A 72,089-nucleotide genomic window follows, 5' to 3' on the forward strand; every position below is an offset into this window, starting at 1 on the left:
TTCTTCCCCTATATGCCAGTTTTAGCCAAGTGACTATTTTTGCAAATGCGGCCCCTTTGTCCAATCTTTTACGAAAATAGCCTTTCGACAACTAAAAAATACTCTGAGGCTATCTCGGCAAGAACGGTTTGAGACATTGCCGAAGCTGGATCGGCTTATTTTGATCAAGAATCCAGACTGCATTCACTCGACCACCGACTTTCTTTTTCTTGTTTTTCTTTCTTTCTTTTTTTCAAAAATAAGGTTGAACCTTATGTAGGTTGCCTACGTATCCCACATCCAATGAGAATCAGACCTGCGTAGTTCGGTCAGTTTTGACACATTTGGAAGAATATAGTGTTTGACTCTTTTGAAATAACTTTCTTTTTTGAAAAATTTTGGCAGAGCTTCGGGACGTTTTTCAAATACCGGGGTTTTCTTTAGAATCAGGCTTTATTTCCTTCCCTACATCACTATTGGTTTTTCTTTTTGCTTTATTTTCCCTAGCCGGTCAGCATGCAAGCCAAAACAAATAAATGTACACATAGCACATAAAATGCATCAGGATGGTCTGTTGTTTCGGGCACACCTATCCTAGACGGACCCAACCCCTGTGTTGAGTCCCCTAAGTCAAATGAGCATGATGCAAACAAACGCTCCTATTAGGGATCCGGCATGAAGCTGTGTTTTTCTAGGTTTAACTCATGGGGTTTTAGTCTAGACTTGGGTACCCGAGCGGACAACTGGGGCCGAAGAGGGAGCGACGTACCGGGAGCACTGAAGTCTACCCGGCCTTGTCGCTTGCCCAGCCTCGTTCTATTTGGTATAATTTCTACAGAAAAAGCAAGCCATGTGAACGTGTGCACCATTTTCAGAAGACTTAGAGAGGTGGCGTAAGAAAACATTTATATACAATTCAAACAATAATAAAGCAGTAAACAAATAACATTTAGCACAAAAGATTCATAGAATACAGTAATGTTAACAATAAATGAAGCCAAGTAAAAATCATTAACAAGCTTGAATTTTTGAACCCTGAACCAGAGATTCTGGGTTCGCTCCCCAGCAAAGTCGCCAGAGCTGTCACACCTCCTTTTTACTTACACCCCTAGAAGGGGTATAAGGGATTTTTTTCAATTAAAGGACAGTCGAAACGGGATTAATTATTTAAAATTCAGAGTCGCCATTTGGGATAATTTATGGTGTCCCAAGTCACCGGTTTAAAATCCCGAATCGAGGAAAGTTGACTCTATTTACGGTCTGCGAACATAGAAATCCGGGTAAGGAATTCTGTTAACCCGAGAGAAGGTGTTAGGCATTCCCGAGTTCCGTAGTTCTAGCACGGTCGCTTTGATCATACTTGGCTTATTAAAATTATTTAATTACTCGTTTTAGAACCTATGTGCTTTTACCTCTTTTTTTTTAGAGAAATTACCTTGAAACGAGTCACGCGTACGTGTACTCATTTCGTTTGGTGTGTCAAAAATCATGTCACGCGAACGTGTCCACAATTAATAACGCTTCGTTATTATTAAGATTATTGGCCGAAGTTGCGCAAACGCATACTCCTGTTTTCGTTTTTAGAAACCGTAATCATGTCACGCGAACGTGTCCATAATTAGGATAGTATATTAAAGGTACATAAGCAAACTCCGCACATTTGTCAATTTTTATATCTAAATTAATACGAAGGACATGCAATTGTGATTTTTGTTTGGCACGGGGCACCTCAATCCTAAAAAAAAAAGTTCAAGCTAAATGTTTGAGGGCCATAAATTATTTATGTTATTGGATATGGCTCGCCTCAACTAGTTAAATGTCTAATTAATTAACACTAAATGTAGCTAAAGATTCCATTTAAACTAACTAAGATGGTTTATACGAGGGAACTTAATCCATTACATAAAAGGGCTTGAGCTAATACAAGGGTACTGATAGTCCCACAACAGCAATGGCTCAAATCTCGTTCAAGTGAATTTTTAGAATTGGGCCTCATAATTGAGCCCAAGTTCTAAGCCCTACAACTGTTGAGCCCTAAGCTCTACATCGACGCCTTTCAATGCGTGAGCAAGCTTGAAGTCGTAAAGGATTCAACCGGATAACAATGAGACCAATACATATGCAAGTAGCTTTAGGATCTGTCTTTAACTTGTCAATAGCCCATCACGTGACATCCAATAATGATTCACCCTTGAAATCGATTATGAGTTCCAATTCTAATAACTAATAGCAAGTAGCAGAATTTACAATTTCAACATCATACAAACACGGCTAATCACATTACTTTTGCACAGAAAGGACATTAGCAGATAAATCACTAATCCAGACTCCTAAAAGGAAACTTCAAACAAACAACTAAAATTTAGAATAGTAATACTGAATACTGCATATGCAAATGCCTACTAGGAATGTCCTGGAAAGTCCCTTTATACATATACCCCAACTCAAACCCACAAAATCCAAGTGATTAAGCCATAACTCGTTCCATGTTTCAAACCAAAACTAATTCTAGAACAAAGAGCTTAGCAAGTATTCTCAACACTAAGATAATTAAAAACATAGTTATACTCCATTCAACCAAAAAACATACTCGACCAAGCTATCCCTAGAATAAATAATACGCATCATGCATGAAATTAAAAGAGACAGAAATGAGAGTTCAATAGCAATCATCATCCAATTTGTCCATATTTCAGGTTCAAGCTTCAGACTACATTCAAATGGTGTCCATAGTGTTTGTGAATACCTGGAAAGAAAAATGACAAGAAAGGAAGAAGGTCAGCGATAGCAGGACAGTGACAACAACAACACTGGAACAGTAACCTCTCAGTAGTTCAAGATTGGTTTTAAAAAAAAACAAAATCAGACCATCTTCAACCTAGATAAGTTCGTGTGATCTCTCAGGAATTAAAGCTCAACAGGGAAGCTAAGAAAGCTGGGAATCAGGACTCCCAGCACAAATTCAGCTCAGAATCAGCTTTCCAAAACCAAATTAAACCAAACTCATTCCCATATGAATCAAAGATTTCTTCAGATATTCAACCTCAAGAATTATTGAAAGAAATCCAATGGAACAGTAGTTTCTATGAAATCCTCAACCTCAAGAAATGCTTCTATATTTTTGGGTTTCCAGATCTCAAACTCTCTCTTGGGTCTTCCTTGAAAGGAAAGTTTAGGATGCCTTTATAGGCAAGCTATTAGAGCAGACTTAGCTTACACTTTGCCCCCTTTTGAATTTTGTTTTTTGCTTAAGTGTCCCTAGCTTAATTTCCAGAAATTCACTTTAATCCTTACCCTAGCTTCCTGGAAGCTTCCCATTCAGTTACACTCAAGATTCCTTAGGCCAATTCCCTAGACTACCCCTCAAACCCTAATTATTTACCCTCCCAGCCTAGCAGAACCCCTGTTGATATACTAGACAGACCGAATGGTCCATGAGTCAATTTGACCTAACTGTTTAGCCCCAAATGAGCCGGAATAGACCCAAAACCCAACCCTTAAGATCAAAAATCTATTCGGCCCAACTAGCAATTATCTAATTAACAAGTTGAAAACACCAAATAACACAGGACAATTAAAGCTTTAGCCTAAATGATTTACTAACTAAACTTAACCAAACTAACAATTTTTAAAACTAATCTGATTACAGCCTAACTATACTAACTAAAAACAAGACTCCAATTACTCATGCATGAATAAATAAACTCTGGAACAAATGAAGAATGATTCAAGAAGAAGAGAAGAAACAGAAAACTGAAAAACAAACGGAGAACAGATTAAACGAGGAGAAGAAAAGAAGAATACCTGAGAAAAGTTCAAAAAATGAAAGAGGGGGCCTGGGTCTTCAGATCCTCGGATTTTTCGGACAAATATGATGTTAATCGTGCATTCTTACGAAGAACACACGAATAAAATCGGATTCGACACGATATTTCGCCAAAGCTTGACTTGGGATTTCTGAGGTTCATTTCTGATCTAAGATTCGAGGAACTAGGGCAATATTCGAGGGTAATGGAGTATGGATTTGGAAAGATGGGGTGAGGAGGCTATAGGGTGTGATTTTGGTGGCGTTTGGAGGTGGTGGCACCACCGGCAGTGGAGGATTTGGGGGCGGCTAGCTAGGGTTTGCAGCTTCTGAGCAAGATATGAGAGATTCAGGTGTGATTCGAGGGAAAAGGGGTGTGGATTTGGAATGAGGAGAAGGAGAGAGCTAGGGTGTAAATTTGATGGCCATCGGAGACCTACCATTGCCGTAGGGCGATTTCCGGTGGCGGTGCACGGTGGCGTTACGTTGGGATCTTTGAGGGTGTTGGGGATGACGAGAGAGGGGGGTCTGAGGGTTCGAACACTTTTATACGGGGGAAAGGGCCAGTTCTGGTCTGTTGGATCTATGCACGATCAACGGCTCAGATCAAAGCTTAATGAAACGATGTCGTTTGGTTGGGGTGTGGGACGGACCGGGTTGGGGCCAATCTAGGCCGGATCTGAGGGGAAAAATGGTTGGCCCTGGAATTGTTAAAACAAAAGCTGGCCCAATTTTGGGTTCTTACAAAGGAGACTCAATTTTTGATTTTCTTTTCTTTTCTTTTCAAATTAAAAATCTAAATTAATTCTTAATAAAATTATCCTACCAACTTAAATTACTTAACTCTAAATGACAATTACCACAAATAATTAAATGTCCAATTAAAAGAAAAATTACCAAAACTCGAGACTCAAAACCCAAAAAATGAGTTATATTCTTTTTGTAATTTTTTATTTTTGTAAAACGCTAATTTACAAATTAATCTACAAAATGTGTAAAATTAAATCCTAAATGCAGATGCAATGTATATATTTTTTTTGTATTTTTCAATAATTAGACTACACGGACATAATGCAAACAATTAACAACAATGCTACGAAAATCCATAAAATTTCAAATAATGAAAAGAAATTATTTTGTTTTGAAATTATGGGAGCAGTTCATATAGGGCAAAAATCGCGTGCTCACAACAGGCACGGGAGTTGAAAAAGAAGATACGGGTATTTCATCTAAAACAGGCCCTAAACCTTCACGGCCAAATCCGCTGATAAAAAGTTGATTAATAGACTCACGAGTATCATGGGGAGTGACGTCATCGTCAGGAATTATTACCGGGGTTTCAACAGGCTCAGTGAGAGAAATAGAAAGACGGGGGGATGTTTCAGCTTCGTCATCAGAGATGATGCGTCTTATAGCTCGTGGTCTCGTCACCAAAGATCCCCCATCTTCTTCTTCTTCGGAGTCTTATTCTTCAACAGCTTTCCTTTTCGCAGAAGAAGAACTCAAGACTATTTCTCAGGCTCTTTCTAAAGAGATACGGGTTCCCGAGGAGACACGAGAGGCCGCAACTGCTACAGCAGTAACTCCTCGAATAGCAAATCCTGATAAAAAGAAGGATGAGAGTTAGAGAAATAAGGGAATATATATATATATATATATATATATATAAGTGAAAGATAAAATAAAAACTCTTACAATGAGTCTTTACTTTCCAACCGAAATGGCTAAAAAGTGTCTTCCAAGACCTACCATCCATTGGTGTGGTCTTCAGTAATTTGTCTACCCAACCACGGAAATTGGGAACATCCTCAACAACTCCCATGGTTGCTAAAAAAAGAAAAGCAAAATTAAAGAAGTTGATTAACTTGAAGGAAAAAGGCACGAGAAAGATAAAAGACTTACGTGCAAAATTCCATTTCTCAAGGAAAGGAACGTTATCTTCACCCACTAAACCAACAGTGGGGCCAGCAACAAACCGGGCGTACCAACCACGGTCCTTGTCATCTTCAAGGCTCACCAAAACCCTCTTACTCCTGGCTACTAAGGTAAAAACACCATTGCGGAAAAGCCTAGGGGAGTAAAGGTGAATCAGGTGAGGGAAGGTAAAGGGAACATTAGCTGTATTGGTTAAATGCCTCAAACAGGCAACAACTCTCCATACGATTGGGCCAATTTGACCCAAACAAACATTGAAGAAACGACAAAATTCAAGAATAACTGGGTCAATAGTTGGTTTGAACTCTAAGGTGAAAGGGTATGTATAGACAAAAGAGAACCCAGTCAAGTAAGAAGTAATTCTCTAATTTGGATTAGGAATAATGATAGGAAAATCATTACTCCAATGGCAGTCTTTACGAACTACAGGAGTCAAAACTTCTGTAATTTGAGTGGGGTAAGCATCAGCACGATCTAAAGTAGAAACTTGGTTTCTAAGGGATTCCCTGTCATGGTAAAAAGATAGTTCTATAGGGACTATCTCTTCCACTAAAGGCTCACGTAAAGGTTCAGCAAGTTCTTTACCCCTAGAAGAAGATTTTTGAGGAAGGGAACCTCTAGTTCTATAATAAGGACCAGAACTAGGAGAAGGCATAGACGAACCACCACGAGTAGACCCTAAGCTACGAAGCCTACCTCCTCTTCTACTCCTAATAGGGGCATTGGGGAAGGTATAAACAATGGAAACTCTCCTAGGGTTAGGGTTTGGTGAAGACATGGCGAAGAAGAATGATGTGAGGAAGAAGTAAACAGAGATTTGAGGAATTAAGTATTCAATAAGTTTTATGTGGTAAAAGACAAGGAAAGAAGTTATATTTATATTGATAAGCAACCGCCAAAGGTAAAAGTGCAGGGATGGAAGGAACATAATAATGATAACTGGCACTTCGTGAATAGTAGAGCCGTAAAAAAGCCTTGAAAAGGGCTGCAAAACTGCAGAACCAATGTAAAAATGACACGTGTACGGAGCATTAAATGGAAGCATCAATTTTGTCATAGCATTAATGGTGATAAAAATTAGCTTTTAATGAAATCCACTTCCCAAATATTCAACTGATGAATAAATGGAAAGTGGGTGGACTATCTGTGTTGGAAAAAATTGTATTTAAATATAAAGATAACGTGTCGAGATACGTGGACTGGTCAAATGGTCAAAGAATTACAACTAACCGAGAGGCACGAGTTGCAATAGATACGAGCAAAGGCAGAGGAAGAGGCACAGGCAGTTATTCAAATAACTCAACGCCCGTACCTATTTAAGTTATTTATATTCGAGAATCAAAAGGAATGAATCTGACAATAGAAAAGAGTGCAGATACAACATTTAATGAGCATTAAATGCTGAATACGTTAGAAAATTTGTATTGAATATAATGATTATGTAATGTAGTATTTAATGTCTTTAATTACTCATAATAGCCCCATTATGATTTGGGCAAAACATATATCTCCAAGATATCTATAAAAGGGAGATATCTGATCAATTGTAAGAACACGAAACACTATTGGAATATACTCTAATTTACTTATTTTTCTCTTGATTACATTCTTGCTACCTAAATTACTTCTTTTTATACATTCTTTTGATTATCAGTAACCCGTGTTCTTCTAAATTCTAGCTTTGACTAAAATTTCATTTTTTGGTTAAACATCGATGAACTTGTGCAATCCTTGAAAATTGGGACACAAGAAACAAATTTGTGTAGGATGGTAAAATTCTTCGTCCTACGTATGTATTATCTGAAGCTCTAAACTTTTTGAGTGAGTGGGAAGTTGCTATGATTGAAAAGCCACTTCCAAGTCTAAGCCTCCACATGTTGAACTCATAACTACTAGCCGTAATCTGGGTTTATTCGTGTATAAACTATTAAAATTGTTAAAAATATTAAATTATGAACCCATAACTCAAATAATATAATGAGTTTCGTGGTTGAAACTCAATCTTGAACCCTTAGAATTAACATCTTGGATATGTCTCTGTCCACATGGAACCTGAAAATGCAATATTAATGTAGCTATCTTCCTTGCTTTATGTTGTAGTAGAGTAGGGGCTACAGTGAGTGATTTAGTAGGTCAATTTGCAGCTGTAGTTTCTTCGGGGGTTTTTAGGCTGTGTCAATTCTAAGCATGCTAAAATTATGAGTTTGCATTTTGCTCTCAGCTGGTTGTTCAAATATTTTGATGGCCCATGTATAGTTGAATGTGATGCCCAAAAAATTTCGTTCTTGCAATGCCTTTAGTAAAAATTCTACAGAGTTCGAAGTGTTATTAAATGATTGTTGTTTCTATTAAAGAGAGATACTGATGTTTCTCGGGTTTGGATTAGGAGACAAGAAAATTTTGTTGCTTATTGCACTCTTTCTTGCTTCGAAAAATGCATTGTTGGAATTGGTTTGGAGCGACAAGCAACTCTAAATGGCAAGAAAGTATAGAAATTATGCTAGTTCTTTCTATGGAAAGCATGCTCCTAATTTAATTATAAACTTGTTGGTGGCTAATTTAATTTTATTAAATTGTTCATTTGGGTTAAAAAAAATTAGGATAAATATCATCCATCATTATAATTTTTTTCTTTGAGTTCTTCCTCTATTTTCGAAAAATCGAGGGATACTTGCAACGTGCCGATACACATTATATGTGGTAAAGTCCAGTAATAGCCAAATTTTGGTATTCTTTTTATCCACTATTTGGTATGTTGTATTAAAAATGATAATTGCATAATTTTTAAGAAGAAGGTATAAGTTATCCCATCACTAATTGTTAGTATACTGTATTTGTATAATAATTTTGGAAATATAAATGAATATAAACAGAAATGAACATAAACAGAAATGACAGAAAACCAATTCGAGCCCACTGAATTCACAGTATTTTCTTAAAGAATTTAATCCCCTCCTAGTACCCAAGGTTATGGATTTTTTCCTCCCAGGATAGAATGAATTACACACTGGTGAGTGGTACTTCAAACCCCAGTGTTTTAGCGAACACAAAGTTCGATAGCAAATCACACTTACTTTTGCTTTGTTTGATGCTAAAAGTATGCAGAAGAAGGAGAAGAAACTCAGAAAATCGTATTAAAATTCTGAGCAGAATAGTGTTGTATTTATAGCCAAAGTTGGGCTGAAATCTGAAGAGGTACAACTTTTCAGAATGGTTGTTTCTGCAAAACAACCACAATATAAATGCCATTACATAAATGGCTATTTACTCAACAATAAAGAGGGAATATTGAAAAGGGTAGTTAATTTTCTGTTACCAAAACAAAAAAATGGATTGAATTTAATATTAATATTCTGTTATTAAAACAAATATTTAATAACATTTCTGTTAATATTTTCCTATTAACAAATAAATTTGGTTCAAAAAGTTAATCAATCAATCGATCATTTGACCAAATCCAAATCCAATCCAAATTTGAATTCGAATCCGAAGTTGAAGCCGAGCCGAGCCAAGCGAGCGACGACGACGACGACAACGCGAGGCTTGCCTTCTTCTCAACTCTTTAAGAGCTAGAAGAAGAGCAATTGCTTATATACCCATAAAAACTTCTTCCTCTTCCAATATGGGACAATGTCCATTTACCAAGTGGGGAAACTTAAAATTTTACTCAAAAATTTCATTTCCCTTCATTTCTCATTCACCCTCTTTTAAGTATTTAATATATTAATTAAATACATAAAAACCCAATAATCCCCCACATGAATGGAGAATGGCTATATCACAGAAGTATGCATGAAAAACTGTGTGATTCGCAAGCAAGAATTAATTGCATATGGATAAGTAGGCTTCCCTTTGAACCTTCTGTAGTGAGTTTATGTCGGATATACTCGATCAATCAGTAGATTCGATATCTTTGAACTGTCGAACTTTGGTGTATACCTAGACAACCACAAGTCACACAACCAACCCTTAATCATCTTTGGTTCTCATTGTTGTGTTTGTTTTAGCCATGAACACCGCCTGGTTTCATAAGTGCATAGAGAACTGGACTTACAAAGTTCTCTTTGCAGCGGATAACACTTCACACTTACATAGGTGATTCCTAAACGTGTCATCTCGTAGATACACTATTTGATATACCCCGTATCAAAATTAGAAATCATTAAAAAGTTTTTAATGCTTTATCCTTGGTACTGAATATTGTCTCATCCCGAGAATGGACCAAAAGTTTAGTTGACAATGTTGAACCGTCATTAATGACTTTGTTTGATCTCCTTGAACCTAGATCTGGGGATCTCCAGTCTTCTAGGTAGAGTTACCGCCACTATGACTTGTTCTCGGCCACAGTCTCATTCCCCTTGATGACTTCTCAACTATCTCTCTAGTTAGGCCTTTTGTAAGTGGATCCGACACATTATCACTTGACTTTACATAGTCAATCGTGATAATTCCTCTAGAGAGTAATTGTCTAACGGTTTTATGTCTTCGTCGTATATGACGAGATTTACAGTTATACATAATGCTCCCAGCCCTTCCAATTGCCGCTTGACTATCACAATGTATGGCATATTGGTGCCAACGATTTGGGCCAAAATGGAATATCTTCCAAGAAATTTTGGAGCCATTCAGATTCTTCACCAGCTTTATCTAAGGCTATGAACTCAGCCTCTATTGTAGAACGGGCAATATAAGTTTGTTTGGACGACTTCCAAGATATCGCTCCTCCACCAATAGTGAATACATATCCACTTGTGGACTTGGAATCAGTTGATCCGGTGATCCAATTTGCATCACAGTATCCCTCAATGACCGCATGATATTTACTGTAGTGCAAAACAAAGTCTTGGGTATGTACTAAATACCCCAAAACTCGTTTCATGGCCATCCTATGAGATTGACCTGGATTGCTCGTATATCGACTCAATTTACTTATAGCACAAGCTATATCTGGTCATGTACAATTCATGATGTACATTAAGCATCCCAGCACACGAACATAATCCAATTGTGATATGCTTTGGCCTTTGTTCTTTGCTAATGCAAGATTCATGTCAATTGGAGTCTTTGCAACTTTAAAGCACAAGTGCTTAAATTTTTTAAGGACTGTCTTAATATAATGAGATTGTGACAATGACAGACCTTGAGAAGTCTTATGGATCTTAATTCCCAGAATTAAATCAGCAACTCCCAAGTCTTTCATATCAAATTTGCTAGTTAGCATACACTTAGTAGCATTTATGTTGGCAATGTCATTACTCATTATGAGCATATCATCCACATATAAGCAAACAATGACTATGTGATTTGGAACATTTTTAATGTACACACATTTATCACATTCATTTATCTTAAATCCATTTGACAACATTGTTTGGTCAAATTTCGCATGCCATTGTTTGGGTGCTTGTTTTAGTCCGTAAAGGGACTTAACAAGTCTACAAACCTTCTTTTCTTTACCTGGAACCACAAACCCTTTAGGTTTTTCTATGTAGATTTCTTCCTCCAACTCTCCATTTATGAAGACCATCTTAACATCCATTTGATGGATTTCAAGACCATAAACTGCTGCTAACGCTACTAACGTTCGTATGGACGTAATTCTTGTAACTAGAGAGTATGTATCAAAATAGTCAAGACCTTATCGTTGTCTATACCCTTTGACCATAAGTCTTGCCTCATACTTGTAAATAGATCATCTTTTATTTTCCTCTTAAAGATCCATTTAGAACCCAACAGTTTATTTCCAGGAGGAAGATCAACCAATTCCCATGTATGGTTGTTTAGTATGTATTCTATTTCACTATTGTCTATCTCTTTCCATAACAATGATTCAGAAGAAGACATAGCTTCTTTAAATGTTTGAGGCTCATTTTCAAATAAGAAAGTCACAAAATCTGGTCCAAATGAAGTAGACGTTTTTTGACGTTTACTACGTCTTGGATCCTCCTGGTTAAGTGTACTTTCTTTTGTTTCTTCCCGAGGTCGTTTAGATCTTTCACCAATCGACTCACATTCCTTTTTATACGGATATATATATTTTCAAAGAACTCAGTATTATCTAATTCTATAACCGTATTATTATGAATATCGGGATTTTTTGATTTATGAACTAGAAATCGATATGCTTTACTATTAGTCGCATATCCTATGAAAACACAATCAACGGGTTTTGGTCCTATTTTTACCTTTTTGGGTTTAGGAACTTGCACTTTTGCCAAACACCCCCACACTTTAAAATAATTCAAGTTGGGCTTCTTTTCTTTTCATTTTTCATATGGAATGGATTGTGTTTTGCAATGGGGTACTCGATTTAATATTCGGCTAACCGTAAGAACGGCTTCCCCCCACAAGTTCTGTGGCAAACCAAAACTCATCAATAATGCGTTCATCATCTCCTTTAATGAACGATTCTTTCTTTCTGCAATTCCATTGGATTGGGGCATGTAAGGGGCCATTGTTTGATGAATAATTCCATATTCTAAACATATTTGTTCAAAAGGAGATTCATATTCACCACCCCTATCACTTCTTATCATTTTGATTTTCTTGTTAAGTTGCGTTTCAATTTCATTTTTGTATTGCTTCAATGCGTCTATTGCTTCATCTTTACTATTAAGTAAGTCAACATATCAATATCGAGTACTATCGTCAATAAAAGTTATGAATACTTCTTTCCACCGCGAGATGGTATTGACTTCATGTCACAAATATCTGTGTGAATTAAGTCTAAAGGATTTGAATTCCTTTCAACTGACTTATAAGGATGTTTAACATACTTAGATTCCACACATACTTGACATTTTGATTTGTCACATTCAAACTTAGGCAATACTTCCAAATTATTCATTTTTCGTAAGGTTTTATAATTGACATGACCCAAACGTATATGCCATAATTCATTTGACTCAAGTAAGTAAGACGAAGCTGAAATTTTATTATTATTTTCAACAACCATTACATTCAGCATGAAAAGGCCCTCAGTAAGGTAACCTTTTCCTACAAACATTTCATTATTACTTATTACAACCTTATCGGAAACAAAAACACATTTAAAACCATTCTTAACAAGAAGTCCAGTAGAGACTAAATTCTTCCTAGTCTCAGGAACATGAAAGACGTTGTTCAAAGTCACCACTTTGCCGGAAGTCATTTTGAGAAATATCTTCCCATATCCTTCAATCTTGGACTTTGCAGCATTTCCCATAAAAATTGTCTAATCGGGTCCAATAGGAGCATAAGTAGCAAAAGCTTCTTTAACAACACAAACATGGCGAGTGGCTCCAGAATCAATCCACCACTCTTTAAGATTGCCTACTAAGTTGCATTCGGAAAGCATGACACATAAGTCATCAGCATCATCATGCTTTTCAACTATGTTTGCTTGACCCTTCTTCTTATCTTTCTTCGGAGCATGACACTCCGTAGATTTGTGTTCGATTTTTTCACAGTTATAGCAATTTCCACTGAACCGCTTCTTGCTTGGGTTGTATTTTGGTCCAGAAGTCTTCTTCCTCTTTTTGTTCTCTTCAACAATATTTGCTCCTATTATTGTTGCGTTCTCACGGCCTCTCTTTTCAGCAGCTTTGTTGTCCTCTTCGATTCTCAACCGAATAATGAGATCTTCAATGGATATCTCCTTGCGTTTGTGTTTCATAGTTTTTGAAGTCCTTCCACAAAGGAGGCAACTTCGCAATCATTGCTGCTACTTGGAATGCTTTATTGATGACAAGACCTTCAATGAAACTTCTGTTAGTAAAAATACTGAGATTACTACTTTCAACATCAATATTAATTGATTTATACCTTCAACAAGGAGATCGTAAATAATCACTTGCAATTCCTGGACTTGGGTAATAATAGGCTTGCTATCTACCATTTTGTAGTCCAAAAACTTTGCAGCAATGAACTTCTTCAACCCGACATCTTCGGTTTTGTATTTATTTTCAAGCGCAGTCCACAGTTCTTTTGACGTTCCACGCCATTGTAGACGTTATACAAAGCATCCTCCAGCCCGCTTAGAATATAATTCTTGCACAAAAATTTTGAATGCTTCCACGCCTTAGTCACGAGAAAACGTTCATTTTTTCGAGTTTCACCGGACAGCACAAGAACATCTTCTTTGATGAACGTCTGCAGACTTAGAGTAGTCAAGTAGAAGAACATCTTTTGCTGCCAGCGCTTGAAATCAATCCCAGAAAATTTTCCGGGTTTCTCTGCCGGTGCCAATGCTGCCGGTGTTGTTCGGCTCGTTGAGGCATTGACAATCACCATCGGAACAGCTTGGTTTCCGTTACCATTAGTCATTTCTGTAAAAGAATGACACAAACGTTAAAATCACGTAGATTTTAATCTCCAATAGAGTAAAAAACCACAAAGGTTTTACTCTCCAGAAACAATAAGTACAAATATAGAAAATATAATAAATTCCTTAAGCTTGTTAGTATATTGTATTTGTATAATAATTCTGGAAATATAAATGAATATAAATGGAAATGAACATAAATAGAAATGACAGAAAACCAATTCGAGCCCACTGAATTCACAGTGTTTCCTTAAGGAATTTAATCCCCTCCTAGTACCCAAGGTTATGGATTATTTCCTCCCAGGATAAAACGAATTACACACTGGTGTAGTGGTACTTCATACCCCAGTGTTTCAGCAAACACAGATTTCGGTAGCAAATCACACTTACTTTTGCTTTGTTTGATGCTAAAAGTATGCAGAAGAAGGAGAAGAAACTCATAAAATCGTAGTGAAATTCTGAGCAGAATAATGTTGTATATATAGCCAAAGTTGGGCTGAAATTTGAAGAGGTGCAACTCTTCAGAATGGCTGTTTCTGCAAAACGGCCACAACATAAATGCCATTACATAAATGGTTATTTACTCAACAATAAAGAGGGAAAATAAAGAGAAAAAATTGAAGATGGTAGTTAATTTTCTGTTACCAAAACAGAAAAATGGATTGGATTTAATATTAATATTTTGTTATTAAAACAAATATTTAATAACATTTCTATTAATATTTTACTATTAACAAATAAATTTGGTTCAAAAAGTTAATCAATCAATTATTTGACCAAATTGAATCCGAAGCCAAAGCTTTCGAAGCCGAAGCTGAAGCCGAGCGAGCGAGCGACGACGGTGCGAGGCTTGCCTTCTTCTCAACTCTTTAAGAGCTAGAAGAAGAGCAATTGCTTATATACCCATAAAAATCCCTCCTCTTCCAATATGGGACAATGTCTATTTACCAAGAGGGAAAACTTAAAATTTCACTCAAAAATTTCATTTCCCTCCATTTTCCATTCACCCTCTTTTAAGTATTTAATATATTAATTAAATACATAAAAACCCAACACTAATTACCCCGCTCCCTACATGGTATAAATTATTCCGGTACTAATTTTACTTCATAAGTTAGCACTATATCTACTTATACCTCATAGAGTATTTTAACAGTTTTACATATCGTGTGTCATTGAATTGTGAAAAAAAAGAAGGAACATGTAATATTTGTTTTCCTCCTTTAGTGGTTTAGTTCAAAAAAGGTTAGGGTAAACTCTTTGTTGGATTTAACTCTCCACTGTCTAAAGCAGTACTTTAAAAGATGTTTCCTGGGCGAGCTCCGGGGCGAGCCTTGAAGCAAGGCGTATCCAAAACTCACTGAGGCATACTGACGGGGCGTGAGTATCAGTGAGGTAAGCCCTGATTTTTCGGGCGTTCGCTTAGGCATATGCCCCAACATTCTCGGCTCATTTGAGATGTTAGCCTCGAGAACTTTTTCAAATTTGAGCCAAAATTGCTTAATAAATCTTTTTTGTTTAATTTAAACATCCAAAAATTAACTCATATCAAAATTTTAAACTAAGATCCTAAAACCTAAAAGTTTTCTTTTTATCTTTGTTCATCCCAATTTCATAATCTTTACTCTGGTCATTTATTACTGAGTAACAAATATGCTTAAAACCTTTGTTTGCACAGTGCAAATCACAAACGAGTTTTATTCTCTAATTTCTACTCTACATCCACGCTTGCATTTCCTTTGTGCTTCATTTCTTTAAGTTTTTTTTTTTTGTTTTGCACTTTTTAATTTATTCTTTTCAAACAAATTTATGAATTTAATTTTTTTTGTTGGTATTACTCTAGTTTAGATGTTATTTTGATTACTCTATTCTGGCTAAGTGGCTATTGGTATTATATAATAAGTATTTGTAATTTGTTATCTAGTTTTAGATTTTTAAATAATAATTTTATATTATTTTTATTCTTTGAATTGTTAGGAATTAGAATATTATTTTTATACATCTAAGTGTTCTATCACAGCCATGTTAATTATAGATGTAACACATTTTTACGTCTTTCACTTTTCAAATAAAAATTAGTAACTCCTTTGTGCGGTTCATGCACATATTAGCATGTTTATAATAGATATATACATTTTTTTACTAATTTTATAATTTGTTTGAATTTCTTACATTTTTTATGTATTTTTTATTTATATATTATTTATTTATTTATAAAATATTAAAAATTATATATCCATGGGGCTTACGCTATGCGCATCTAGGCTTTCGCTTCGCCTCGTGTTAGATAAAATGTCTCGCCTCTCGCTCACGCTTTTTAAAACACTAAGCTAAAGTTTACTATCCAATTATTCTGAATTTGTGTTTGGTAAACCAATAAAGGGATAAACATGCTCCTACCAGTAAGCCCTCCATTCCGGGCGTATGCACCTTGTTGCATGCGGTGTATGACAGTATGTATAAGGAAAAAAAAATACTGAGGATAAATATAAAAAGTGACAACACTTATTATTGTATTAGTCCACTTTTCTAAATTGAAACACTTCTTATGAAATATCCTGCATAGGCAACTTGCATGCACCCAAATGAGTAAAATACTTAGATGTAACATTGGTCAATGGTATACATGAGGCTATGGTTGCTATTTTCTTGTTAGAGAATTTCTCTACCTGCAAACTATTAGTGATAGTAGAGTCCGAACCAAAACTGAAAGGATGGCTGACAGCAGCAGCGCTGAATAAAGAAGAAACCTTATACAAGGTTATGATGATGAAATTCTCCAATATGGTAAACAATTTTTTCTTCACACAAATTTTCTGTTTTATACTATCAATAAAAGAGCTATTACTGCTAGAAGTGTGCTTCTAATGATTCAAAGAATATAACTGTCAAAAGTAACTTACTTTACAAACATACCTGTGGTCACCTTTCTGATCCTATCAACACCTTTCTGACTTTCTAGTGTTTTGATGAGTTAGGATGTGAGTTGTATACCGTTATATTTGGGAAGATTATGATGACTTAGGATCAACAATATCCATGTTAATTGGGAGTTACGGACACAACAACCATCAACAACAACAACCACCCAGTGGGATCCCACAAGTGGGGTCTGGTGAGGGTAATATGTACCCACACCTTACCCCTACCCGGAAGGCCAGAAAGACTGTTTCCGAAAGACCCTTGGCTCGAGTGAAATAAGAAGAAACCTACTACTGTATTTATCAAACTAATACAGGTTAGAATGGTTACTACAAGGAGTTTGCTCTACTTCAATGGCAACATTTGGTGTTCATCAAGAACAAGCGATAAGCTCTCAAATCGTCAAAGTCTCCTTCCTAAGCCAAAATCATCCTATATATAGTCTAGGGAACATGACAACTTTTTTCTGATAATCAAGAAATCCCTTGTAAGCTAGCTGGAGTGCTGTACTAACTCCAATTCTGCTCACAAGTTTGTAACTCGAGGGGGTTAAAGCCCGCCCCTCTATTCTGTTCCCACTTAAATACTTGACTGCAGTCAGTGACACTAACTTTCTTTTTGGGTAAAAGTTTATTTATAAGATACCAAGATGATACAAAAAACATTCCAAGTGACAACATCAGCAAGCTATTCTCCCCTCCTAACACCTCCAGAAAGTCCATATTGATTCAGATGTCCTAATCTGACTACATTTACACCAAAAGTACAGATTATGGAGACGTATATTCTTAATTCTAATAATATGATTCATATGTCCTTCAAGCAAGCATTGTTTCTTTCTAGCCATAAGGTCCATAGAATGTACAGCGGAATGGTTCTCCATGTCTGTTTCAGCCTTCTAGGTACTCTTTGAGATTGCCAAGCTTGTAATAAACTCCTGACGTATCTAGGCATCACCCAAGAAATACCGCAGATGCTGACAAATAGATCCCAGCATTGTCTAGATACTCTGCAATGAAGGGCGAGATGATTCATTGGTGCCTGCTTTCTTCACAAAGGTAACACCTATTGCACACTCCACAAACTGTAGCCTCTTTTCTGCAAATTGTCCTGAGTCAAACAGGCATTATTGATGTCAAACACCTTCGCCATCCTATAGCTGATTTCAGTAAATTAGAATCCAGCAGATTAGTGAGTCTGACTACAACCTGAATGTCACGACCCAATTCCCGAACCCGGTCGTGATGGCACCTCTCGTGAAAATAAGGCCAGCCAGACCAAACAAAACACCTCTTTTAAACAGTTAAATATCATAAATAGTTCTAAAGCATGATATAATATCCATAAATTGCAGAATTAACGATAACAACAGTAGAAACCATCCCGACACAGCCCAAACCGGGGTGTCACAAGTCATGAGCAACTAAAAAATCTGGATACAAGTCTACTGAACACTAAATCTGATACAATAGTTCTACAAACATGAAAATGATAAGATAAGGGAGGCACGGGGCTGCGAACGCCAACAGCTACCTCGTAGTCTCCGAATCACTGCCTGAATTGGGAGAATCAGCACTCAAGAGCGAACTCTGCGATGCCTAAATCTGCACACATGGTGCAGGGAGTAATGTGAGTACTCCGACTCAGTGAGTAATAATTATAAATAATGGCTGAAAGTATGAAAACACGTAAAGGCACAAAGCAATTCTATATCAAGTAGTAAAATCACTTAAAGCAGTAAATTAGTGAAGAAATCAATTGATATTCCTTTTTAAAAACAAGTAAAACAGGTAATTTAACAGGTAAATAACAAGTAGAAATCCACCCCTCGAGCACAGTATCAATCGCTCAGAACAGTATCAGCCCCTCGGGCTCACTCTCAGTACAGTATCAGCCCCTCGGGCTCAGTATCAATCACTCAGAACAGTATCAACCCCTCGGGCTCACTCTCATATCATAATGGGTACCCACGCTCATTGTGGGTGTGCAGACTCCGAAGGGGTCCCTTACGGCCCAAGCGCTATATCAAGTCACCTCGTGGCAACATCACTCGGCACTCGGCCTCACATCACTCAAGCCACCTCGTGGCATAGAAAGTATCTCATATCACTCAGCATGTCCTCACGTATGGCCCTCGGCCTCACTCAGTCCAGAAATCATCACAAGCCCCTTGGGTATCAGTAAAACAGTAGTGCTCAGCCCAAACAACATTTGAAAGATCATTTAAGTCTCAAATTCAAGTAAAAGTGGCCGAGTTTGTAAAGCATTGCAAATCAATAGGACTGAGTTCAAGTAGTATGTCAAAATAGTGAGGAAACAGTGATAAAAGTCCACGAAGGATTCAAATAGTCGGCACGAAGTCCAAATATGGCAATAAGCCCAATTCATAATGATAACAATTAAGTCTCAGTCAAATACACAGTAAAAACATCAATCGGGATGGACCAAGTCACAATCCCCAATAGTAAACGACCTCGCGCCCGCCATTAAGCGCGTGTCTCACCTCAATATAGCACTACGTTGTGCAATCCGGGGTTTCAAACCCTCAGGACATCATTTACAATCATTACTCACCTCAAGCCGGCCAAAACTCTAGCTCGCTATGCCCTTGCCTCTCAAATCGGCCTCCTCGCGCGTCGAATCTGACCAAAACCACAACGAATACGTCACAATAGGCTAAAGGAACAATACCCACTCGAAAACAATCGAAAAATATCAAAAATCCCGAAATTGGCAAAGCAAGAGCCCCGGGCCCACTTCTCGAAACTCAGAAATTTTCACATCATTAGATTCCTTATCTCCCCACGAGTTTACATATCAAAAACACCAGAATCGGAGTTCAATTGACCCCTCAAATCCTTAATTTAAGCCCTCTTAAACTCAAGCCCTAAACCTCCATTTTTAGTCCATTAATTCCTTAAATTTCAGTCCTAATTCATGAAATACCACCATAAAAGTGTGTTTTAAGTCCAAAATCCTTTTCCCTTGAAATCTCTCTTCAAAATCGCCCAAAAATTCTAAGTCCGAAGTTAAAAATGGTTAAACCCTTTAAAAATCGCGAAGAAGAGACATATATACATTCTGCCCAGGGGTTTTCGCATCTGCGACCCCTTTACCGCACCTGCGGTACCGCATTTGCGGTCCAACCAACCGCTTCTGCGGTTTCTCATTAAAATTCCAAAAGTCGCTTCTGCGATTGGACTTCCGCATCTGCGGCTTCGCAGATGCGGCCACCTCGACCGCTTCTGCGGAAACTGCTCCCCGGCCCGAACTTCGCATCTGCGGCTTTTCCCCTCGCACGTGCGGCACCGCACCTGCGGTTCCCAAGCCGCAGGTGCGAAAACACTAGAAGCAGCACACTTTCTGCAATCATTCAAGTTCAAATCTTCCTGTTAACCATCCGAAATCACCCCGAGGCCCCCGGGACCTCAACCAAAAACACAAACATGACCCAATACCTTATTCAAACTTGCTCCAATCATTAAAACACCTCAAACAACACCAAATCTACTAAATCACATCGAATTCAAGCCTAATTTTTCTAAAATCTTCCGAAATACGTTTTCGATCAAAAACCCAACCAAAACACGTCCGAATGACTTGAAATTTTGCACACACATCCCAAATGACATAACGAAGCTATTGCAACTCTCGGAATTCCATTCCGACCCCCGGATCAAAATCTCACCTACCAACCGGAAATCGCCAAAATACTAACTTCGCCAATTCAAGCCTAATTCTACCCCGGACCTCCAAAACCAATTCCGATCACACTCCTAAGTCATAAATCACCTCCCGAAGCTAACCGAACCATCGGAACTCACATCCGAGCCCTCTAACTCATAAGTCAACATCCGGTTGACTTTTCCAACTTAAGCCTTCTTAAAAGAGACTAAGTGTCTCATTTCTTACCAAAATCACACCAAACGCAAACCAATCAACTCGACCACATAAAACACGTATAACGAAACATAAAGAAGCAGAAATGGGAAAAACGGAGCGGTAACTCATGAGACGACTGGCCGGGTCGTCACACTGAAAAAACAAAATTCAATAGAAAACAGGAGAACAGAAAGACATGATATGAACCATAAAGATGAAAATTACACCTCATTTGAGCGTCGTGTCTCTAACGTCTCACGGAAGTCATATATGACTCATATAGATTAGGTACCTCATCCTTGTAAGGAAGCACGAATATTGAACGAAACATACATTCAGATAGACGCAAAGCTCTCAAAAAAGATACTTTCTGATTCAGCTTCTTCCCCTCTAAAACTTTCAGTACATCATTTCTAGAAATCACTCTCTTGTCCAAGCTAAGCATTAGAACCGCAGGATTACAAACCAAGTGTTCCGGTTTGTATCCGAGTCCCCCATGAAAAAGTCCAATGCTCGCTGAATTTTAGCTTCCGACATAACCAAACAGAGAGGTTGCTTTCTGAACACAGTCATTATATCCAGATCACACCATCCACAACTCCGGAAAATTCCCATTTTCTTTTTCACTGTTGAGTTACTAACTGAAACAAGTGCAATAACTCCATAGAAAAACATTCCAGATTTTGGAGAAATCTGTAAATCCTTTTCAACTCTGTGCAATTTCTCTTCCAGCCACCCAGTTTTTTGCAAAACTACCCGTGGTTTCTGAACTAAAAGCTTCTCGATTTTGGGATTTGAAAAACCAAACCTTTGCAACAACAATATTTTGGGATTGATTTGTTTTGGACCATTTGGAGCAAGTAACCAAGGTGATTTCTTTATAGCTTTAACCAAACATTCTTCACTACTAAATAGTTTCCTAAGATACTCCAAATTAGGCCTGAAATGAGAATCTACTCCTCGAAACAGAGCTCGTACGTCCGATCTGAAGAGATTTACTAGGTCGGATCCAGACAACCCAAATTCTATTAGACACTGAAATTTGGGTTTAAGAGTCCTGTTTACATCAGAAAAAAGCAGCTGTGGGGTAATAGAAACTAACTTCTTGATGTCTGTCCGTTCTAAACAAATCTCTTGAAAGAATTTGATTACCAAATCAGGATTCTTAGGGAGTTTCATGCTGTTTAACTTGGCAGTTGCAGAATTCGCTTCCTCTCTAGAGAATCCCAGTGATTTGATGAGGTAGTCTGACAAGAAAGGGTTCTGAAAAGGAGCAGACACAAAGGGTGTTGAGCACCAAATTTGATTCCATTCATAAAATGATTTTAACTTAGACACTAAAGCAAGAATAGTTTCATCAGATTACAACATTGCATTGACAAACGATAATGATGATAATAATAAAAATAAACATGCAGATTTAGAACATGAAACAAGACGTTATGCATTCCAACTTCATTTTTACTTGTAGAGCACAAACTTGTATCTTCTTGAACCATATTACAGGGGAGTACTCAAACTTCAGTACCAGAAAGGTCTCATGAGCTACAAATAATATGTGATTTATCAAAAGAGAAAGCAGCAAACGGAGATGACTAAACATCATATTGGTACGCCAAGTACCCTAATCAAGATGGGTTAGAAAAGGTCTTCTTTCAAACTAAACTTGGTAAAATGGCTACTAGCTAGGAAAATAACAATATATTTGATGCCCCTCATATGTTCTCCATTTTGAAAGGATTACTGTAACAAGTAGCTTTGGGACCTAGTGCTTATATATCTACATGATTCTGCAGATTCTTTTTAAGTGAATGGTAAGTTAATTTGCTCAAATTTATTCTTATAACTACTTGTTTGGTAAATCGCCCCATTTGTTTTAGCACCAAAAAACGTACTACTATACCACATCCTCTCAGTTTCTTAACCAGTCAAAAGGGCTCCTGCCAAAGTAAAGACTAGCTTTAAAGCAATTGCTCCAACCACTATGAATAAACAAGTGCATTCGTCAACAAAACAAAAATGTGGCGAACTGCACAAAGCGAAGGAAGTCACTAACACAAAATTTAATCACTCTTTTCATGGATTATTCATACAAATAAGTGCATTATCCTTGAAAGGCAGGGGAATTCCTGTATAAACTATGATTCTGCAACACATAGGGCTTCTTTTTCTTGTTCAACTCCTTCTCACTCTATATTTTCAGCACTCTTTTGGCGAAAATAAGTATACTAAGTTTGATTCTTTTGGTATCATAAGATAAAAGCATTTGAGCACATTTCTCTCTAGCTATAACCACATTTTTCATCACCACAAAACACTTGTCTAAAAAAATAGTAGAATTTTAATATAAAATATAAGTAAGAAAATCTAAGCGCCTAAGATAACACTTTGATATGTAAAATCATAGCAGCAAAAGAGACAAAAAAAATATCCAGATACATAAATTTATCGAAATGGGTATTGCTTAAACAATTTTTTCTGCAAAAAAATTTGGAAATTTTCGAAGATTTCAAGAGGGGTTACCTTGGTGGTGGTAGAAATTGCTTCATCTGTAGAAAATCCCACTGAACTGAAGAGGTAAGCGTTGTTGCCAATATGTCGAAATTTAGATATTCGAACTAGCATTGTTTGAGAAGGTTCAAACTTCCCTTTTCTTTTTCTTTCAAAAGAAGTACTGTATAGTATAATAATAATAATAATAATAATAATAATAATAATAATAATAATAATAATAATAATAATAATAATAATAATAATAATAATAATAATAAATAGCAAAATGTTAGAGCGCCAATGTTTATGACATTAAATTTTGAAACTGTTGATATGATTTTTTATATCACTACTACAACAACAACATGTGGGGGTCGGGAAGTAGTCTATACGCAGACCTTACTCCTACCTAATGCAGCTAGAGACGCTATTTTCAATAAATACTCCGCTCAACCTAAACATAAGAGGAAAGGAAGAAAGAAGTAAGAGAAAAGTGAATGGAGAAATAAAGTATAAGTATATCAAATAATAGCAACGGGGAATACAATAATTGAGGCGAACAAAATCACATAATGTAATAAAAATCTAAGAATACGAAGGGGCATGCATGCTACTAAGACTATCGGTGATGATTTTTTATATCACTAATACTAAGATTTGTTTGGTTTCCGGTATTAAAATTTACATTAGTAATGCCAATGTATCTTATGTATGGATTTATGTGTTATTTTATGTAAAATTTGAAGGAAAAAAGTGTGTGCATTAGCAATACTTAAGTGTTTTGATTTTAGTTTATGAATTGTTTTTAGTTAAAGTTCAATTTGAGCACTATATTTACCTAAATTAAAATCTCTCTTTATTTTAAAAAAAAAAACTGAAGTTGGACGCCAAAAAATAGACAATCAATTTCCATCCTACCTCATGGTGAGAGATAAGAAAGTTCGGATAATTACTTAAACCTCATAGTAATAGGAGTAATAAATAAAACATGTAATTTTTCAACTCTATTCAAAATATAAAAAGTAAAAGATAAAATATGACTATTTAATAAAAAGAAGGGCAAAATGAGCGAAAAAAAAGAAGGTAACAAGGTGACCACACCAATTGATCGTTATATAAAATGATATTTAATCATATAATCAGTAGCGGACCAGGATTTTGTGCAAGCGGGTTCAATCTTAGAAATACATAACTTTAGTCGTAAAATAGTAATTGTCAAGTGGATTCAAATAAATTATTTATACAAAATTTATGCAGCTTTAATCGTAATTTATACATATACATCATATTATTTTTTGATAAAGCGGGTTCAATCGAATCCTCTGCCACCAGGTACATCCGCCACTGCATACGGTACAATAAAATTTAAATAACAAAAAAAATATAATTAAAGTAATAATATGATACAATATAGTACCTAATAACCATCCAAACAAGCTTGTATATACCTGGTCTCGAATCGAGCTTTACGTACTCTGGCTTGATTCTGTTTTCCAACATATACTGTGCTGCTTGAGTTATTATTATTTTTAAAAACTATGTTAGCTCGAATAATTGGGATTCGTGTCTATGGAGTCAAGAATCTACACATTTTCTCCATTTACACCTTCAGATTTCTCCATGCTAATACTACTATTACTACTACATCAACCCATTTCTTAGTGGACTTTCTTGTTAATTCTCTCGGGTTTTCAAGAGAAGAAGCAGTCACTACAAGCAACAAGGTAACCCGCTCGAAACCCCCAAAAAACCCAGATTTTGTTATCAATTTCTTTGAAAAAAATGGTTTCGATAATACCCAAATTAAGAACATTGTCTCCAAGTCCCCTAAAGTACTCTTCTCTAATGTAGACAAAACCCTAAAACCAAAACTCGAGATTTTACAAGAAATTGGTTTTTCTGGATCTGACTTAGTTAAGTTTGCAAATGCAAATATTCATATTTTTGATAGAGGTGTAGATACTTTTCTTAGACCTTCACTTGAATACCTTAGAACTTTATTGGGTAGTGATGAAGATGTTGTTAAGGTTATAAAAAAAACTTCTTGGTTACTTAGTTCTAATGCTCCCAAGATAATGGCACCTAATGTATTGTTGCTGCAAAATATTGGGTTTTCGGATTTGAAACTTAGGAAGTTTATATTGCACCACCCAAGAACTATGATGCGGAAAACTGAATGGCTTGAGGATGTTGTTCATAGAGTAGAAACGGACTTTGGAATCCCTCGTGAATCGGCTATGTTTGTCCATGGAATTAGTGCCGTTAGTTCCTTTAGTAAGTCAACTCTGGCAGAGAAGGTTGATGTTTATAGGAGTTTTGGTTGGTCTGATGCGCATATCAATACCATGGCAAGAAAATTACCTTTTTGTTTCTGCTTATCGGAGGCCAAAATCCGTAAACAATTAACTTTTCTCATGAAGGAAGTTGGCTGCACGTCAGAGTATTTAGCATCTCGTCCTAAGCTGTTAATGTATAGTTTGGAGAAGAGAGTGATTCCTAGATATAAGGTCCTGAAAATTTTACATGGCAAGCGTCTCAACAGCGGTCTTGGGTTGTACTCTGCTGCTTGCATGACGCCATCGACGTTTATGAAAGAAGTAGTGTTGCCTTACAAGGATAAACTACCCCTTCTATATGGATCATGCATGAAAAGCGTCCAATGAACAGATATTATCAGTTTCTAAATAGGTAAGCAACTTTCTTTTGGCTGTTATCTAGTCTAATTAATTTGTTTTGTCATTGCCATGGCTTTTTTTCCTGTTTGTGATTTTTTCTTTTTGAGCCGAGGGTGTTCCGGAAACAGCCTCTCTACCTTCACGAGGTAGGGGTAAGGACTGCATACATAACCCAACTTGTGGGAATATACTGGGTATGTTGTGGTTGTTGTTGTTGTGTTTTTTTTTTGGTTTTTTTATCTCGGGACAATGTCACTCTTACACTAGATGATGTGTTGCCATTATCTGATTAAGCATTTCGAAACAAAGAGCACTCTTTATTGAAGCCATTGGTACTTAAAGTGCTGACTGATCGGAGATCCGTGAAGGTTATATATTCATATCTTCTCATATTGAGAAAAAAGCCTGCACCAGTAGAACTGTTGATGTGATTCAGTCTTGCTTTCCTGTTCCTCAGTAGGAAATGATGCCTCAGTAGAACTGTTGTAGTCACCTGTTTTATACACGCGATCATGTTGAAGCCTGGTCAAATCTGCCTGAAAGTATGAGCATATTTTTAGATGCCTGACATTATGAGCATCTTTGGAGATTCTGAAGCCAGAAAACAGATGCTTTTGAGGGCACTGAGAGGAAGCCAGTAGTCATAAGAGTTTTGAATTTCGCCGTGACGGGGGGTACTGGTATTTATGGTGGTAGTTTACTCGTAATGTACAAACCATGATTGTCTCATGCAAGTTGCGTTTGTTGGTGATAAAGACATCTTTCTGTTTGTTTGGGCTATCTTGAGTTTTTCTTTTGCCCTTTCAAAGGTGGGGTTTACCTCTTCATTTAATAATGGAAATTTTCATGAGTTTTCTGTTCCCTAATCATATATCAGGTCAAGAAACTTCACTTTGAGAGTGAAGATTCTTGTCTTGCTTTTGGGATTGCCTGATTGTATAAATTCGAGTTTACTTTTCAAGTAGATATTTGTATGTTGCTTTCCGAATTACATGAAGCATCTACTTCGTGAAAATGCTTTCAAACAGGCTCTTTTAGAAAAAGGGTTGGGATCGCTGATCGCCCATTGGTTTTATCTTGATATCTTTGGCATGTCGTAGAAGGGTTAAATCTAAGCATATTTTAGACCATTGTTTCTCGCACGGTCAGATAAACTTGAGACTAAGGAATATCATAAGGTTCATTTGTGATGAAAGGTACTATCTGATGGAAATAGTGTGAGGAAAGGATGACAATTGGTTGCTATGCGTAGTTATGATATTAAAATTGGTGCTTAAAAAGTGCAACCGGTTCTATTCCGTTTCCATAGCGAGTGCAAATGTTCTTTGGGATGCAGAAGACCTGCGCATCTTTTGTTTACTACTAGCAGCACACAGTGAAAACAAAACATGTTTTGCTTAGTTTGGTTACTATTTCGTTATCTGAAGGCATAGCATTCACACTCTTCTTACCAAAAATATGTTTCCTATTTCTTATTCATTTAGTTTATGAGGCGTTGACTATGTTAATTGCACCATTTTCATGTTTATCTCTGATAGGGATTCAGCTAAGGCATTCATACTAAGGCTCATGTCGACGAGGGTATTGGAATCCTTTGTATGTTCCTAGTGTTGGCCAAAGGTCCTTTTCTTGGAGAAATGAACGTCAATCTGCAATTTCAGGAGGAAGTGCGATCACACAACCTGCTGTCAACCACACGCACCAGGGTATGTAGTTGGGCACTCACTGGACCGCACAAATATGTTGTGCAACCGCACATGCCTAACTTGGCCAGATCTTTTATGTTGCTCACTTTAAGTCCCATTATATCTGTATATACCAGATGGCCTTGCTTAAGTTATTTCCCTAGACTATTCTCATTTAAAAAACAAAGTTATTTCCCTAGACACACACTCTCTCTATATATATATATGATGTATTTTGGGTTAGGAAAGGATAAACCTTATAGCTTGGTGATAAACCTTCTTGTTCTTGGTGAAAACCTATGGTTGTCATTGAAGTAGAGCAAACTCCTTGTGGTAACCATTCTAACCTCTTATCAGTTTGAAAAATCAAATAGGTTTCTTCTTATTTCACTTGAGGTTCTTTATTGCTTGTGAATGATTTCTTTCTTTAATTCTTAGTCCAATGCTTGAATCTGCAAAGGATAAATGTTTTTATATTGGTTTGCGATAGTAATCAACAATCTGTCCTAGCTTCTTTCTCTCTTCTTCGCCAAGTTGTTGGGTTTCAAGTGGCTTGGTTGTTCTCATTCAGTTTACTTGTATCTAACTGAATTGCAATCCGTACAATCTCCTCTCCATTTTTCTTCCTCAAATACCTCCATCCAACAAACTGTGGTATTAATGGAATCCAGTTATCGCGGATTGATATTGGTCTTGTTACATAATTAATCTTCTGTTCATGTTAATTTTAAGGCAGAACAACTTCATAGATACCTCTACTTGTTCGGTTTTGACATCCCAATGGCCCTACTCTATGAAGCTTCAAGCAGACACCTGAACTCAATCAAAACACGAATTTTAAACGCCTCTGACCGTTGACCAAGCTTATGTGGCGTTGATTTGGCTGAGTTGGACAAAAATGACTAAAATTTAGAAATGTCATGGTTCTAATGTATTGTTCATTCATACCATATAAATCATGTTTTTTGAGAGAGTAATTATTTTTGTTGAGAAAGTTCATACCACATAAATCATATATGTCCATTTATTGGTTTAGATGCATGCTTTTTAAGCAACTGTTAAAGAGGTAAAATGAGTGGGGTTGTAACCTTGCAGATGAAAGAAAACAAGAATAGCATAGGATCTCTGCTGCTGCTTTAAGTGAGGGCCGATGTTAGCTGCATTTGCTAAGCAAATAGGAAAAACAATGGAAACAGAAATGGAGAAAAAGAAAGGCAAAAAGGCATAGCGCCTCTCATGTATATATATATACTAGTTTTAGTGTACGCAAGTTGCGCGTGTACCCTATCACGATAATAATTTTTTTTTAAATGAGACCGGATTAGTATCATATTAAAAATTGTACTTGAGTCATAAAATAAAAGTGTAAGATATGTTAATGTAGATAAATAGATTACAAATTTTTAACTGACGATTATTTTACTTTGATATGGTCTAAGTGTAAGAAATAAATAAAAGTGTAAGATATATAACTCGCTAAATTGGAAATATGAATTGTAATTACACTTTTATCGAATTCATTACAAAATTTTATTTTAGATAAAAATTTATTCTAAAATAGTAAAGAATCAATGACTATTTTATTTTGGATCTTTATGCTTGTTGAACTATTAGTGTTATTTATATAATTCAAAAATTATTTATTGTGTACTTAATTTTGTTTTCATAAGAATATTATTGACAGGGAAAGAAATTGATTATAGTATACTATTAAGAACCAAATTTGCTAAAAATAAAACTTGAAACAATGAGGATAAATAACGGTAAATTTATTCTAAATTAAATGAGTTGTAATTAAGTTAACCTTTTTTTTTCTTCAACAAATAGCATCTCTCTATGTTTTTATATATTAAGTTTTTTGTAAAGTTAACTCAACATTAGTTATTTTTAGACTTTATATCATCACTCATCAATTTTTCTTATGAGTTATGTAGGATCAACCTCTCCATTCTCAATTCTTTAAAAGACCGTTAGCAACAAACAAACAAAAAGAAAACTCTAAAAGACCAAAAAAATCCACTTTATAACTCTAAAAAAAACCAAAAAAATTCACTTTATTTTATTTGATAAATCTTTAAAGAATCGTGATAAAATTATTTTCGTGTTATTTATTTGTATTTAGTATAAATTCATAGAAATAACAATAATTTTTATAAGATATTCTTGCAGAAGTTCTTATAATTTACACTTTTTTAAAGCATTTTTATTTTACCACTCAAATATATTATTAACTATTATTTAAAATTATATACTCATAGATATGAACACGTATAAAAACTAACCTTTTTGCCGTTGCTATCTTCTCGTAAGTCCGCTCATATGTAGCATGTTATTGATTCCTGCAAACATAACAATTAGTACTCAATTAGATAGCAAAACATGCTGCTTTAACAAAAAGAAACCAAGTAAATAAAATAGTTTCAAGATTTTTTTATTGAAAAAAGAAAGAAAAATCAAGTGTTCCAATTTAAGGGAAGGATCGCAGTTAAAATTATTGTAGATCATTTAAATAAGGAAAGGATTTATTAAGTCAAATCTTACTTAATTTATAACTCCTAAATATTACAAGGGAAAAGATTTAATGGTCAATATTTTTAATTATTTGAAAGCTTTACATATTACGAAAATTATCAAATGGCTATTTTGTCTAGTATGAAATTTATTTTTAAAGGGTACAAAAGGCGAACGACATTTCGCTAAGGGTCTTCGTGCTTTTAATATAATATAGATTATTAAAAGGAGAGGACAAAGCCATCTCCTTGAGCCAAGTGGCATCCTAAAAAAAACACATGGCCTAATTAGTTACTAATTAGTTATTTAGTTAATAATTAGTTATTGATTATTATTTTTAATTTCAATATCTATAAAAATGAAAATTATAAAAAATAAAAAACTACCATCTCTCTCTATATATATAACAAAAAAGTTATATAAAGAGAAGTAAATAATTATATGATGCCAAGTGGTATAGCCAAAAGAAAACAAAAGTAGATTTTTAGGACAAAGCTCCAACAAAGTTGGAACTTTAAAATTATCTTATAATAAAAATTGAAATAAATAAAAAATTGCCAATTCAAATCTATATCTATATTTATAAATTATTAAAATCAAAAGAAAAAGGCACCACAATAATTCAAGTGGTAGCCTAGAAATAAGCCACATGATATCTATCTATACATTATTAAAAGGAGAGGATAAAGCCCTCTCCTTAAGCCAAGTGGCAGCCTGAAAAAAGTCACATGGCATAATTAGTTACTAATTAGTTATTTAGTTAATAATTAGTTATTATTTTTGAATTTAAATATATGTAAAAATTAAAAAAATACTATATATATATATATATATATATATATATATATATATATATATATATATACATATATATACATATATATATACTAGTTTCTCTGCACGTGCATTTCACGTGTATGTCGAGTCATGTAGGATGTGATTTTATAGAATATTATCAATATTATTAAAACAAAATTTTAAGTAATTATAAATTAAAAAATAAAGCACAAGTTTCTATGAATGATCAATATGTATAGCCGTATGTTTGTTTTTTTTGGGTGTAAGTCGTATGGTTAATTCAAGATGATTGTATATTGTTGAACCTATGAAGATTGATAATCAAAGTTTAATTAAATACATATGAATTTTTAACTCACTTTGGTTTTATGAGGTTTCAGACATGTGATAGAAGCATATATGATATATCACCTAATACATTCGTATAGACGCTATTGATGATATATGTTCATGTCATCCATTTTGGTTGCTTTGTCATGATTTCTGTTGCCAACATTGCTTTCTCCTTTGGGTGTGCCATGTGAAGTTGGTCATGTGCGAAAACATGTTGTGATAGATACAATCCAACATTGGGAACATTAATATCAGCCTAGTTCGTATGTTTAACACATTGAAAATAATCTTTCATATAATTTTATTATATCCATGCGACCAAATTGTACATATCGATTGATCTATTTCATTTGATAAAAAAGGAAGAAAAGAAATTAACCTTAAATACATATTATTCAAACTACGGCATGCATGCAATTTAAAAGTACATTTTCACGAGATCATCATATAATAATTACTCTATCCTAATATTGTTTCATACACCACAAACGATAGAAAATAAAATAAAATTAAAAGTGAAGAGAGTAAATAAGTAGAACCCATTTATGCTTCCACTTTCTTTTCTTTTCTTTTGCTGTCTTTTTCTTCCTATTGTAATTTGACAACTTTATTCTCAAAGGATAATTGTTGATGTCTCTGTTTCCTTCGTGTAATACCAAGTGCAAGACGTCATTCTTCCACATTATGTCTTCTATGTTTCTACACTAATTTGAACAGGTTATAGAAGTGTCGATTCAACTTTATGTTGGAGAAGGCCAGTACACCACCAAGCATTAAAATATAATCAGAAATCATATTCGGTGGATGGAAAATATGGGATACTTTTGTCAAGTTTCTGGATATTTACTCTCTTTTTTCTAATGTATGAGATCACTTGAGTGCTAAATTCTGTCATAGAAGCCAATCAAATAGAGTTTAAAATAAGAACCGTGCATATATTCTTTTATCCTTTCCTGTACTTTAATAACATAGTAAGTAATTCTATTCATCTTCAAATATTGGCATCTTACTTATTTAATTTGTTATAACCATGTTTACTGAAAAATTCTTCTAGCTATTTTGTTGGGAATCAGAATGATCTCGATCGCATCCTTCATCATTGAATTTTCTCTTGCACAAAGAAGATCTTTTGATTTGGAATATTTCCATCCTACACTTTTTGTAAATATATTAGAAAATACTCTAAAAGGGAAAAAGTTGTGCGAGAGAACTTCAATGAACATATGGATCTTTAGGATACTAATTTAGTTGCACTCCTTAATTTCTTCTAAGAATTCAACCCAATAGGAAGAAGGTGTTTTTGGAAGAATCGGTAAGAGAGAAATTAAGAAGAGTTGATGGCAAGTTAACATAGTGGCTAATTAGGTTGCTATCTCATGCAGAAAAATCGGTTGAATGTTTAAGCAATGGCGAAGCCAGGAATTTACTTAAGGGTGTTTAAATTTGAAAAAGGTGAAAAATATTCTCCGAGAAAGAGTGTTCAATATATGTAATACCTCTAAAATCTAATATTTTACATATATATGCAGTGTAATTTTCCGACGAAGGGTGATCAGTTGACCACCCTTTATAACATTTAGCTTCGCCCATGGTTTAAGGGAATGACTATTGCTATGTATATTACTAATTGGCAGTGTTTATCATCTAATTTAAATAGATAAGGCTCTTTCCTTTCATAAAGTGCCGGTTGGAAACTAATTAGAAACGGAGGGGCTAGTATACAGTTGAAACGACACAACAATTTTAAGAAAAGACATAGCATCAAATGATTTTCTGCTCTTTATTTTTTATTTTATACATATACTAGTTAATTAACCCGCACTTTGCACGGTTAAATAAACTTTTTTATTTTTTAGTTGATATAAAGGAAATAGAAAATGTAAAATACCAAAAATCATAGCCAAGGTTCAAGTGGTGTAGAAGGAGTGGCAGTTGTTATTGGCTCAGCAGTTGGTGGCCAACCTAGGGCATAAACAATTGTTTAATTGCTTTTAAAAAGTAAAAATCGAATGCATAATTAAAAATTACATACAAAACAATCTGACAAAAAAAAAAAGCAATTAAAACGAATAAAGCATTGACTACTTTTTTTTAGTAGTTTCGTAATTACAGAGTTTTCTCTCAATTTGAGGGGAAAACTGTTGGGCACATGCTCAGTCCAGCCAAAGGCTCAATGGTCTAATCTTATTCTCTTTTGGTTTTTCATTCCTATTTGGAATTGGATTCGGTTTATTCCTATTTTAAATGAGTTTTGGCTTTAAGAGAAAGCACCACTCATGATCTATAAATAGGACAACCTTGGAGAATTATTCTATGCTCATTGATACAAGTCTTTGAAAGATTTAAGTACATAAGAGTGATTTTTGAGAGAGCTCTCGTCAAGAGAGAAAAGAGAAGAAAAATATTTGTTTTGCTGCAGATTTTTATTCCGACCAGCCAACTTTAAATCACGTTTTCCAATTCGTTAACCGTTGGATCGGGCTGAAATTTTGACTGAGTGTTCGTAACATATTGCTCTTGGATTTGAACGGTGAAGATCGAATTTGGAGGCTCGTAGTATCTTATTTCGAGCCTCGAACAACAGCTTTATTTTTGTAGATTATACTCTTGTCACACCTCCTTTTTGCGTGCACGCCCCGAAGGGTTGAATGCGTGAGGGAGTTTTTTCCAATTTAAGTGACAATATTCGAAATGAGATTATTTATTTAATTCAGAGTCGCCACTTGGGAAAGGTTTGGCTTTTGGTGTCCCAAGTCACCGGTTTATCTTGAATCCCAATTCGAGGAAAATGTTCGACTTTCCAAATGAAGTCTGCGAACCAGAAATTCTAAGTAAGGAATTCTGTTGATCCGAGGGAAGGTGTTAGGCACCCCCAGATCCCGTGGTTCTAGCACGGTCGCTTAAATTGTTATAATTGCTAAATATCTGATTTTAAATACATGTTATAACTTGTGTGCTTTTATTAGATTTAAACCGCTTTTATTATTATTTATTTTTTATGGAATTACAACGTCGTGAAAATGCATTTCGAGCCACGTCACAATCAATGCGCCCGTGGTTGTTAATACATTCCGACTCCGTTGAGATTTGGATTTGGGTCACATAAATGCGCACCCGAATTTAAGAAGGTAAAATTATTAAAATGCGCACCTGAAGCAATTATCGTATTATTATTTCTGGGTAAGGCCGTGGAATTTTGCTAAACGGCTCATCCCGAAGTCTAAGTAATTTTAATTAAATATTTATCGAGGGCCCCACAATTTGTGCATTTTATTGGGCGAGGCTCATCTCATTTATTTTAACAGGATAATCTTAAAGTGCCTACATTTTTCTATTAAAATTGTCTCTACAAAAGGAAAGAGAAAAGGTCTTAATTTATTTACATGCTTGAGTTGTTATAGTTGAGTTTCGGATATGATTCATAAATTCTGAAAATGATGTAAGCAGGGCGGTCCGTTGCCAATGCGGGCCCAGGCCCAACGTGTATGGCATAAAACTAAACCTGGGCCTTCTTATTCACGTATTACTAACTAGTTACATTATACTAGGCATGTTCTCAGTATGTCAAATTAAAAAAAAACTTAGCAATCTAATTTTAATCCTAAACCAATTACATGCTGGAATTAACCAATATTATTTAACTAAACAATATTCTTACAAGTTCCGAAATGGTCTATTCGTTTGATTTTTAACTTAGACGGAGTTACTACACCATTTATTTATTTTTAGGCAATATATATAGATAGTTCATCCGTTAAGCTATCGTTAGATGTTCCACTATATATGTATATTAAATAGTTACATGATTCTGATTTTTGTAAGCTAAATATTTTATATATACAAATAAAATTCAGAATATAATTTAAAATAAATTTAGAACTTCAATTCTTCATTTTTCGTATTCATGCTTCCTGTTTCAGTTTACAATAATCAGCGTGTCAGTTGTGTACCTGATATTGGAAGCAAAAGAAACGTGAGATCAGCAAAAACTCAGTAGCATACAACAACAGCAACCCCAACAACCAGTAACAACCAGCAACGAGAAACTTAGTGGCAGATTTTAAAATCAAGACAAAAATCCAGAAACACCAACAACAATCAACGGACAGAAGCAAAGGGAATCTTTTCAGATTTTTGAAAGACTAATTAGTGTTTAACCCTTAATTTCTGAATCTGTATATCAGAATATTTGGATTGTATATCAGGTGTATACTATTCTTCTTTTGAATTTCCAGAATATTTTTCTTTTTATTTTCTAAAGTCTTAGTATTTTCGGAATTTCCTCTCTCTTCAAATTTTCTTCTCCCGTATTCCCCTGTCTGCTGATTCAAGTCTCTCTATTTATTTCTCATCCCAAACACTTAAATCAATTAATAAAACCACCACTTTCTCCTACCAAACCCACTATCTTCCCACTCATCCCTCATTACATTAAACAAATATATCAATCCAACCCATTATATCTTGTCCCCCATGCCTACCATAAACAATTACCATATTCCTCTCCACTACATCTTGTCCCTCATGCCTAACATAAACAATTATATCACCCACACCCCCATTACATTTTGTCCCCCATGCTTAACATGAAGAATTACAAAAAATGTTTAATTACCAAACTACCCCTCCGACCTTATTGCAATTACCATCTTACCCCTGAACGTACTGCAATTTACCAAACTACCCCCATCAGCTATAACAAATCAATTAATCAAACGCAACCAAAATATAGCCAATATGACCAATTTTTACACAAATTCAAACAACAAATCACATGAACACAATTTCTGAACCAATTCAACAACAAATCACATGAACACAAATTGAACAACATCAAATTAATGTGCATAAATTAACCATATTGGGAACCAATCCTGGTTAATTTAGACCAAAAATTGATGAGCAAGGAAACAACAATATTAACAACACAATACATGATTCAAACTAAATCAATAAATCAAAAACCAAAACATAAACTCACATTAAATTACTGGATGAACTTCAAACAAAGAATAAACATGCATTAGATCCATATTATATAAAAATGTAGGATTCAAATGATTTAAACTAAATCTAACAATATTAAAATTAAACTAACAATTTCTTCTACAAAATACAAAATAAAAGCACATAAAATAAACTGAAAAACTAATTAATCAAAGTTCCATTTGAATCTGAAAATTAAATCAACAAAACATATGAACAAACTAAAAAATTATTTCAACGATGAACAAACAAAACAAGAATTGAATCATTTATCGATTTTGGATCCGAAAAATATCAAACAACAATATGGACAAAATGAAACTTAAAAACAATCTACTAACCGGAACGAAATGACGAACAATGACAGACCAACAACGAACTCGTATGGACTCTTTTGACGACCCCAACCAAAACTCGAACAAGCGACGACGAAGACGAATCTAAGAAGTAACTGAAGCAGCGATGAAGCAAATGTGAAGCAGCAACAAACAGGTCAGTGAAGAAGAAGCAGTAGTAGCTGGTCATTTGGATGGAGACAAGTGAAGCGAAGCCCCACGTCCATGGTTAGAGCTCGGGAGCTCGACCACTCAACTCGAGCTCGGCGAAACGAAGAAAATGAAGGAGAAAGCAAAAGCAGCGGGGAGCAAAAGCAGAAACGTGAGCAGCAGCAGCAGCTCGGAGGAGTTGGAGAAGATAACGAAGCAGTGGCAGCATCAAAAATAGAGGAAAAGAAGCATCGGGTGGTGACGGGGTGGGGCTGCCATGGCGAAGCTGTAGCAGCAGCATGAAGAAGAAGACGAAGCAGTTCTGAGGGGTCGTTTGAGCGTGAAGGTGGAGGAAGAAGAAAGCAGAAGCAGCTGCAGCAGCACGGAGGAACTGGAGGATGCAGCAGCGGCGAGTCGAGCTCAAGCTCGATGAAGCAGGCAGCGATGGGGTTTGGCTTCGATGAAACAATGGCGATAGTGGTCGTTCACGTCGCTGCTGGAACTTGACGAAGAAGAGGGCAGCCATGGACGAGCTTTTTGAGCTCGACATGGAGAAGATGAAGATGCAGCAGAAGGTAGAAGCGGCATGGCCATGGCTGTGTGTGTTTTAGAGTTTGGAGAAGAAGAAGAAAAGGTGGGGGGCGGATAGTTTCTTTAGGGTTTTTCTTTTGTTTTGTTTTTTTGAAATGCAAGATAGGGGGTGTTGGGTATTTGGGTATGGATTGGGTCGACCCGGTTTGAAATGGACCGGGTCGTGGGGAAGGTTGGACAATTTTTTGGGCCTGTGGCTTACAATTGAAGAAGTGGCCCAATCCAATTTTTCTTTGTATTTTTGCTCTCTTTTCTTCTTTTATTTTTCTAAAACTAAATTATAAAAAATACTTGAATTATTATTAAGAACTAAATTAAGTTATAAAATCGCAAATTAACTCCCAATAACAATTAACGCACAATTAAGTAATAATTAAGCATAAAATTGTATATTTGGAAATTAAATGCTAAAAATGCAAAAGATGCCTATTTTTGTAATTTTTATTTTTTTGTAAAACAAACTTAATTACTAATAATTTTAGGATTAAATCCTAAATGCAAAAATGCGACATATTTTGTATTTTTTATTAATTTAACAAATAAACATGCACAGACAAATTATTCAAAAATATCACAAATATCACAAAATTGCACACCAAGAAGAATCATTTTATTTTTTTGAATTTTTTGGGAGTAATTCTCATATAGGGCAAAAATCACGTGCTTACAACTCTTTCTTCAATTGATTAGTTGTTGCTCTTGTTGCTATTGTTGCTCCGTGTTTGGCACTTGTTGTGTAGCCAATTTGGAGAACTTTGTAACCCTCTTATTGTTATAGTGGAGCTTTTTGGATCTTTGTGATCCCGTGGTTTTTACCTTCGATTTGAAGGGTTTTCCACGTTAAAATTTGGTGTTCTTTATCTTCTTTATTCGGGTTTGCCTCTTCCTCGACATAACAGTGGCATCAGAGCCTTGGTTATTTATCCGGGGTATTACGGAATGGAGGCGAATATGAGCAAGATAGTATGTTTAAATGGGAAAAATTATAATGCTTGGAGAAGCAAGATGAAAGAATTGTTGTTCGTGAAGAAGATGCATCTACCCGTTTTTTCAGCTCATAAACCCGAGAGTATATCCGATGAAGATTGGGATTTCGAGCACCAACAAGTATGTGGATATATGTGACAATGGGTTGAAGATAATATTCGCAACCATATTGTGAACGAGATACATGTGAGATCATTGTGGGAAAAGCTAGAGACTCTTTATGCTTCAAAAATCGGGATCAACAAATTATTTCTGCTAAAGCAATTGATGACCTTTAAATACAAGGAAGGCAGACCTATCTTTGATCACATAAATGATTTTCAGGGCGTCCTTGATCAGCTATCTGGAATGGAAGTTAATTTTGATGATGAGATACAAGGACTTTGGCTTCTTAATACTCTGTCAGACTCTTGGGAAACTCTTCGTGTTTCTTTAACAAATTCAGCTCCTGGAGGTAAGGTGACCATGGAATATGCCAAGAGTGGTGTGTTGAACGAGGAAGTAAGGAGAAAATCTCAAGGTTCGTCCTCACAAGCAGATATCTTGGTTACAGAAGACCCGGGGAGAGATAGAACAAGAGGCTCAAGGAATAGATGTAAAAGTAGAAGCAAGTCAAGGTCCAAATACTATAATATTACATGCAACCACTGTGACAAGAAAGGACACATCAAAAGGCTTTGCCGCAAGTTAATGCAAGACATTAGAGAAGGAAAGAAAGTTGAAAATAACGAGAACAATGTTGCTGCTATTGTTCGAGATGACCTTCTTTTTGCTTATGATGAAAACGTCATCAATTTGGTATCCCATGAGACGAGCTGGATAGTAGATTCTGGAGCTACCTCACATGCCACACCAAGAAAAGATTTTTTCTCATCTTATACTCATGTTGATTCTGGAGTGTTAAAGATGGGCAATGCCAGTGAAGTTAAGGTGTTTGGTGTTGGCATAGTTTGTTTGAAAACTAATAATGGTTCAATGTTAGTTCTTCAAGATGTCAAGCATGCTCCAGACTTCCCTTTCAATTTGATCTCCGCAGGAAGATTAGACGATGAAGGTTACCATAATGCCCTCTTTAATGGCCAATGGTAGCTCACTAAGGGCTCGTTAGTAGTAGCTCGAGGAGTAAAGTCTGGTCAATTATATGTGACACAAGGCTCTATTCTTAATGACTCCATAAATCTGGTGGAAAGTGATACTTTATCAGAATTGTGGCACCGAAGACTAAGTCATATGAGCGAGAGGGGGATTACATGTTTGTCTAAGAAAAGTTTGCTTTCTGGAGTGAAACAAGCAAAGCTGAAAAGGTGTATCCATTGTTTAGCTGGCAAACAGAAAAGGGTTTCCTTTCATAGCCATCCTCCCTCAAGAAAGCCCGATTTATTGGAGCTAGTACACTCTGATTTGTGTGGTCCCTTTAAAGTAAAGTCAAAAGGTGGTGCACTTTACTTTGTGACCTTCATTGATGATCATTCTCGTAAGCTCTGGTGTATCCTTTGAAATCTAAAGATCAAGCACTTAGCGTGTTTAAGGAATTTCAGGCCTTAGCTGAGAGACAGACGGGGAAGAAATTAAAATGTATTCGTACTGACAATGATGGTGAATATTGTGGTCCCTTTGATAACCATTGCAAGGAAAAAGGAATTCGTCATCACAAAACTCCGCCCAAGACACCTCAATTGAATGGTTTGGCAGAGAGGATGAATAGAACTCTAGTTGAGAGAGTTGGATGCTTACTTTCAGAGGCTAAACTTCCAAATATATTTTGGGCGGAAGCACTTAACACTGTTGCCTATGTTATCAATTTGTCTCCTGCAGTTGCTTTGGATGGTGATGTCCCAGACAGAGTTTGGTTTGCCAAAGATGTTTCTTATAATCACCTGAGAGTTTTTGGGTGTAAAGCTTGTGTACATGTTCCTAAAGATGAGAGTCAAAACTGGATGTCAAAACTAAGCAGTGCATCTTTATTGGTTATGGTCAAGATGAGTTTGGGTATCGTTTTTATGATCCAGTTGACAATAAAATTATTAGAAGTCGTGATGCAACATTCTTTGAAGACCAAACTATTGAAGATATTGACAAAGTCGAGAAGATAGATTCTCAGAGTAATGAGAGCTTAGTTGATATTGATCCAGTTTCAATTGCTAAGGCACCTATTGCACATGAAGGAACCCAAGACAATGATGGAGATAGTGATCAAGATCAAAATGATCATCATGGTGTAGATGTTATGGATGCTCCAGTTGATGAAGTTGTGGTTGATCAGCAACCAATTCCTGCACAGGTAACTAATTCGAATGCTCCTGAAACCTCTCTTAGAAGATCTACAAGGGAGAAGCAAAAATCCATGCGCTATCCTCCTGAAGAGTATGTACTTTTGACTGACATGGGAGAACCTGAGAATTATGATGAAGCCATGCAAGATACTCACAAAGATCAGTGGATCGAAGCGATGGAAGATGAGATGAAGTCACTCCATGAGAATGGCACATATGAGTTAGTGAAATTGCCGAAAGGTAAGAGAGCTTTATCTAACAAATGGATATTCAGAATAAAGCAAGATAACCATACCTCTGCGCCTAGATACAAGGCAAGGTTAGTTGCTAAAGGTTTTGGCCAGAAGAAGGGAGTTAACTTTGATGAAATTTTCTCCCCTGTTGTGAAGATGTCTTCTATTTGTGTGGTTCTAGGCTTAGTTGCAAGTCTAGATTTAGAGGTTGAACAGATGGATGTCAAGACTGCTTTTCTCCATAGTGATTTAGATGAGGATATTTATATGGAGCAACCTGAGGGCTTTGTAACTAAGGGAAAAGAAAATTATGTCTGCAAATTGAAAAAGAGCCTGTATGGATTGAAACAAGCTCCAAGGCAATGGTATTTGAAGTTTGAATCTGTCATAGAAGAACAAGGGTACAAGAAAACTTCTTCAGACCACTGTGTATTCTTCCAGAAGTTCTCTGATGATGATTTTATTATTTTATTGCTTTATGTGGACGACATGCTTATTGTTGACAAGAATAAATCTAGAATTGCAGTCCTTAAGAAGTAGTTGAGTAAATCGTTTGCGATGAAGGACTTGGGGCCAACAAAGAAAATCTTGGGCATTCAAATCCACCGACACAGAGATAGAAATAAGTTATTTCTGTCTCAAAAGCAATACATTGAGAAGGTACTCAAGAGGTTCAATATGATATATGCAAAAGTGGTTAGTACTCCTCCTGCTAAACACTTCAAATTGAGTATTAGTCAGGGTCCATCTACTGATGAAGAGAAAAAGGAGATGTCTCGTATTCTTTACTCTTCTGCCGTTGGTAGCTTGATGTATGTTATGGTTTGCTTGAAAAAGGGGGGGGGGAATAGGGGATTGCATGGGGTTGTAGTTAAATAGCATATTCAGAGAGGTGATCGGGTGGAGAGGTTAAAGAATTAAGTAAATGGGTGTGTGGAGTCGATGGATGTTACAATTATGTTGTCATTCTCTCTTTGATGATATTATTTAAAGAAGGAAATCAATTAATGGAATATTTCTTTAAAGGTTGTGACTGTTCCTACGTAACCGTTGTTTGATTCCATTTTTAAACGGCACTTAATTAAAAAAATAGTGGCAAAAAGTCAAAAAATTCTAAGAAAAGAAAAATATGAATTCTGCTCAAGGACATTGCCTTAATTTCTCTCTTTTTTGTATTCCATAGCTGAAAGAAAGTAGTAATTACACTTTTGTATATTCCATAACTGAAATCTCCTCATTCATAAGCCTCATCAGTTTCGTTATTAGTTCTAGATAGTAAATAAATTTTTTGTATTAAAATTAGGAAAAAATCTCAAAAATCTAGAAAAAAAGATAAATATGAAAGTTGGCTATATAAAAATGCCACATCAGCTGGCCAATTCCTAACTTTATATATTTATATAGATACAACATACGAAAAGGTAGCTATTTGTGCAGGCCAGCTTTATTCATTACTAATTTAAACATTCTAAGAGGCACAACCCTTCAGAATAATTTTCTCCTTCTTTCTATTTAAATATAATTATTAGTATTTAATTGATTTTTTTAAATAAATAGAGTATTTAAATTTTAAGAGGTTATTTTGATAATTTAACTTTTTAGTTTAGGGGTTCATGATTTTAATATAATATAGATAATTAGTTATAGTAAAAAAGCGAAAATATAAATATATATAAAAAATAATCTATATCTATATTTATCTATATATTATTAAAAGGAGAGGACAAAACTCTCTCCATAATCCAAGTGATAGCCTACAAAAAGGTCACATGGCATAATTAGTTATTATTTTTGAATTTAAATATCTATAAAAAATAAAAATAATAAAAAATCAATTAGTTGCAGTAGTAAATATAGATATCTTATAATTAGTTGTAATAAAAAAATGAAAATATAAATATATATAAAAATAAATACCCTTTCAAATTGCGAGGGAGTAGTTTCAAGTTGGAGTTTTAAAATTATTTTTTTTTAAAAAAAAAGATAAAAAGAAGAAAAACTACCCATTCAAACCGGGGAGTAGTTTCAACTTTCGAGTTGGAGTTTTAAAATAATTTTAAAATAAAAAACGAAATTAAAAAAATAAAAAAGTACCAATTCAAATTACTAATAGGATCAAACAAGCCCGATCATAATTTAATTTAATTAAAACTTTTTTAATATTTATCGCGCATCACGCGGGTACGACCACTAGTTGTGTCTTAAATGAGGATACAATAACTTTAATTTTTGTCAAATGCTTGACAAATTAATTTGTATCATGATTGTGGTGTTTAACAAAACCATGAAGCACAAGGTTTACAAATGTCAACTGAAGAAAATTGAACACCTTGTATGTAATATATCCCTACTCCGCGGATACTATGAACCTACACTTTTACAAACTTTAATCTCAGATAGAAACTAACAATATGGTGGTTTCCTTGAACAATGTCCTTACACCAAAACCAGAAAACCCAAAGAAGTGCACTTTGCTTTAGGAAGTGAAATTGCAAATTCCAATTACTAAAATACGATAGATATCAAGAAAAACACAAAAAGAAAAAGGAAAGAATGAGAGAGCAAAAATGCTAGGTAATTTCTTCCATTTGCTATCCGGTAACTAGTACCTAAAGAAATAGTCTAAGTTCGTGTAAGCTTGTCCTGACACTACTATTCAAAAAATCATTTCAAGGACTAGAAAGTATGACATGAAAAAGAATGGTTAACTTAACATTATAGATAAGACAAAGACTAAAACTCTAAGGTAAAGGTAGCTCGGTGCACTAAGCTACCGCCATGCGCAAGATCCGGAAAAGGAGCAGACCACATTGGGTCTTATGTACACAACCTTTCCTTGCATTTTTGACAGGCGGTTTCCGCAACTTAAACCCATAACTCCTGGTCATAAGCCGACAACTTTTACCATTGCGCCAAGCTCCGTTCATTAAAGTTTCAGTAAGATACAATAAAAGTTCTTTACATGTTAATCAATGGTAAAGGTAAGGCTTATGAAGCTAACCTGCAATCCAGTTCCTTTAAAATGGATAGATTAGTAAACAACTCGCGCAAAATGTTATAGGATCAAACTCAGACAAGATAGAAGAACTTCCCAATGGGAAATCATACATCCTTTTGTCATCCATCAGAGAGAAAATCAGACCCTTAATATCATATAAATAACCAATGCCAATGTCTTCTGGAACAAACTTGGTGGTAACTGCCAAAGGGAATCAGTTATCAAGATCTGTTGAATCCGAAAAGCTTCAAATGGCAAGGTTGAATTTGCATATAGCTAAGAGCAGTTGAAACTTGTAAATATGAGGAAGGTCTTTCAGTAAGCTATGCTCCAATTCCATGAATGAATTTTGGCAACACCGACTGTGTTTTTTAGAATACAAACTGAAAAAGGAAAAGCAAAAAAAATATTGAACTACAACTGATAATTTTAGAAAGATCTCAGCACCCTTAGTGCCAAAAGTAAACCAAATCTACTAAGGAGCCGCAGTTTTTTTGTGCGATTCATACAGATCAGGTATCTGATCCTTGTAGGGCAGCACAAAATACTCTATGAACTTTGACTCTGTTATGGTCATTACATAATAGAGATTCACCTTTCTCCTCTCAAGCTTCTTTTCGTCCAAAATTTTCAAGACTTCCATCCGAGGTATCACCCTTTTCTCCAGACTATAGGCCAAAAATGCAGGACGAGAAGCCAAGTAAGCAGGTTCAAAACTGAGCTCCTTCATGTAAAGATTCAATGCTTTCTCAATTCTAACCTCTGAGAGAGCAATACAAAGCGGTAGCTTCCTGAATAACTCGAGTATTTCATCATCAGACCATCCAAAACTCTTGAACATTCCAATCTTCCTATCCAATGTAGACTTTTTTTGCGCAGATAAAACATGAAATGCATAAAGAAAACTAGGGGAGCCAAGTGGGACTCGAAAATCCTTCTCCACTCTATGCAAGAAATACTTAACACGATCAGGATTTTGTGTAACACGAGAAGGATTTTGAAGCACAAATTTTTTAATTCTCGAATCAGAAATACCACAGTTTTACAACAACAATACATTAGTATCCATAATATGATGGGCACCAAAAGAAAGCAACCGAGGACTTCTCTTTATAGCCGTAACTACATTTTCGTAGTGGCCAAAGTTCTCCTAAGACAATCAAATGGTAGGTCTCATATGAGTATCTAAACTTATTACCATAATTTTTGTATTTTTAGCAATTACATTAACCAGGTCTGACCCGGATAGCCCGAGGTCCACAAGGCACTGGAATTTGGGTTTTAAAAACATCAGAGAATAGCAATTTGGGTGCTCTAGAGACCATCGTTTTGATCTGGGAGTTGTCAAAACCGGTTTGTTTCAAGAAATTGAGGACTAAATCGGGATCTCTGGTGGTTTTCCGTGAAGATAACTTGGAATGTGTAGAGGTTGCTTCTTCTTTGGAGAACCCTAGAGAATCAACCAGGTAATTTACAAAGAAAAGAGTTGAGGTAGAAGAGTAGAGAAATTGTGACCTGAAACAGTAAAAGGAAAGGAGGTCTCCAAACATTTGTCTCTGCTGAGCATTATCGTTTAACTAATGTCTGTTAACAAATGGGGGATTAGATCAATCTATTTGTACATAATTTGAACAAAAAATTGAACGACATGTCCCCCACTCTGGCGGAATTTCTCCGTTTCTTAATTAAATATCATAGTTCTTAAAGCTTGAAATTCTTAATTAGTGATGAAACGTAATAGTAATTTGAGTACCTCCCTTCATTTTTAAAAATTTGAGTAGTAATTTTTATTAATTAATAGTAGAAAGGTCAAAATGAAGTCTACTTTGTCTAAATTCATGAGACAGGACTCTTCCCTACAACAAATTTTATATTTGATACATATAATTGATTTAGAGTCAAGGATGGATGGAAACAACAAAAGATATTAAAAATGAGAATTATAGGAGCTGAAAATCTCAAACATATTAGTCGCAAAATCATAAAATCTAGAGTCATTTATAAACTTCAAATATAACAAAAGTAACTCGTCTCCCATAGACAGATATAAAAAAAAAATAATTAAGTAATGTTTTCCATAACCTCGAAGCAAATTCTTTTTGTGCAGTCATTTCATTTTTACTGTGCTTATAAAAATTAAATATTATTTAATAACAAATAATTGATTGTAATAAGTTGGAGACAACCATAGCCTCTAAATTTGTTGAACTATTTCATAGAGAAGCGCATTATGGTTAATTTTTTTTTTTTATCTCTAATTCATATAATGAGTTCATAAACTCACATTTAAATTGAAAATTTTACTTACAAGATAAGAAGCTCATGTTATTCCTTCTCACTACTTAATTTAGAGTATAAGTATTGGTTCTAACCTGAAGTACTTTCATTTTGGCTTCTTCTTGTCTTTATGTTGATATGATCTTTGTGTTGCAACTATTTTATGTTTCTATCTTTTCACTTTAGATCAATTTGAAGGAGGTAGTTATCGTAGAGTTGGTGACTCAGATTTCTTCCATCTATTGCTGTTTAGAAGGAATTTTTGGGTTATATATTTTTTCCAATTCTAGCTTCTGCTTGTAGGAGCGAGAAATAGGAAAGTGAATTAAGAGATAATAGATCGGGAGTAGAATAGGAATCCGCCGATTTGGGAATTATGCCACAATGTGTGCTTCTTTAACCTATTCAGTCCTAGAACCTTGGTTTTAAGTTGTTGAAAAAGCTTGGCGGGAGAGAAGGAACTGGACTTGGCATTGCTGAACATGACAAATTGGAACCTGTGCCAGCTTATATCAAGAAAAATAAAAGAGGCTTGGAAGCGGAGAAGTCAAAGAAGGCGGCATAACACCTTAAAAGTTCCGGGATTTCAGATTGTAAAAGACGGGATGCACAGAAGACAAAGGAAATATCTAAGAAGATGAAGAAAGCGCTAGAGTTTGAGAACCGCATACAAGAGAAAGAATTTGACCGAGCTTCTTTTAGGAAATTTTGGCAAGAGCTTCTAATTTTGTTTTCCGCCACATATTTCAGCCCAGGGGCGGACCTACATAGACAGTAGACTAAGCAAAAACCATGTATATATATTTGTATACTAGTGATGTTATGCCCGGGCTTAGCACGGGCCCAATGGCTATTTATATACTATCCGATATCTCTATAACAGTATACTTATATAACAGTCATTCGCTATAAAAACTAAATTTTTGTTGAGTCGATTTTTATGTTATAATATATATTATAATCGATGTTATGTTATAATATATGTACTCAATAACAAAAATATCGAAACAAATGAGATTGTTATAGAGGGGTTTGATTGTATGAGCAATCCTCCCAGAGTCCCCTACGCGACATTTTCATATCTACCCACTTTTGGGGTCATCGTTGAAGTTATACCTGCATTGCACAAAAAATTTCAAAGAATACCCGCTCAAATCCGAAGTAGTTCAATCTCTTAAATGCAACTTCAGAAATTCGAATTTTAAGAGGTTCGATCTCTTCAATGCAACTTCAGAAATCAAATTTGAAGTACTTCTATCTTTCAAATGCAACTTCACTAACTTGAATCTTAAGTACGTCAATCTATTGAATGCAAATTCAGATATCGAATCTTAAGTTCTAAGCATAAATTTGTTCTTCGATTTTCAATAATCCAGTACACGATTCAATGCCAAAATCTACTCCAAATGAGCTTAAATTTGAAATCACTTTCAAATATCATAAAGAACAAATCCTAATCATCAAATTGTCAACAACAACAATAAATTTAACAAACTCACTTTGCAATTAAAAAGAAGAAGAAGAAGAAACTTTAAGCACAAAGAAGAAGAAAACAACAATAAAGAAGAAGAGAAAAGTTTATATATTTGAAGTTATCCAAAAATTGGGAATTAGTTAAAAAAAATTTAAAAAATAAGTACAAATTCAATGGGCGGTGCAAAATTGGGTGCTACATAAAACTTTTACCCTCTACGTTACCCGAGTTCCCGTTTTTTATATTTTAGTTATGGTAATCTGGCTTTAAGTATAATATTAAGCAATATGTTACTGAAATTTCCTGAAACACTAATTATCATATCTTATTGGTCTAGAAAAAGTATATGCGTGAAAAATAAAATTATATATGTCCTTATTTCTGAAGTATCGAACTTCATTTTTTATGTATTATAAATTTTTAAAAGTAATTTAATTTAAAATATTAAAATATAATAATAAAATTTCTCAAGCCGAAGAACTAATTTTTAAAAAAATATCCTTATTAGTAATTTCTTTGTCTCATATGCCTTAAATATGGGTTAGAGAGTAAAACGATATTATTGGAAACTAAATAGTGATATAACTGTACCTCAATTTTTTCCAAAATTTGTAAAACTAATTAATTCTTATTAGTAAGCAACTGCAATATTCTTGAGCATTATAGTAAACTACCATTTCATAATATAGTTGGCATCTATAACAAGGTTATAATTTTATTTCATAAGTTGTGGATTACTCTCTATGCAATAATTTATATTTTATGTAATTAAAATAATGATCATTTAAAAAGCTAATCACATAGAAATGTCCAAACCAAGAAAAGGTTTTTACAAATTTTATGTAAGATCTCAACATAAAATTTCAAGTTAAGTTACATATACTGAACTTAAACTAAATCAAACAATCTCTTAAGTTAAATAATTATAAAATTACACTCAATAGTCATTAAAGTAGCTTTAGCCACATGGATATCAAATAGACAATAAAGTACAAATTAATACCTATATGTGATGAGAATTTTAATGGACCCCACATTATTATATGTTGTGCCCGACAAATTTTCAATATGGAATATGGAATGACATATGGAATACGGTGAAACATTATGAAATGACAAAAATGCCTTTGTGATGATGCAGGTATGTTGACCATCAGCTCTTTGCTTATATAATAGTAATATAATAGTAATAGATATGACAAGCTAAATAAATTTAATGTGCCCCCAGAATACTAAAAGATGGACTGGCTTCACTGGTTAATATGCTGCATTTGTCTCCACTTGACCAGGATTCGAGACCAGTCAACACCTCTTTCTTTTCGGTCAATTATTTTTTCCTCTTTCAATTCACTTTTCACTCAATTTTTTTCCCTCTTCAATTCAAGATAGATTGGTATCTCCTGTATTTAGTGCTCTAATGTGGTTAGGAGTGGCAAACATGCGGGCCGAGTCGGATATGGTTCGTGTCAAGGGGCAATGTACAAGCCCTTGACACGAATTCTGCCCGCAGTCGTCAAGTCTCATTATTAGGGGCTAACAGTAGGCCACTATCCTACCATCGAAAGTTGATAGGGCAGAAATTTGAATGATGCGTCGCCGGCACGATGGCCGTGCGATCCGTCGAGTTATCATGAATCATCGCAGCAACGGGCAAAGCCCGCGTCGACCTTTTATCTAATAAATGCATCCCTTCCAGAAGTCGGGGTTTGTTGCACGTATTAGCTCTAGAATTACTACGGTTATCCGAGTAGTAGATACCATCAAACAAACTATAACTGATTTAATGAGCCATTCGCAGTTTCACAGTCTGAATTTGTTCATACTTACTGTCATGGGCTGCTTTCCAGACATGCCCCATGACCCCTTGGCCGCGCCCCATGGCGGCCTAGCAAGCCTCACAATGCCTAGCGCCATGGTCGGCCCCGTGGTCTTGGCTGCGCCAAGTGACAAGCGCGCATGTGCCTCTGTCGCCCCACCGATGCCTCTCGCCAGCGCCCAAGGGCTGGCCAATGACAACAGCGCCGCGCGCCCTGACAATGCCGCGCGCGCAGATCCTGATGCCTCGCCAGCGCCCAGCTGCAGGCCCATTCCAGCAGCGCCTCGCGCACAGACCCTGATGCCAAGCACCAGTGCCCAGCCTCAGGCCAGCACATCAAGTGTCGCGCGCGCCCACAGCAACGCGCGCGCAGACCCGCAAGACAAAGATGCTGCCATCGGACTTAGTTTTTCCTTGTAATAATCTAAGTCCTTTTCATTGTAATCATAGACTAGTTTTCATCATTTTCATTTCAGTGTGCTTCTACAGCTTTATTAGGACTAGTCTTGTAATGTTGGTTTATTTTTTTTAAGCATTATTAAGGGGGACCAAACAATCAAACATTTTCAAGCAAGCATTTTCTGGTGTCTCTCCCCCTCGACACCGCATCATTGTAATCAGCATTTTCATTCATCAATAAAATCATCATCATCATTCAAAACCCAATTCTCTCTCAAGCTTCCGCAATTGCCCACGACATTGGTTTTCCCGCACGGCACTGACAATCTAGTCTAGCGTGCGGCGAGGACCTCATTGGCGGACAGCAACCGCACTGACATCGGTTGCTTAGCCTTACGTTGCCCTTCCAAAGATCATCAGGAAGGCGTTGCGTAACAGTTGGTATCAGAGCCTAGGCTCGACATCGGACGAGGGAACATTTGCCATCATCACCATTTCTGACCATGGTGAATCATGGGGAGCGTCTAGCATCCCTAGAAGAGACGGTTGACCGATTACGACCCATCGTAGAAACGGTGCCTGATCAAAGCAACAACCTAGTGCAAAGGTTGGACGACCTGGACCGCCGAATGCGGCAGGCCGAAAATGACATTGCAAACATCAGTCGTGACTCCGACGAGGACCGACAAACGGCAGCCATTGAAACTGCCAATATTCATGGCAAATTTGAGGACCTCCAACAGGAGCGTGCCGACGATTTAGCCCATCAGCAACATGAGGCAGACAGACTAACTGCCATGCAGCAAACCATAAACGACTTGACTGACAAGCTCAACGTTGTCAATGCTGCCTTACAGAGCCTACTTCGAGAAGGCGACCATCACATCAGGGGTGCAGCAAACCTCACCCCCATTCCACAAAAGCTTAAGATACCGGAGCCAAAGCCATACGACGGATCCCGGGATGCTAAAGAAGTGGAAAACTTCATCTTCGACATCGAACAATACTTCGATGCCGTGGGCCATTTGGAGGAATCCAAAAAGGTAGCGACTGCTGCCATGTATCTTCAGGGCGATGCCAAACTTTGGTGGCGGGTCAAATACGAAGCCATCAAGGCCGGTGAAGATACTCTTCAGACATGGGACGAATTGAAGGTAGCCATACGCCTGCAGTTCTTTCCCGAAAATGTGGAATACAATTCCAGGAGAAAGCTACGGGACCTCCGCCACACCAGATCAGTGAGGGAGTACGTGCGCGAATTCTCCGCACTCATGCTAAACATACGCGACATGGGGGACAAAGACAAACTCTTCGCATTCATAGAAGGTTTGAAACCTCATGCCCGTATGGAACTACAGCGACAACGGGTAGACACCCTGCCCAAGGCCATTCAAGCTGCAGAATGCCTTGGCGATTATCATTTGGGAACTCAGAACGACAGGCCCCAGCCGTCTGTCCGAGGGGGATTCAACGGGCACCATCCCAGCAATGGTGGCCCAAGCAAAAGTGGGGGAGATCGGAGTGCATCCAAAACTAAGACTCCTCCCTCCAACAGCAACAGTGCTGCATCCATCAACAACAATCAGGGGAGAAAGCCTCCCTCAGAATGCCGTCATTGCGGCGGGGCACATTGGAACAATGAATGCCCAAACATCAAGGTCAATGCTCATCAGACTGTCGAGGATGAGACAGATGCATCAGACACATCTGAAGACAACCAGGTAGGCGCCTTCAATGCAATTGTTGGCTCTATCCCTCATGCCTTAGCGGGGACCAGTGCATGTCCTCCTAAGAAAACATCAGTCCCGATCACCAGGAAAGGGAAAGAAAAGATGGACGAAGGACCTCCTAAGCAAGCGAGGACCCTAATGTTCGTCGAATTGAAAGTGAACGGCAAGCCCCTTCACGCATTGATAGACACGGGTGCCACCCATAACTACTTGTCATCAACGCAAGTAGAGCGCCTAGGTCTTGTGGTACAAAAGAGCAAAGGCCGCGTCAAGGCTATCAACTCACCACCTCAGACATTGGGTGGAACAGCTACAAATGTCCCAGTGAAACTTGGCCCATACAAAGGAAGCATCGACCTGCGCATCGCAATCATAGATGACTTCGACATCATAGTGGGTTTGGAGTTCATGAGGCAAACCAACACCATTCCAGTACCATTTGCCAACATGCTCCTGATGATGGGAGAAAACGGGGCCAAGCCCTGCACCATACCATGCTTTCCCATAAAGATGGCCGCTGAAAACATCTCGGCCATGCAGTTGGAGAAGGTAGTCAACAGACATGAACCTCAGGTTCAGGCTACCCTTCGCAGCAACAATCAGCCATCATGTCATCGGCCTCAAAAGACTGGTGACGCTCATCATCGTGTGAAGACTTGTCAGCCATGCCACAAGGACAAGTCGGATCACTCATCACAGCCGGGACCCTCGCAGCCATCACATGTCCCTCAGAGACCATGGGAAAGTGTTTCCCTCAGATTCATCACGGGATTGCCCCAAGTCGGCAATCTTGCATCCATCATGGTTGTCATAGATCAATTTTCAAACTATGCAACCTTCATAGCAGCCCCGAAAAATGCATCAGCAGAAGATACAGCTCGACTCTTCTTCTCGCACATTGTCAAACATTGGGGCCTGCCCAAAAACATTGTTAGTAGGCGCGACTCACGCTTCACTAGCAACTTTTGGACCCATCTCTTCAGGTGCTTTGGGTCAACATTGAGTCACAACACAGACATCCATCCACCATCGGATGGCCAGACAGACCGGTTCGATGACATGCTGGAGGAATATCTCCGCAACTTCGCAACCGGATCACAGAAGCATTGGGTGAAGCTCCTGGATGCTGCTCAACTGTGTTTCAATTCTCAAAAGAGCCATCATACAAACAAGAGCCCTTTTGAAATTGTTACCGGACAGCAACCGCTTCTCCCGCAAACGGTGAATGCCTCAACCATGCCGAAATCTCCTCGAGCTGCCAACTTCTCGAGCGAATGGGAGCGCAACATGGAGATAGTGCGGAGCTATCTCATCAGGGCCCAAGAGCGGGCAAAAAGGTTCACCGAACAAAATCTTTGCTTTGCCCAACATCAACCAGGGGACAAAGTAATGCTATGCATCCCAAAGCGGTACTTGTTTGCAGAAAGGACCCATGACCCTCGCCTGCAACAAAAATACATTGGGCCCCTGCCCATTGCAAAACGCATTGGGAAGTCCACATACCAGGTCAAAACTCCATCCTGGTGGAAGATCCATCCAGTCTTCCATGTCAGCCGCATGCAATCATTGCTTCGCTACAACAGCAAGCTCAAAGAACAGAGGGGCGCAGACCTCCCATCCAACAACCATCAGAATCATCATCATCATCATCATCATCATAAGGCTCCGAGGACGGCGCCAACTCAGGTGGGGGAGAATGTCATGGGCTGCTTTCCAGACATGCCCCATGACCCCTTGGCCGCGCCCCATGGCGGCCTAGCAAGCCTCACAATGCCTAGCGCCATGGTCGGCCCCGTGGTCTTGGCTGCGCCAAGTGACAAGCGCGCATGTGCCTCTGTCGCCCCACCGATGCCTCTCGCCAGCGCCCAAGGGCTGGCCAATGACAACAGCGCCGCGCGCCCTGACAATGCCGCGCGCGCAGATCCTGATGCCTCGCCAGCGCCCAGCTGCAGGCCCATTCCAGCAGCGCCTCGCGCACAGACCCTGATGCCAAGCACCAGTGCCCAGCCTCAGGCCAGCACATCAAGTGTCGCGCGCGCCCACAGCAACGCGCGCGCAGACCCGCAAGACAAAGATGCTGCCATCGGACTTAGTTTTTCCTTGTAATAATCTAAGTCCTTTTCATTGTAATCATAGACTAGTTTTCATCATTTTCATTTCAGTGTGCTTCTACAGCTTTATTAGGACTAGTCTTGTAATGTTGGTTTATTTTTTTTAAGCATTATTAAGGGGGACCAAACAATCAAACATTTTCAAGCAAGCATTTTCTGGTGTCTCTCCCCCTCGACACCGCATCATTGTAATCAGCATTTTCATTCATCAATAAAATCATCATCATCATTCAAAACCCAATTCTCTCTCAAGCTTCCGCAATTGCCCACGACATTGGTTTTCCCGCACGGCACTGACAATCTAGTCTAGCGTGCGGCGAGGACCTCATTGGCGGACAGCAACCGCACTGACATCGGTTGCTTAGCCTTACGTTGCCCTTCCAAAGATCATCAGGAAGGCGTTGCGTAACAGTAAGTATGAACAAATTCAGACTGTGAAACTGCGAATGGCTCATTAAATCAGTTATAGTTTGTTTGATGGTATCTACTACTCGGATAACCGTAGTAATTCTAGAGCTAATACGTGCAACAAACCCCGACTTCTGGAAGGGATGCATTTATTAGATAAAAGGTCGACGCGGGCTTTGCCCGTTGCTGCGATGATTCATGATAACTCGACGGATCGCACGGCCATCGTGCCGGCGACGCATCATTCAAATTTCTGCCCTATCAACTTTCGATGGTAGGATAGTGGCCTACTGTCACGGGGGTGATTTTAGTCAGTCAAAACTCACACCCGCGCGGCAGTCAAGTCGTACACTTGACTCAGCCTTTCCCAAATACTTAGCCAATTTTCGCGCACCTTTGGCCTAAACGAGATTTAGACAGCAATTCAATAAGAACAAAACCCAGCTACGCTTTAGAATATACATGTACATATGCATGAATGATTTTTACGAGAATGACTTCTTTCCATCATTTGTTGAAGTTTACTCTACTTTATGTTGTAGTTGACAAGTGATGCTCATTTATACGCTTGTCGTTTTAGTATTTCTTCTTCCACCGAATTTCGCTTTGCGTGTCTCATGCAAAAACTAACATGAAGTTTTGAATTTATAGTTGGAGTAAAGTGTAAAATTTTAGGCTAGTAACCAATAAAAAGAAGGGAAATAATTGCATGCTAATGTATCCAAATTAAACTCAGCATATTTCCAAAATGTGAACCATACCATTTACAATAATAAATCCATCTTGAGGATAGAAACCCAGAAGAAAAAAGTCAAAGTGATGAAGTGATTTAACACTTTGGTGTCTACTTTTATAAAGCATATTATAAGTATGATTAAAAACTAGGAATAGTTATTACTGTAACCGTTAACCAAGTCAATAAAAGTTGGAATGTGAAAAGGTAATACGTATTCTAAATTCTCCCTCATTTATCCGGGTAAAAAAATTGTTTTAAAGATTCTAAATCCTCTATCATAAATTTGTAAATTAAATTTAACTTAAAATGTTTGTTAAATTAAGTTTGACTTAAAATGTTCTCAATGTAATGAAACAATAAAGAAGAATATTGCAACGAAAGAGAGAGAATTCTTATTGATTTGTGATGAATAACAATGGAATAAAACCCCTCTATTTATAGGGAAAACGTGACTTAGCTACCAAGTAATAATCCCTAAAATCTCTCTAAAATATAGACATTAATCTTAAATAAAATTCTATTTATAACATTCCCCCTTGAATGTCTATCCAACAGATAATGTGCCTCGTTAAAATCTTAACTAAAATAAAACCCAGTGGGAAAAAAATTCTAGAGAAGGAAAAAGTGTACACATGTTTAGAAATACTCTTTTTCGTTGCCTTGTTAAAAACCTTGCAAGGAAAAATCCAGTGGGACAAAACCTTATAAGGGAAAAAGAGTACAACACGTATTAACTCCCCCTGATGATAGCACCAATTTAGAGCCTTCGCTTTCCAGTCTTGTACACTAATTTCTTAAAGGTTGATGTCGGTAGAGATTTGGTGAACAAATCAGCCATATTATCACTTGAACGAATCTGTTGCACATTGATATCACCATTCTTTTGAAGACCATGTGTGAAAATAAACTTTGGTGAGATGTGTTTTGTCCTATCTCCTTTTATGAATCCTCCCTTCAATTGGGCTATGCATGATGCATTGTTTTCATACAAAATCGTAGGTAATTTGTCACACTTCAAACCACATTTGTCTCGAATAAGATGTATTATAGACCTCAACCACACATATTTTCGACTTGCTTCATGAATAACAATTATCTCAACATGATTAGATGAAGTAGCTATGATTAATTGCTTAGTCGATCACCAAAATATGGCAGTGCCTTCACATGTAAACACATAGCCTATTTGAGATCGAGCCTTGTGTAGGTAAGATAAATATCCAACATCGGCATAACCAACAAGTTCGGGACTGCAATTATTGCATAAAAGAAGCACATATCGGTAGTCTCTTTTAGATACTGCAATATGTGTTTGATTCCATTCCATCATTTCATTGTAGGAGCAGAGCTATATCTTGCTAAGAAATTAACTGAAAAAGTTATGACAGGCCTTGTAGCTCTAAGATATGATACTTCAGGACCAAGTAACTCTTCATTCTTTTCTTGAGGTCGGAATGGATTCTTATTCACATCAAGTGATCGAGCTTCCATCAAAGTACTTAATGGATGTGCTCCATCCATGTAAAACCGTTTCAATACATTTTCTGTGCAGGCAGATTGATAAACAAAAATCCGGTTTGCCAAATGTTCAATTTGCAAACCGATACATAATTTTGTCTTTCCGAGATCTGTCATCTCGAATACCTTCTTTAAATAGTCAATTGTCTTTTGGAGTACTATAGGAGTTCCAATAAGGTTTATGTCATCGACATATACGGAAAGTACAATAAATTCCAATGTTGTTTTCTTTATAAAAACACATGGACAAATGGCATCATTTGTGTTACCTTCCTTTAGTAAATACTCACTAAGACGGTTATATCACATTCGTCCTGATTACTTTAGACCATACAAAGATCTTTGTAATTTGATTAAAAATATTTTCCAGGACTTTGAATTATATGCATCAGGCATTTTAAATCCCTTGGAAATTTTCATGTATATCTCATTATCAAGTAAGCCATATAGGTAGCTGTAACCACATCCATTAAATGCATGTCAACCTTTTCATGGACATCAAACCTAATGAGATAACGAAATGTTAATGCATCCATAATAGGTGAATATGCCTCTTCATAATCGACACCAGACCTTTTTGAAAATCTTTGTGCAACAATGCGTGCCTTATATCTTTGTACCTCTTTTTTCTCATTTCTCTTACGTACAAAGACCCATTTATAGCCAACAAGCCTAACACCATTAGGTGTTTGGACTACAGGCCCAAAAAATTCACATTTCGCAAGTAAATCCAACTCAGATTGGATTGCTTCTTGCCATTTTGGCCAATCACGTCTTTGTCGACATTCTCCAATAGATTGAGGTTCAAGATTCTCACTATCTTACATAATGCTAGATGCAACATTATATACAAAGATATAATCCACCACCATATCCAATCGATTCAAATCTGTATCAATATCGCTTGGATTTATTGATAGTTCCTTATTTTCTTGAGTCTCATGCTCGGTGATTTCCTCGTGAATCCCAGGATTGGTTAAATCATGAATTTCTTCATGAGACTCTTTCATAGTGTCATCTTTATCATTTGTTTTTCTTTTTCTAGGATTTCGATTTTTAGAACCCAATGGTCTGTCACGTTTTAGGTGTGATTTTGACTCACTAGCTATGATACTAGAAGATTGTTCAACATGGACATCAATATGGATGGGAACATTCTCTGCACATATATGTGATTTTGTTATCCTTTTCAGATCCGTAAATGCGTCTGGCATTTGATTGTTATTCTCTACAAATGAATAATCTTTTGCACCTCTTTTTCACAAATAGAGGCACGTGGATCAAGATGAGACAATTGCGATTTTTTTTACAAAATTTTTGGTTTGGTTTCATCATTTTCTCCCCAAAATTTTGGGAAAAATGTTTCATCGAATCGATAATCTGCAAATCAAGTAGTGAACAAATCCCCCGTTAATGTTTCGAGGTGGCGAATAATGGAGGACGATTCAAACCCAACATATATTCCTAACCTTCTTTGGGGACCCATTTTGATGCGATATGATGGTGCTACAGGCATATATATTGCGGATCCAAAAATTCTTAAATGGGATATATTAGGTTCATGATCCAAAACTAATTACAATACAGAATATTTATGATAATTTATCGGTCTGAGACGAACTAGTATTGCTGGATGCAAAATGACATGACCCCAAACAAAAGTAGGCAACCTCGTTTTCATAAGTAGCGGTCTTGCTATTAATTGTAGACGTTTAATCAGATTTTCTGCAAGGCCATTTTGAGTGTGAACATGAGCTACAAGATGTTCCACTTTTATCCCAATTGAAAAGCAATAATCAATAAAACTCAGCAACATTATCAAGTCGAATAGACTTAATTGGATTATCGAAAAATTGTGCCCGTAATCGAATTATTTGTGCCATTAATTTTGCAAATGCGAGTTTGTGAGATGACAATAGGCACACATGAGAACATCTAGAAGATTCATCACTTAAGACCATAAAATATCTAAACGACCCACTATGTGGGTGAATAGGTCCATAAATGTCCCCTGTGTACGTTCCAAAAATGAGGGGACTCAATCCCAACCTTTAAAAGAATCTTTAAATTCTTTAATGGATGCGCATTTGAGTTTTCTACAATCAGTCTTATCATAATTGATCCAGGATATCCCAATCGATCATGCCAAAGTACAAAAGTATTGGAATCAATAATGTACCTCAATTTCACTAATTCTTGTCTAATACAGGCCACAAGATAAAGATGAGAACTTCTCGATAACCCTATTCTGACCAGAGACATTTTTGGTAACGATGAGAAATTCAAGATTATTCTCATCTATTGTTTCAATATGATATCCATTTCGGCGAATATCTTTAAAGCTCAACAAGTTCCTCTTGGACTTGGAAGAGAACATTGCATTATATATAATAAGCATTATTCCCTTACGCAGGGTTATGGTAGCTTTTCCAGAGCCTTCAATTAAATTACTACTACAAAAAATTGTAGTAACATCTGCCTTACACATACTTAAATGAGAGAAATATTTCTTCTCTTTGAATATAGTGTGTCGTACATGAATCAATTAAGTAAATATTTTTACAATTAAACTTTGTTCCAAGTTTGCTTTGCGAGCTTTCCATATCTGCTTAGTCTTCTCAAAGAGCTTCTTGAGACGGTAGAGTCTCGTGCTAATAATGTGTAATGAAACAATAAGAGAGAGAATTCTTATTGATTTGGTATGAATTATAATGGAATAGAACCCCTTTATTTATAGGGAAAGAGTGACTTAACCACCAAATAATAATCCCTAAAATCTCTCTAAAATATAGAGATTCACCTTAAATAAAATTCTATTTATTGTTGACATGTGATTTTTGTCCCTCCCCAAATCTTTCACATTTTTAACACGTAAATATTTAATTTAGCCTTAATGTAGCTATTTCAGCTTATTTTGACTCTTTTTACTTTATTTTCGTCACAAAAATGAAAATTACAAAAAAAAGATATATAAATTTTAGTTTATTTATTTCTCATAAATTTTGAAAAAAATACAAAAATAGTACTTTATTTTTATTTTTATATAAATTTAAAAATACAATATATATATATATATATATATATATATATATATATATATATATATATTTGTTTTAATTGTCAGTTTGTTTTAATAATTATTCTGCTTACGTAGGATTAATTAAATAAGGTCGTGTTTTTATTCTCGGTTGCGAGGAAAGAATAATATTTGGGTTCAAACGACTCATTTTAGGCCTAATTTTCGGACCTAGCCCAAAATATTTTCAGCCGAGATGCACATGACAACACATAACTCACACATGCTAGCACATGAACACAACACATAACTCACACATGCTAGCACATGAACACAACACACAACTCACACATGCTAGCACATGAACACAACACACAACTCACACATGCTAGCACATGCACACAACACACAACACACACATGGTCTTCAATATTCTCCATTAAAACCCAAACAAAAACACACACGGGAGAAGACCTTAGACACCAGCCCCCTCTCCTCTCTTCATCTTCTTCAAACCACCCAACCACTACCCATTTTTCTGCAAAAGAACACCCCCCTCCCAAAAACGCGGACAGGGTATACCTTCGATATACACTCAATATACCGCGGATATACACGGGCAGAACACCCCCTCCCTAATGTATCTCCTTCTTTCTTTCTTCTCAAACCAGAAAACAACTAACTTTTCACCATCAAAACCATCCTTGAAGCTCCAATATTTCAGCCATCAAAATCAGTTCAAAACACATCAAAACAAGCTTGAAAATAGCTCTGTTTCTTCAGTCAAAACGACCTCTAAAATAGCAGCAAAAACCTGTTGCAAACAGCCATAAAATCCACCCCTAACACCACCAAAAATGAGCCAAAAGATCTGCTGAAATCGGCTAAAAGAAATCGGAACAGATGCGTTTGGATTTTCGTCGCCGGTCAAAGTCGCTAGTCCAGGTTTCCGTTTGAGTCTCCTTCTAGTCCGTATGGTTTTGCTTGGCTTTATTTCGTTTTGGAGTAACGATTGTTGAGCTGTATCCATTTCATGAAGAAGGTTGTCTTCTCAGTCTATTGATAGAATATTCATATCAAAGGTTCATTTCCTCTAATTTCTTGTTTGCATTAGATGAATGTTTCAGTTTTGATTTAGATCTGTCTAAATGTTTTACTATTGTTTCTTTTGTTTCTGTTTTGATTTATGTGTGTTTGATTAGAATTATTTTCTCAAGTCACTAAATGAAAGCTAGATTCGTTTGAATTGGTAGATGTTATTAATCAAGTTTCGTTGATTAGGTGCAATTAATAAATCATTGTGATTACGGGTACGGTTCCCGTGACGTAGTTGTGATGCTTAATTTCTAAATTTCGGGGGTGCATCTCATGTAACCCGATTATAATGGCTCTAGATAATCTTAGTGAATAAATTAGGATTATATTTTTGATAGAGACAAAACAAAAAAAATAAAAATCATAGTTGCTTTTAGGCTTGCCCTTTTAAAAATAAAATGAGTCGAGCCTCGCCCAATAAAGTGCACAAACTGCGGGGCCCTCATAAATGTATATACTAAAAATACTCAGAATTTGGGATGAGCTGTTCAGCGAATTTCGCAGCTTTCCTCAAAGATAATAACGCGTTAGACTCTTTAGGCGCGATTTTAATTAAATTACATTCTTATATTCGGGTGCGTATTTATGTGACCCAAATCCAAATCTCAATGGAGTCAGAATGTATTAACAACCAGGGGTGCATTGATTGCGACGTGGTTCGAGATGCATTTTCACGATGTTGCAATTCTATTAAAAATAATAATAAAAGCGGTTTAAACTTAATAAAAGCACACAAGTTATAACATGTATTAAAATCAAATATTTAGCCATTATAACAATTTAAGCGACCGTGCTAGAACCACGGATCCGTGGGTGCCTAACACCTTCCCTCGGGTCAACAGAATTCCTTACTTAGAATTTCTGGTTCGCAGACTTCATTTGGAAAGTCGAAAATTTCCTCGATTTGGGATTCAAGATAAACCGGTGACTTGGGACACCAAAAGCCAAACCTTTCCCAAGTGGCGACTCTGAATTAAATAAATAATCCATTTCGAATATTGTCACTTAAATTGGAAAAACTCCCTCGCGCATTTAACTCTTCGGGGCGGGCGCGCAAAAAGGAGGTGTGACAGCTCTGGCGACTCTGCTGGGGAATTAACCCAGAACCACTGGTTCAGGGTCCAAGAATTCGAGCTTAGAATAATTGTTATATTTGGCTTTATTATCTGATCTTTATTACATGTTTTGCATAAAAGTGCTAAATGTTGTCTTTTACCGCTTTTGATATTATCTGAACTGTATATAAACTGTGCCGAAACCCTTCTTTTCTTACCTCCGGGGAGAAGCTCGCTGGTCGAGACTCCCTATTCTGTTAGTGTCAATACCTGAAATAAGAAAGAGGTCGGACAAGTTACAAAGCCGGACGATCTCGCGGGTCCCCGGTACGTAGCCCCCTCCTCGACTCGAGTTGTCCGCTCGGGTACACAGTCTAGAACAAATACCCAGGTTACGAACCTAGAATAACTTGACTTCATGCCGGATCCCTAGTAGGAACGCTTATTTGCATCATGTTGCATTTGACTTAGGGGACTCAACACAGGGGTTGGGTCCGTCTAGGACTAGCAACCTGAAATGAAAAGACCATCCTGTTGCATCCTATTTATTTCCGTGCATTTATTTATCTCGGACATGCATGCTGCCTGACTTTGGAGTATTTGAAAATATAAACAAAAAAAAAATAATAAAAAATAACAGTGTATAAGGCTAATTTTCTACTTTGAAAAATAGCAATGCCCAATTACTGTCAAAACTCTGTCGAAATTTTGCGATAATAAAAGGGGAAAATGTTTTATTTACTAAGAAAAAGAAAAAGATAGAAAAATAGTCTTTTATTTTTGGGAAGTTGTTTGTTGAAAAATAAAAGGAAAGAATTTTGTTCTAAATTAATTCGGTTAATTTGACCGAACTACGCGGGTCTGATTCTCACCGGATGTGAGATACGTAGGCAAACCTCATCGGTTCCGGCCCCAATTTTCAAAAATCCAAAAAAAAATATATTTTCCTTTAGTTCTTTCTTAGAAAATACAAAAAAAAAAAGAAATAAAAAATAATATAGAAGTTTTCTTTAAACTCAAATAAAAAAAAATAGTCTCCTCTTTCTGAAGTCTTTCATATGAAAAAATGAAATAAGAATTAAAAATCAGCAACAAAAATCCAAAAAAAATACTCTTTGCTTTTTAATCTCTCTTTTGTAAAATGTCCATAAAAAACAATATTTGAAAAATTGAATTCCAAAATATTAGGACTTTCCTTTAGAAGTGCTTTTGTAAATAAATAAAACTCAGAATTCCACATCATTTTCTTAAAAGTCCATCTTTTAAAATTTAAGAGGCAACATCATAAATAAAAAATATACATTCTTTCTTCCGTAGAAAAGATAAAACAAACAAACAAAAAAATCAACCAAACACATTTTCTTTTTTTGTTTAAAAAATAAAAAAAATTCCAATGTTCAAGTCAAAAGAAAATAAATTTTTTAGAAGTCTTTCTTTAAAAAAGGTAAAACAAAAATCAAAATAAACAAAATTTTCTTTCTTCTTTTAAAGCATTTCTTTCAAAAAAAAAAAAGGGTTAGTCTAGTTACTCCATTTTCAATGCGAGAACTACGCCGGTTTGATTCTCGTAGGATGCGAGATACGTAGGCAACTCTCATCGGGTCCAACCCCACCTTTTGCTAAAATAGCCAAAAATCAATCAATAAATAAAAACGTGTCAAATTTTAAATTTTGCCATAAATAAGTTGGGTGGTGTCCAACCTTCCCTTTTGCTAAAAATAGCCAAAAATATATGTCAAATTTTAAATCTGTCATAAATAAGTCAGGTGATGTTGTTTTGTCATAAATAGCCGAATGTTCCCGAAAGGGACGCCGGAAGGCTGACTTTGCATAAACAGCCACCTTTGGGTCATTTTTTAAGGTTTGGTCCAGTTGACCCACACAGCCTTAAAATCTTCGTCACCGAGGCGTTGAAAGGCCGTGTTGGCAATATTGAGTTTTCTAATTTGAAAAACGATAAAAAGAGTCATAAATAAGTCAGGTGATGCTGTTTTGTCATAAATAGCCGAATGTTCCCGAAAGGGACGCCGGAAGGCTGACTTTGCATAAACAGCCACCTTTGGGTCATTTTTTAAGGTTTGGTCCAGTTGACCCACACAGCCTTAAAATCTTCGTCACCGAGGCGTTGAAAGGCCGTGTTGGCAATATTGAGTTTTCTAATTTGAAAAACGATAAAAAGAGTCATAAATAAGTCAGGTGATGCTGTTTTGTCATAAATAGCCGAATGTTCCCGAAAGGGACGCCGGAAGGCTGACTTTGCATAAACAGCCACCTTTGGGTCATTTTTTAAGGTTATTTTCGTAAAAGAACGGACAAGTTTGTAAAATGATCCTCTCCGGCCTCAAAATTCATGTGAAATTTGGAAGGGGCCACGTTTGCAAAAAAATAACCGTTCGGTTGCATTTTGTGAGTGTTGAAACCCAATTTTTTATTATGAAGAAAAAAATGTTTCATTGCTTTTACCTTTCATTCGGCCCGAACTACGCAAGATCTGATTCATGCGGGGTCATGATATGTAGGCAATCTCCATCGGATTCGATCATAGTTATAAATTAAATTGAGAAAAAAAAACAAACTGAAAGAAAAGGAAAAAGAAAATCGAGTGAAAAAGAAAATAGAAAAAAAAAGGAAAAAAAAAAGAAAAAAAAAGAGTGCAAAAAATAAAAGAGCGGCAAAAACAAGATCAAGAGTGACTAAAGAGAGGCAAGAATAAAAAGAGGTACATAGTGAAAAGGGCAAGTTTAGGGTCGGGATGAAACATGCAACCCGTTCAAACACATGGTAAAAGCGTTTAACTGTTTAGGTGCATTGCATCCCATCTTGCGATTTCCTATATGTTAAATGCTTCAAAACTAACAAGGTTGTGTGTGTGAGTAAATTAGCCAGGTTCTGTTCAGGTGATTGGTTTTGTTGGTATGCAGTGATGAGCAGCCTTGCACGCGGCCACAACATTATACACAAAACTGAGCTCCACCTCCCAGAAACGCCCATCCTTACCAAGCTCCATATAATCCCCCAATCAAATGTTCATCAGTACAATCCTCACCCAAGAGAGTCTTTCAAAAGGAATCAGTTCACCTCTATTGGTGAATCATACTCAGGCTTGTTCCAAAAGCTAGTCAGGCGAAGTCTGCTGCAGCCAGTGGCCCCAAATCGGCCAAACACCGAGTCCCCCTCCCTGCATCGAGCTGATACTAGATGTGAATACCACTCTGGAGCAGTGGGGCACGGTACAAAGGACTGTTGGTCATTGGACCCTCAAAATGGCAGTTGAAGACTTGATTGAAGCTGAAAGAATCGTTCCCCGGGACGAAAAGGTTCCTAATATGATGAACATTCCCCTGCCTACTCTCACAAATGGGCCAATAGACGGAATGATCTGTGAAGCTGAGGAATTTGATCCGGCACTGAAGGCTATTGCAGCCATTGCCGAGACAGAAGAAAAGCCAAAAAATGATTGTCAAGCCTGAAAGTTCCCCATCAGACGGGAGTCTCGGTAGCCTGTCTTGCTATCCTTTCTGCATCTGGATTATCTCAGGGTGTGATCCAAATGTTTTACTTTATTGTCTTACTTTCCGATGTAAACCCTTCTATCTTCAAAAATTTAAAAAAAAAAAATCAAATGAAATTGATATTTCATTTTCCCGGAATGTCTCTTTTCTTAAAATCTTGTCAATCTTCTCATTCTCTTTTTAGTTCTGTTAAACGCAGATTTCAATAATATGACATGCTTGCGGACTTCATGCCCGGATCTTAAAACTCTGTCAGACCTCGAAATAATGAATCAAGAATTGGGTCGCAATGGAGAATAGCTTAAGGAAACAAGACAAAGAGTTGGAACAACTGAAGAAAAATTGATTCCCGAAATTGGAAAGGTCCATACATTACAACAAGAGTATTGCCAGAAAAAGTGCGTTGTACTTGGGACACATCGAAGGAAATGTCCTTGAAATAACTGTCAATGCAAATGCAGTCAAAAGGTACTATGTTGGATCCTTTATATAATAAAATCTTTTCCGTTTGAGATGACGAAGGCTTTCATTCTCGCTACCCAAACACTATCAACCCTTTGCAAAACCCATTTGAGTTGGTTACTCTTCTTTGATTACCCTCTTTGGAACCTGAAAATATTATTGAAAATAAAATAAAATAAAAAATTGAAATGAAAAGAAAAATGAAAAAAAAAGAAGAAGAAAGAATTGGAAAAATAAGAAAATATATATACAAAAAAAAGAGCAAATCAAAAAAAAAAAAGAGAAAAAAAATCCAAAAACAAAAGTTGCCTGAACTACGTTTGACTTGATTCCGAAAGGATACGTAGGCAACCTCTCCTTGGGGTTCAGTCACACCAAAATTAAAATCCAAGAAGTCCCCCAAAAGTGAAACTGGGGCAGAAGTTATAATGGTTCGGCAATGATCCCGCCCAAAAGGTTCCAAAGTTGTAGTTCAACCCAAATTCTTTTACCCCAAACCTTGTTCAAGTCCTTCTGATCAATCGGCAAAACGGTTCAAAATGGGAGGATGGAGTTATTTGGACCTGATACAACAAAATGAGAAGAATAAAATGAGAGTCTTATTGGTGAAAACCCACACGGGCACCGTAAGGCGACGGTAAGCAGAGAAAATCAAATGAGAAGTCTTGTTAGTGAACACCCACACGGGCACTATAAGGAGATGGTAAGAAATGAAATGAAAATGCCAGCTCGTGAAAACCCGCAAAGGGCGCCCATGATCGAAAATGAGATCCTCACAACCACCGTCATCAACAGAGTCCTAGCAAGGTTCCTCGGTATTCAAAGCAAAGTTGTGATAAATTTTTGGGAGTCAGACGGTTTACACAGATCAGGCATCTAGTCCAAAAGGCATGTCATGTTCATTGAAGTCCGCATGTACTCCAGATAAATCCTTCTCTCCTTTCCCCGAAAAGGACACTTCTAGTTTTAAACTCTCTCCATTCAATTATTTGTTTCTCTTTGAATCCCTTTTGGTCTAACACTGTTCCAAAACCAAGACAAAGAAAGATTGGCAAGACTGATTTACAGGGCTTTCGTTTGATACACGCTAATGTGCAAAAGGCACCCAGCCTCAGCAGGTGCATCAAGTCGACCTCGACTGGCCATGGCGGCCGATGCTCAGGAATCAAAAACTCTTGGAAGGAGAAAATCAAATTAAAGCGCCTATAAAGGCAATTGAAGTTGAAAGGGTTGAGTTTCACATGGCTAATCGCCTCAGCAAAGTCGAAGAAACCAAGGTACCCCCAAATGCTCTAAAATTGAAGTTGGAAGAAAGAAGACAGAAAAAAGGCCTACAAAGGTAAAATAAAGTTGGAAAGGTTAAGTCCCACGCGACTAGCCATTGCAGTTAGGTTTGAGGATCAAAAAATCCCTGATGCTCCGGAAAAAAAAAACAATTGATTGAGCCTGAACTACGTCTGACTTGATTCCGAAAGGATACGTAGGCAGCCTCTCCCTGAGGTTCAGTCACACCAACAATAAAATCCCATTTACCCTGAAATTGAAACCGGGGCACGTCAAACGGTTTAAAAGTCGTAGTATCATCTACCTCTCTTTACCAAGCACAACCCTTCATATCAATTACCAAAGGTAGCGGGAAGCCAAGAAGCGTCACGAATGGAGACCGACACACTCTAAATTGAGAGAAATAAAATGAGAGAGTCTCGACGGTGAAAACCTACGGGCACCGCGAGGCGACGGGAGTAGAGAAACCAAAATGAGAGAGCTTGTTTAGTAAAAAACTCGCAAAGAGTGCTATCAAGCGACGACAGGAAGAGAAATGAGAGAGGTCGACTAGCGAAAACTCGCAAAGGGCGCTGTTGGCCAAAAGGATGACTCCACCTCAAGAGATTTTGGCATGTCCCACCGTTTTGAAAACGCAGATCCATTTTGGTTCAGGGGGAAATGCAAGTTCATTGAAGGTCAGGCGTCCAGCCCAAAAAGCATGTCATATCCATTTAAAGTCAGCATTGTTTCCCTCAGATAAGTCTTTCGTGTCCCGAAAAGGACACTTCTTTTATGAAATTTGCTTTCTCCATGTCTTTACTTTATTTTTCCTTTAAATCCCTTTCAGTTTTAACCCCAAGTCCCAGATATACTGAAAAGGATAGGTGGCAGGTTTGGTTTCACGAAATTCCGTCTCATGAAGGAAAATACCTCGTTTCATTGGTATGTTTGTCCAAACCTGATGGATCATAATGTTGACTGCATTTGGTGTAAAGTCACAAAAAGAAAAAAAAGAAAAGAGAAATTTTTCCCCAGCATAGCCTACCCCAACAAATCAACGGCAAGTCCGCCTTGTACAAATCCCCATAGGGCTTTCCTTTTGTACAAATCCACACAAAGAATCCACTTTGTAAATATTCCCCAAAGAGTTTGCCCCAGCAAAATCCCCACAAATTTTTCCCTCTTGTGCAAGATCCCCACAGGGTCTCCCTTTGTTTAAATTAAAAAAAAAAAGATTTCCCCAAAAAGTCCCCAGCAAGTCCCTTTGTAAAGATTTCCCTGCGAGCTTACCCCAACAAATCCTGGAAAGCCCGTTTTGCAACAAATCCCCAGCAAGTCCCTTTTGTACAAATCCCCACAGAGCTTCCCCTTGTACAAATCCCCACAGAGTCTCCTAATTAAAATCCCCGTTGAAATCCCCGTTTGAATCCAATCAATGGCAGGACTTCGCAACAAAAATAAGGACGCAACAAAGCAACTGGAACAATCAAGGTCACCGAACCAACCGCCATTTTCGAGCTAACAATAGTTCTTTGTTTGAGAAGTTTGAAACAGGTATAATCCAAGACAACCGTGCAAAAAGCAGGTGTCACCCAAAGAAGAAGGTACATGAGTACAAGAAACAGTTCGGTAATAAGGAATCCACTCGAAAGGTAAGTTTCCAAGAAATTCTCTTTTACCTTTTACTAAAACAAGAAAATTCAAAAAAAGGGTGTCAGTTAGTATCCTTGAACTTTTTCCCTTTAGTCAGCATTAGGATTTAAACCCTAAACTGAAATCTTTCCTTTAGTCAGCATTAGGGTTTTAAACCCTAAACTGAACTTTTCCCTTTAGACAGCATTAGGGTTTTAAACCCTGAACTAAACTTTTCCCTGTAGTCAGCATTAGGGTTTTAAACCCTAAACTGAACTTTTTTCCTTTAGTCAGCATTAGGGATTTAAACCCTAAACTAAACTCTTTCCTTTAGTCAACATTAGGGTTTTAAACCCTAAACTGAACTTTTTCTTTAGTCAGCATTAGGGTTTTAAACCCTAAACTGAACTCTTTCCTTCAGTCAGCATTAGGGTTTTAAACCCTAAACTGAACTCTTTCCTTTAGTCAACATTAGGGTTTTAAACCCTAAACTGAACTTTTTCTTTAGTCAGCATTAGGGTTTTAAACCCTAAACTGAACTCTTTCCTTCAGTCAGCATTAGGGTTTTAAACCCTAAACTGAACTTTTTTCCTTTAGTCAGCATTAGGGTTTTAAACCCTGAACTGAACTTTTCCTTTAGTCAGCATTAGGGTTTTAAACCCTAAACTGAACTTTTCCTTTAGTCAGCATTAAGGTTTTAAACCCTAAACTGAACTCTTTCCTTCAGTCAGCATTAGGGTTTTAAACCCTAAACTGAACTCTTTCCTTTAGTCAGCATTAAGGTTTTAAACCCTAAACTGAACTTTTCCTTTAGTCAGCATTAGGGTTTTAAACCCTAAACTGAACTCTTTCCTTCAGTCAGCATTAGGGTTTTAAACACTAAACTGAACTTTTCCTTTAGTCAGCATTAGGGTTTTAAACCCTAAACTGAACTTTTCCTTTAGTCAGCATTAGGTTTTAAACCCTAAACTGAACTCTTTCCTTTAGTCTGCATTAGGGTTTTAAACCCTAAACTGAACTCTTTCCTTTAGTCCGCATTAGGGTTTTAAACCCTAAACTGAACTTTCCCTTTAGTCAGCATTAGGGTTTTAAACCCTAAACTAAACTCTTTCCTTTAGTCAGCATTAGGGTTTTAAACCCTGAACTGAACTCTTTCCTTTAGTCAACATTAGGGTTTTAAACCCTAAATTGAACTTTTCCTTTAGTCAGCATTAGGGTTTTAAACCCTAAACTGAACTTTTCCTTTAGTTAGCATTAGGGTTTTAAACCCTAAACTGAACTCTTTCCTTTAGTCTGCATTAGGGTTTTAAACCCTAAACTGAACTTTTCCTTTAGTCAGCATTAGAGTTTTAAACCCTGAACTGAACTCTTTCCTTTAGTCTGCATTAGGGTTTTAAACCCTAAACTGAACTTTTCCTTTAGTTAGCATTAGGGTTTTAAACCCTAAACTGAACTTTTCCTTTAGTTAGCATTAGGGTTTTAAACCCTAAACTGAACTTTTCCTTTAGTCAGCATTAGGGTTTTAAACCCTAAACTGAACTTTTTCTTTATTCAGCATTAGGGTTTTAAACCCTAAACTGAACTTTTCCTTTAGTCAGCATTAGGGTTTTAAACCCTAAACTGAACTCTTTCCTTTAGTCAGCATTAGGATTTTAAACCCTAAACTGAACTTTTTCCATTCAGTCAGCATTAGGGTTTTAAACCCTAAACTGAACTCTTTCCTTCAGTCAGTATTAGGGTTTTAAACCCTGAACTGAACTCTTTCCTTCAGTCAGCATTAGGGTTTTAAACCCTGAACTGAACTCTTTCCTTCAGTCAGCATTAGGGTTTTAAACCCTAAACTGAACTTTTTCCCTTTAGTCAGCATTAGGGTTTTAAACCCTAAACTGAACTTTTCCCATTTAGTCAGCATTAGGGTTTTAAACCCTAAACTGAACTCTTTCCTGTAGTCAGCATTAAGGTTTTAAACCCTAAACTGAACTTTTCCCATTTAGTCAGCATTAGGGTTTTAAACCCTAAACTGAACTCTTTCCTGTAGTCAGCATTAGGGTTTTAAACCCTAAACTGAACTCTTTCTTTCAGTCTGCATTAGGGTTTTAAACCCTAAACTGAACTTTTTCCCTTTAGTCAGCATTAGGGTTTTAAACCCTAAACTGAAGTTTTCCCATTTAGTCAGCATTAGGGTTTTAAACCCTAAAACTGAACTTTTGTCCATTCAGTCAGCATTAGGGCCCCAACCCTAAACTGAACTTTTTCCAGTTAGTCAGCATTAGGGCTCCAACCCTAAACTGAACTTCTTTCCATTTAGCCAGCATTAGGGCTCCAACCCTAAACTGAACTTCTTTCCATTTAGCCAGCATTGGGGGTCCAACCCTGAACTGAACTTTTCCCTTCAGTCAGCATCAGGGCTCCAACCCTGAACTGAACTCTTTCCATTCAGTCAGCATCAGGGCTTCAACCCTGAACTGAACTCTTTCCATTCAGTCAACATTAGGGCTTCAACCCTGAACTGAGCTCTTTCCATTTAGTCAGCATAAGGGCTCCAACCCTCAACTGAACTTTTTCCAGTTAGTCAACATTAGGGCTCCAACCCTAAACTGAACTTCTTTCCATTTAGCCAGCATTGGGGTTCCAACCCTGAACTGAACTTTTCCTTTCAGTCAGCATCAGGGCTCCAACCCTGAACTAAACTCTTTCCATTCAGTCAGCATTAGGGCTCCAACCCTGAACTAAACTTTTTCCATTCAGTCAGCATTAGGGCTCCAACCCTGAACTGAACTTTTTCCTTTTAGCCAGCATTAGGGCTCCAACCCTAAACTGAGCATTCTTACCTTGTGGCAATATTAGTGATCCAATCCCGGAGTTGGCATTTTGTAGACTGAAATTTTCCAATCCCTTCATCAATTCTATAAACTTCCCGGCAATTAACTCCTGAAATTTTCCTAGTGAAACTGGGGCAGAAAATTTCGTTCGTTTGTTTTTCCCCGCAGGTCTAACCTCGAGGCGCATGGATCGAGACGACCCACGAGATGAGTCTCAACCTAGAATAAAGAAAAGAAGAAAAAGAAGAAAAAAGAGCAAAAGAAAAAAGGAAGATGTTCCCACATATTGGAACAAACAAATGGCAGGTCGCTCAAAAATTGGATCAAATTCCCGAGCTCCGCCAATCCCGTTTCATTCAATACTGCAAAAATAAACAAGCGCCTACAACTTGCAAGCATCAAGATTCGGATCGAAGTCTACAAGCAGAATCACCTAAGACCCAAGATCAAGTTGCAAAAGAATTATAGATAAGAATCTTGTAACTCGTAGCTGATAGGCTTAGTTAGTCTTTTTAATTTTGATTTTTATGTAATAAATAGGACATCAGACCGGAACTTCGACAGAACCTCGCGCGACTCTCAACCTCGGCACTCCATCGCCCCATTCACTTCTGAACTACACATGGCCTGATTCCTTTATAGCCAAGGATATGTAGGCAGCTCAGATACCAAAGCTCGGTCACATTCTCTTTTCTTCTTTCTTTTGGTCTCCTTAAATAAGGGTCGGGTCAAAAACCTGTCTAGTCATTCTTTGTCTGAAAACTCTTCACATTTCCAGTCAAAGAGGGGCAGCTGTTGACATGTGATTTTTGTCCCTCCCCAAATCTTTCACATTTTTAGCACGTAAATATTTAATTTAGCCTTAATGTAGCTATTTCAGCTTATTT

At 36.7% G+C, this 72,089-nt stretch overlaps 2 protein-coding genes and 2 long non-coding RNA genes across 4 annotated transcripts; 2 read left to right on the forward strand and 2 right to left on the reverse strand.

Moving 5' to 3' along the window:
• Nucleotides 1–18,243: 18,243 nt before the first annotated feature.
• Nucleotides 18,244–23,473, reverse strand: LOC104216057 (transcription termination factor MTERF4, chloroplastic-like). The gene is made up of 3 exons (XM_070172204.1): nt 23,349–23,473; nt 21,053–22,088; nt 18,244–18,547 (listed from the first exon to the last, which is right to left on the reverse strand). Exons 1-2 carry the CDS (start codon nt 23,448–23,450, stop codon nt 21,270–21,272), a joined length of 921 nt encoding a protein of 306 aa, XP_070028305.1. The 5' UTR covers nt 23,451–23,473; the 3' UTR covers nt 18,244–18,547; nt 21,053–21,269.
• Nucleotides 23,474–24,803: 1,330 nt separating this feature from the next.
• On the forward strand, nt 24,804–28,068 carry LOC104216058 (transcription termination factor MTERF6, chloroplastic/mitochondrial-like). Its single transcript, XM_009766020.2, has 2 exons — nt 24,804–26,006; nt 27,532–28,068. The coding sequence occupies exon 1, from the start codon at nt 24,857–24,859 to the stop codon at nt 25,979–25,981; it is 1,125 nt and encodes a 374-aa protein (XP_009764322.1). The 5' UTR covers nt 24,804–24,856; the 3' UTR covers nt 25,982–26,006; nt 27,532–28,068.
• A 15,819-nt stretch (nt 28,069–43,887) lies between these two features.
• On the reverse strand, nt 43,888–46,944 carry LOC104227910 (uncharacterized). Its single transcript, XR_011406897.1, has 2 exons — nt 44,469–46,944; nt 43,888–44,256 (listed from the first exon to the last, which is right to left on the reverse strand). It is a non-coding gene; the product is annotated as an uncharacterized lncRNA (long non-coding RNA).
• Nucleotides 46,945–59,497: 12,553 nt separating this feature from the next.
• Nucleotides 59,498–65,153, forward strand: LOC138889162 (uncharacterized). The gene is made up of 2 exons (XR_011406898.1): nt 59,498–60,440; nt 64,430–65,153. It is a non-coding gene; the product is annotated as an uncharacterized lncRNA (long non-coding RNA).
• Nucleotides 65,154–72,089: the final 6,936 nt, after the last annotated feature.

This window comes from Nicotiana sylvestris, chromosome 4, assembly GCF_000393655.2.
Source record: "Nicotiana sylvestris chromosome 4, ASM39365v2, whole genome shotgun sequence".
In the NCBI taxonomy this organism is placed as follows: domain Eukaryota; kingdom Viridiplantae; phylum Streptophyta; class Magnoliopsida; order Solanales; family Solanaceae; genus Nicotiana; species Nicotiana sylvestris.

What these genes read in the sequence shown, in the direction of transcription:
- LOC104216057 (XM_070172204.1), bottom strand. Translation starts at nt 23,450, where the DNA reads ATGCTAGTTCGAATATCTAAATTTCGACATATTGGCAACAACGCTTAC. An exon ending in CAATTTCTACCACCACCAAG is followed by an intron (nt 22,089 to 23,348) that starts GTAACCCCTCTT and finishes GCTCCTTTTCAG; the next exon opens with AACCCTTTCTTGTCAGACTA.
- LOC104216058 (XM_009766020.2), top strand. Translation starts at nt 24,857, where the DNA reads ATGTTAGCTCGAATAATTGGGATTCGTGTCTATGGAGTCAAGAATCTA.